Source organism: Ruditapes philippinarum, unplaced genomic scaffold (assembly GCF_026571515.1).
Source record: "Ruditapes philippinarum isolate M1 unplaced genomic scaffold, ASM2657151v2 ctg2721_1_1_1_1, whole genome shotgun sequence".
Lineage (NCBI taxonomy): Eukaryota > Metazoa > Mollusca > Bivalvia > Venerida > Veneridae > Ruditapes > Ruditapes philippinarum.
This window is the reverse complement of record NW_026853245.1, coordinates 1-72,089: the sequence shown is the minus strand read 5'-3', so window position 1 is coordinate 72,089 and position 72,089 is coordinate 1. Positions and strand designations below refer to the sequence as shown.

Below are 72,089 nucleotides of genomic sequence, written 5' to 3'. Positions count from 1 at the left end.
AAATATCATTCGTGAAAGAAAATGTGTAGTTCAGGTAAATATAAGTATTATATAACCAAAAGCAAAGAGTCTTTACAGGCAACACGTAGGTCTCGCAATACTAAACGGTAAAGACTTATCCTTTCATTTCATTTTAGCATGTAAGGGTTTGATATATTTACTTATGTTGAATACAGGCGATCTTATTTGACAATTATAATGCTTCACAAATGTAAACATTGCCTTTTGCCTCAGGATTTTCATGTTCGTGTACACACTGCCTTAACTTTTTTCTTGTTTCTTGAAATAACAAAATATGAATTAAGGATAATGTAAATGTAAGTACTTCATAAAATGTTATAATGGCTAATGGTGTTGAAAGGTCGATTCACCTCATGTTTAAAATCAGTCCCACTGATATTGTACTTTGACACGATTGTAATTTCTAATGGACTGGAGTAGTTATGTAATAAGATCTGCAAACATACTAAAAAAATCCGTTTATAATTGATCCATGTGGTCATTTTTTAACGAGGTCAGAACTTAATGCTTCACCGGCTATCCCTTCAAAGCCAAGATTAATGAAACTTACACTCGGTATATCTATCTATCTATCTCTGGATACTGCCAACCCCTCTTACGAGTGTTACAGGCAGGTATACATTGTATACATTTAAGAAACAGCTTTAAGATACAAGGGAATCCGGGAACCAGTCCCATATGTTTATATGTGGTAAAATGGTAAATGAAAACCAATTAAATTATAGCAATGGAGATATTGGAACTTTGTACTGTCAACAACGTTAAAGTTTTTCAGGTGAACTTTTATTATGATTGGATGTTTTTTAAAGAACAGTTTTCTTTGGGAATTCATTCATTTGAAAGAATACTCTCAATAAGTAGATGTATCAAATATGAATTCAAAACCGTTTAGATGAATTACTTCATTTTGGGTTTAAATCAAACACCCTAAAACATGCTAATTTAAAAAGCTTTATACATAATTTTGGCTAACAATGAGGTTTTGTTATTTTCAAAATAAATTATTGAATAACAATGCAAAACAAATAGACGTGATTCAATAATAGTGTTACAACAGCCGGTCACGTATTCATAGCTGAACATCTCATACGTAAAACATATAATGTAGAATTTTTTATATTTCCTACATAATAAATGTTGCAAGACATTTAAACTTATATAACATTGTTTTTTTTAATCTTAAAATAATAAACAAATATGTATTTTTATATAGGAACTATTCACAAATTATGCTCATACTGCAATGTTAATTGTTAACGTGTGTATAAAAACATGTAATTTACCGTTCACTGAAATCTGTTATTTCAGTAAAATATTCTTTCTCCCATTGTATTCTTTATAACTTCAATATAGACAAGCAAATGATGATACTACCTTACTACTTCTTTGCTTTAAGTAGATGCCACAAAGATGTGGGATGCAAAGTGAGGCAATACTGTTTTCTTGGAATCACTTATGTCATCCCACAACAAGTAAAACTGGTTTAGGCCTCTTAGATCAAGTGTTATAACTAGGATAATATCATATATATTTGCGCATATTTTCATGTTTATCATAACTATCAAATCACGATTTCACATACTTACCGCTGTAAGTAATGTTAAATTAATCACCGTTTTCCGGATGACATAATTTGCAATCACGTTTATTAAAGTCTTAAGGTATGAGAGTAGAACGAGAATATTTACCCTATAATTATCACTCACGACATCTAATTAGGAGTTCATTGAATTAATTAATAATGACACTGGCAGACATTCGTGCATCTTTACCGAGTATTTAAAAGGAAGGTATATCTGTGTGACGAAATTCGGCACACATAAATGCAAGGGATTGTAAGATTCTTATGTTTGTTTACGAAGGATCTTTTGGCAGAATCGAATGCATCATTTAGGGTCTTTCATATGAAAGATTTTTAAGACCAGCAGATAAGATTTCTCTTACTTAAACAGGGAATGAAATATATCCATTATGTAAACAAGACAGGTTTTATTTTTTAAAAGAGTTTTATTTATTTAAACTGGTCTAAACTCTTTACAAACTTCAATCAAATTTCCTAGAAAAAATATATTATAGCATTTTATTTTGTAAAAAGTTGGCTGATTGATATCAAAATCACTTAATTGTAATTGAAATATTACAATAACATGTTGCTCGTATTTCTTATTTTGAAATCATCACTATATGTCTTATTATTGACACATTATTGACTTAAATGTTAAGCTTAATGCTGAATCTCATTTTTTATCATGAAAATATCTAACTTTTTACATAAAAAATATAATTATATTTGTGATTTTTCTTAAGAACATGTTCTATAATATTTTCAAAAAATAATAATAATTTTCAGAAATAATCAAACACGACTAATTTACCATATAAACATATATGATAATGATAATAATATGGTCAATATACATGAAATAAACTATAATAATTTTTATCAATTAGTTAATTATTAGATATCAGATAAGATATATACAATGTAGACGAAGTGAACTCTTTCAGATCAGTATATTTATTATCATGAACTTGGATTAAAGATTGTATGTTGTTAAAGGCTGCAATAACACTTAAGTGAAAGTTTATATATGCATATAATTATTCTTCTAAAACAAATTCCAAACATCCAAGAATATGTTAAATATGTGCACGCATTATAAGTAATCATTTAAATATATGCATTCATTTCTTATTGAAAAATTTGGCTCTATCGAAAATAAATTTCTTATAATCTCTCTTTATTAACATGAAATGTAAATTCCGTAATATCTTTAGAAATAATGGGGTTATTTTTAACTTATAATATTGAGAAATCTTCATTTGAGCATCATATTTATGATATTAAACCATAAAAAATTGAGTAACAGGACCTGTTATTGATCTTCTTTCAAGGGCATTCTCTTTATTAGTACACAAAATTTTTATCACTATCTTATTTTCAATAGTTCAATCGATTTAAACATGTTAGGTTAAACATTGTATTTGTTGGCAGGTATTTCTTCCTCAAAGGGACTCCACTAAGGTTTTTTGACATGACTGGTTTTGAAATAAAACTTGAAAAACGTTGCAATGCTTTTCACTCAGTTTGGGCTAAAAATACCATTTTCAATGTATATATGAGAATATATGAGTCTTTATGGTCCTGTGTTACTGGGTCATGTGGGGGTTGCGTTCATTGAACGCCGCCCTTCCTTGTTGATCTTGTTTTTCATATTTTAAGAACATCAGCTGATTTTAAATAAGACATTCAAATTTCATATTATAAGCTTAAATTAGACGTCAGTTGAGTTCCTTAAAGTCTCTATATCTATCACAAAATGAAGTTATACTCATCTTCAACCGGCATGGCATTTTTGCCCTTGCTTCTCCAGTCTGTCATTTCCAATGCGTGTAGTCTTTACTCTTTGTCTGTGAGTGAAACAAATTCTTTCATATCCTCTTTCCATATTATTGCTTCATTTTTTATATTTTGCATCTATCTATCATTCCTTTCATGTTAAAAAAATCACTAACGTTTGAAATTAAAAAATTATACTGTCAATATCATTTGAGAAACATTGACAAAATCATTCATAATTATCTGCATATGTGACTTCAGAGATAAATGTTGAAGTAATGTCTTTAGAATGGAAACATAGTCTAAGTCATCCTTTTCACTTCAGTGTTGTTGATTTTCCTGGTACTTCGGGATCATTGATTCCAGCACATTAAAGTGTTGAAAATTGAATACCGCTCAAGACGGTGCTAGCGTGCATTAGGGATGTTGCACGTTTTCAATATCCCTCATGTACAGTCTCATTCAAATCGGGTCTGCAATTTTCGTGTAAAAATTGTTGAGATAAATGCTTCCGAGGTATCACATTTATCAAGATTATTCTATTTGGCCACTTATTGAATGGATGTAAAGATATACTATTTAACCCTACTAAAAACATGACTTCAACATTACTCTCGTGATAAATGATATTTCGCCCTCGTTTGTCAAAATTCCGGTAAAAGTTTCTGAACATAAATAATTTTTGTTCGGTTTTCAAATCAGCTTTACCTTTGTAACACATTTTTACATATAAACAATATAAACAACTATCGTGATGATTGTTGCCTGGCATAGATTAGCTTTAATATTCAGAACCACTTTATAATGGTTAAGATTTAGATATTGGATACGATAGAGTTTTCCCTGAAACCATATAGACTCGTTTTTTATCAGGTTCAGACATATATTTGATACGATATATGGTTTAATTTAATAGGGCAATTATACTTGTATCATAGTTTGGGGACCTCTCTGTTGAAAAAGTGTCAGAGTTAAATCGTAAACATATACATGCACAGTGCGGTAACTGGAGTGCAGGTATCAGTTACCCGCACTCCAGATAATGCCCGTGGATTGGTTCATTTTTGCCGGGGTTTACATATTGTGACGGCAGAGAAAGGGAAAGGGGCAGAACTATCATATTCAAATGCTCGTTCATTGGTTAATTTTTTCTGGGGTTTCATATTATGACAACAGGGAACGTGCTGTTATGTTTGACTATGATACAAAAAAGAAAGAACACCAAAACACTCGGCAATCTGATTTATACTCGGGGGCTACGCCCCCTCGTACAAATCAGATAGCCTCGTGTTTCGGTGCTCTTTCTATTACATATTTGCAGACACACTTTTAAATGTTCTTGATTACATTGTTTTAATGCATAGGATAATGTTTTATATACAACTTAAATATTTCTTAAAATTGTATTAAAATAGCGATCTTCACAGCGTTCCAGGTGTAGTCATAACTACGGTTGATCGAAATAGAACACAACAGAACAAAATCTTTATTTCTATACTTGAGCTCTTCGCTTCTCGTCTATGAAAATACAATAAATACATATACAAAGTCAACTTTATTGTAGTATGTATACAGAAAGAGATAAATGAAATTGTGAATAACAATTTGTGTAACAAAACCAGATATGAGTCATCAGAACGTTCTTTAAAGTAACTATAACTCTGACATCTATATTTCTGCATATGACGTATTTAAGTCTCTAACAATATGTCTCTGATGAAGATATTACAATTATACAAAATATAGCAGAGCAGATCGTTGGATCTGATTTTTAATATACAACTGAGATAACAAGCTTGTTTGTTTGTTTGTTTCATTTTACGCATTTTCCCAACAGTATTTCAGTCATATAGGCTGGTAGTTTCCCATCGTTCCTGGAGAGTTACACCAGTACTAGACTACCTTCCTCCGCGCTAAACTACCAAAGCATCTCCCGGGGATCGAACTCACACCAGAGAGGTAACTGGATTAGAAGTCATCGACTCTAACCCTTCGACCACGGAGGCAGTTCATAGATAACAAGCTAATTTGTATTAAGATAACAAGCTAATTTTTTTTAAATATCTATGTTTGTAACTGACATTTGATCAAAATAAATATAAATAATTCATTGAACAAAGAGGATATGTGTGTATTTCAGAGTATCATTTTCCTTTTTTAAGAAATGAAACACTGTACCAAATTATAAATATATGATAGATAATAAGTTAATTGTATAAATGTTAATTCGCAATGATATACAATGATATTGACCGTAAGTTCCGAACAGAAAAAATATACACTTCCTTAGCAGCTACCGTTACTACACAGCGAACGGCAGTGAAACATTACATCGGGTTGTAACATCAATCTATCGCCCACGCCCTATAGCACCGACTTATAAAATATGGTGAATTGGTAATAGATAAATATGACATTTTTTACATATGGCTGACTATAGATGTACTTCTATACTAGAACTACATATAACACAATGAGTCAGACCAATCTGATCAGAATCTATAGTGTTGTCGGCCATTTTTTTATCAACAAATCTCTCAGTCTCACATAAACAATAAGTCCAAAATCAAAGAAAAACAAATTAACACAGTGAAGGAGTCGTGATCTAAAAAGTATTTAATAATATAATATGAAAAATGTGATATTTATATATTATATACATTATAGCTTAGCTTGTTTAAAAAAATGGGTTATATATTAAAAGAAAGATCAGTATGATCATGAAATGTTACTCCTATTTCCTCAAACTTAATCGCAAAATATTGAGAGAAAATAGTACTTTTAAATGTTATTAATGTCAATAAGATGTGATATCAAAGTCAGGACATTACACATCTACCATGATTTGTTACAAGGCTGTAAAATGTTTCGTTCGCATAATTATCTACGTGTATATGTCAAATTTGGAGCCGCCGTATATGATAATTTAGAGCGAACGCTTTATTTTCTTGCGATTGTTACATTGTTATTTATATTGCTGCCTGCTAACCGCTGTGTTACGTCCTTTTTTTAAATCAGCAACTTCAACCCTCAATGTATGATGTGAACGTTTGACTAGACATTGGCGTTTAACTTTTGTAACTCATGCGCGTCTTGGTGGGAGCTCTGTGTGATATCACATGAAAACGACTCCATGAATTTGGTATCTAACGTACCGGATTTCTCAGAACTTTTTCTACGTATATAATTAAGCTCGTGTCCAGATTTCGAAGAAAATTCCGTCTTTCTAGTTGATGTTTTGAGTGAATTGGATGAGGTCCGTGAAACAACAGACAATCTTCTTGGATCTCCAACGTATCTTTGAACAGGCTTTATAAATGTCCTATACAGGCACTTACGAAATCGCCTGTTCAGAATGGTGTAAATGTAAAAGTTTGCATGAAACGACACGACTAATAATAACTCGTATGACATGTGTATAGCTCGGTTGCTTTCCAGTTTGATACCTTTGCCGTTATCTAAGGTTTTCTGCATTGCATTATACAGCAGGAATATACCGTATGGTATTTCGGGGACCAGGAAGACTATAACAATTGCTGTAACAATGATGGAAATGCGACGGTTTTCCACCACACGTCTCGACAACTGAGAAGCTGTACTATCCATCCTACGCAGGTTTCTTTCGCCAAGATGTAAATGCCGGATAAACAGGCCTGTAAACACGAAAAGGGTCACACATGGTATTAAATGGCGTAGAAAGAAGGCGAACCATAGATAAATACAGCCAGCTCCACATCCACTCTCTGCAAGTTCCCATTGACAAAGCCCACCTACTGCTTTGTTGCTACCTAGATGATAAGAATGTAGCACCGGAGATACCGCAAAAATTACTCCGCACCAGATAAGTGTTTTTCCTTCGCTAAACAAGAAATGTGACTTGAATGGATAAGCCACAGACACGTATCTTTGAATGCCAAGAAAAAGAGTGAGAAAAATTGAAATAGTGTGGAATGATTTAGACAAGAAGTATTTCGAGATCATAAACCCATTGCAAAGGTTCTTTGACAATGAGTATCCGTCCTGAGCCATCTGACTTCCGTAATAATCATTTCCATAAGTGGTATCGTTCCCTAGATAAATAGGAGTATAGTCGTTGTAAGAGTAATTTCCTTGGTCGCCGTAGTTTTCGGGAAGTGGATCATATCTCATATATACCATTATGTAACTTGGCAACGTTACAAGCCCAGTCAATGAATCCGATACTGCAATCGCTGCTAGAATCATGTTTGTCGCATTGCGCATTTTTCTGCTTAACAGTACCATGATCACTATTATATTGACTAGAAATACAAAAATAACGAGTATTTCCCAAATATACAAGTAGACCGGTCTCTCAAAGGAGTAACCAGGATACATATAAATATCCTTATAGTCATAATCATAATCTTCGTATGACTGATTCAACAGAGGTTCGCTTGTTATATCATAATCAACATCACTTTCAGTGTTTGTTACAGACTCGGTGGATAATTCCCTGGTAAATGTTATCGTAGTTGTCAACAATTCGGCCGATGGCGAGGTGGTATCAATGAAATGTGAAGAACTGCTCATTGATGTCCCTGTGGAAATGGTTGAATTGAATGACATAATTGCAGCTGATGCCTGCGATTACTTTATATGGATATCCTCACTGAGAAAGCAGATACCGTCCTTTTTATTGTAAGTTCTCTCGAAGCTGAAATAAACAAAATTATGTTGATATTAATATTATGTTATATGAATGACAACATAGTGACTAAAACTGAAAAGTCTTAACAGCGCTCTAAAAACATGAAGACTAGAATTTTCCCATAAATCTATTAGCTTATTGTAAGACACGATCATATTGGGTATCAAGGTAATAAAATGTTAGATCTCTATCAAATTTAAAGACAGTGCAATTATGCTGTTTCCATAATTTTTTGCTTAATAGGCTAAACCAAAATCGTTATAAATACGTTATTTTGCAAGATAAGAATAAAATCTGTGGCATAATACAAATGCATGTTAAATTTGTTTCTTTGAGCGCACTTTCACTAAATTTGCCATTAAAGAATTTAAACTATTATGTGTACAAGGGGGGGGGGGGGGGGGGGCGTCCGTGGCCAAATTGTTATGGTCGTTGACTTCCAACCACTTGCCCCTCATTAGTTTCTAATTGATACACCTATGTTATGTTACGTGACGTTACGTTACGTTTCGCTACGCTAAGCTATGCTATTTTTTGAGCTATGCTACGCCATGATACTATGATATCTATGCTATGCGTTGTTATGTTATGTATAGTTATGTCTTATTTCATTGATTTCACAACATCTTGCTTCAGATTTTCTTAAGCAAATTAACTAGAATTTAAGTATAAGACAAAATATCTATATGCCTTATATGTCCGACTAAGCCACAAATTCGTGATCAGAAATGATCAAAACTCATATTGGAAATTATTTATATAAATGCAAGACTCGCTTCTCTTCAAATATATTTTTGCAAAGTTTAAGAAGTATCAAAGAAGTCATAAAGATAAAATTTATGACATAGTGCTTGTATCATACTGTTGTATAGATGACTGTACTCTTCATTGAATGGAGGTTTATTTGATTATTACAATGTCTGTAGTGTTTTTGAATGATACTTTATCCGGTGTTAGTGGGTGTGAGAAATGTTGCACTTTTGCAATTTTATGACTCTGTGAACAGACTTTAAAAATTAAATGTGGACTGCCCATTTAAAGTATCTTTTTCCATTACTCTTGAGTGATCCCGCCTTTTTAAGACAGTTTTCTATATGTGAACAATAATGTTAAATAGTCCGAATTCTGATAGAATGTGAAATATTGACAGATGTAAAACAAGATACCAACTATAAATTTATCACATTTTAACATACATATTGTTACTCGTTAATTGCCGGAAATACTGTCAGATCAAACAGATCAAAACAGGAAGATTATTATATAGATAAATAATGAGTGACATTGTTTTTCATAAACTTCATTTCCTGATCACTTAAAGCACTAATCAGTAGTTAACTAGATGGATACAGAGTGATCGTACAAATGGATATAACATTTGGGCCGTGTCATGACAATACCAACATAGTGGGTTTGCGACCAGCATGGATCCAGACCAGCCTGCGCATCCCCGCAGTCTGATCAGGATCCATGCTGTTCGCTATCAGTTTCAGTACTTGTTGTATTTTCTGATCGCAAGATCAGTGAATACAAAGCTAACATCCACAGTCTAACACAAAATTTCCTAACAGACCTAACAACGCAAAGTAGTTTTCACTCAGAACTGCTTAAACACCAGCAATTTAAAAGAAAGAATAGTTTTTAATGTAGGCATTTAACGAATTACAGTGCATTAAAAGTTTAGAGTAGTCAATAGAAATATGAGTTTACAATCACAAATTTCGCAGATGAATATTTTTTTACCCAATGAAAAATGTTCGGCTATTTCCGTAAAGCTTAATCAATGAAAATGCTATTTTAGCTATGTCGATTATCTAATACTCCAGAGCCTAGTACACAAATAAATCTGACTGTCGAGTAGTGGAATATTTACATGTCGTACTGTTTTGTCGAAAAGATTTTCGCTAAATTATTTTCATCAGTGTTAAACAACAGGTTTATCGTGAACAAAATATCTCGAAATAAGTAAAAATTACAAACACGAAATGAAAATTCTAAAATTAGAATTACAATGTATTTGTTTTTATTCAAACTACATATGTATTACTTCACCGTGGTGCTCGTTTAGGGTGTGAGAGGCCTAAGGTTCAAATCCTAGTCAAGGCAACTTTTTTTTGAAGTGTTTTTTTAAAGGAAGTAGCCACGATATGCAAGGAAAAAGTGTGGCTGTCTTAAAAAATTGATTTTTTGATGCAACTCGTCATGCAAAATTCCATATGTATCAATCTCAAACTGTTATAGACGCAATCGCTGCGTAAGATTCATTATAGTATATAAAAATAAACTTATACAGGAAAATACATACAGATAGTCAGTATGATTTAGATTGCAAAGATCAGAAAATACCACAGAGGTTGCAGCCCTTTGATATATATAATAAGGTTTTTAAGCGAACAGCATGGATCCTGATCAAACTACGCGGATAGTAGGCTGGTCTGGATCCATGCTGGTCGCAAATGCATTATGTTGGTTTTGTCATGACGCGGCTCAAATGTATTACAACGTTTGCTATATATATGAAAGACCGGTGGTGACATTTAAACTTACAAACTAATGAATTGACGTAAATTTACATGCTTGTAACCATTTCTTTAATATGCTTAATAATACATGTATATAGCTCCACTCTGTACAGAATGTCGCTGCTTATTTACCATGTAATATAACCATTACATACTTCTGTACCCTTATATTGGTGTTGTATGCACTGTAATTAGAATTAAAATAAAGTCTGTACTTTATTCGCGATGGGTTTTTGCCTGGTTTTATTCATTTATTTATTTATTTATTTATTTATTCATTTATTTTATTTTGTTTTTTTAATTTTGACCATTTTGTGTCATAATTGCTTAGGTTCTCGAAAAATATAGGAAAATTATTATGACTTCCTACTCAAAATTATTTTCATTTGACTACCATTTTAAATTGAATACCGTATGCTGCCTAGCCAGTCGGTTTACCTTTCACCTTCAATTACCTGCCATGGTGACATTGTATGACTGCATATTTAGTTTATCAACCATAGAATACCTTTCTAATTATCAAACCTACTATATACCGTATTATACAGTAATACCATTCTAGCTTCCCAGTCTGTCATTAAATTTATAAAAGTTCATGTCATAGTTACCACTCACCGATGATCAAGTTCGGTAATTATTACTAGTATTAGATGTTACGCATATGTTGCGTCGAATAAGCGTAACGTCAAAATGACCTGTTTTAACGTTACGTTTAAAATACCAGAATATATTTCGTCTGATTCTAGTATATAGGTATTATCATTGCTATAGATAACTAGTAACAGCAAAGAATTAATGTATAAATCTGCAAATAGAAAAGAGACATTTGAATATTAAAAGTTTGTGTGTTTGTTTGTTGTTGTTTTTTGTATGTTTTGGGTATTGCGTCACATCGACACAGTATAGGTCATACCGCGACGTTCCAGCTTTACTGGTGGAGGAATACCTCAGGTGCCCTTCTGTGCATTATTTCAGGCACGAACGGGCACCTGAATAGAACCACAGCATTTCGTAGGCTAGCTGGATAACTTCCTCACATGAAAGAATCCAAAGTCCCTGTCGGGATTCGAACCCACAGCGGTGAGGGGCAAGTGGTTTGAAGTCAACGACCTTAACAACTCGGCCACGGACGCCCCGAAAAAAATATAAAAAGTAAAAAAAAATCACCATAAAATTATTAAGAGTAAATTAAATGCGACTGTATAAAAGTAATGCCTACGACGTTGCTTCTTTTGGAAACAACATATGGCACCTTTTGCATTAAATCGAACAATTTCTGCTGTTTTGCTTAATAGTATACTGCTGCACTTTGAATCATTCATATTTGATAATTGGTTTATGAGCTTTTGAATGCTAGTTGACATAATTTTTGATATTGTAACTTAAACGACGAATATGTAGGAAAACATAAATATTGGATTATCAGAAAAATGTTTTCCAAGTGCGGCGATTTCTGTCTTATCTAGGAAAATGCAATTTAATTACGAAAAAAAAAAAGATCACTATACTACGATTATTTTTGTAACTGATGAACTGCACTGCACAGAAAAATAAACTGTACATGTAAATTTGTACGTAAAATAGTACGTCATTTGTGATAAATTATGTCAACGGCTACATAATTATTTCCTGAAATTTTTAACTTTATTTATTCTGTAGTCGTCAAAGTCGAGCGACAATAAGTTTAGCGTGTGCCAGCCAAAGTCGTTCTATCATTAGTTGTACTGTACGCTTAAATGGCACGTAACGTCTAAAAGAACCCAATGTGGAATTATAGCAACACGTATTTGAGCCGTGTCACGACAAACCCAACAAAACGGGTTTGCGACCAGAATGGATCCAGACCAGCCTGCGCATCTGATGTGTTACCACAACGAAACTAAAATAGCACAAGCAAATTGTGCTCGCCTCAAACAATCTTGCAGACATTTTAGTAAGATCTTTTTGATAACGTTTTACACTTACACAATAATAGGTTTCCACAATTTAATCTCCAAACTAAGAACAAATTCTTGCAAAAATAACTTTTATATATATGAAGTATATTATTCCTCGTCGCAAGTACAAGTGTGTGACTGCAAGACTTGGCAATATCCTTTAATTGAACCTCCGATTGTATTTACGTCATTAATTGATTGTCGATAATTTGAAGCAGTTACTTCTTGTTGATAACTGACACTCAAAATTTGACAAAAATTAAATTTACTTCACGTGTATCCAGTTAGATATTTATATATGCAAATCACAAATATTTCTTTGCTAAAGAAAAAAAACGTGGAAAGAAAAGAAGAATTGAAGAAACTACACTGCTAGATGTATGTCTTCATAATTTTGTAAAAGTGCAGATTTTGCAGTACGTATTGTAAGTTTTAAGATTATTTGCATAAAGATAGGAGGCAATGTCGATCATCCGGTATTATAATAATTATAGTAAACAACCGTGTCTTTTGTCAGACTATATACGTATTATTTGTAAATAACAACAATTAGTTTGAATGATATCACTTGTTATAATCTAGTAAACAATGGATTTTATTATTTGTGTGATTTTATACATGTATATTTTATAATTCTAATATTTAAGTTTATTTTTGTATGAATTGACGTACTCCGTGGCTAAACCCTTAACCTGCCAGACCAAACATTCAGTTTTTGCCACTCGCAAAGTCAGGCCAGCCAGCACATCATGTTTTATATTTGCATATCAAAACCCCTTAAATTGCCTCCAGATGAGCCATAATATTACAAGAAAGGCTGGAGAAAAAATGTTCTAACATTTTAAAAAAAGTAAAGAGATTTAAGATTTAAGTAGTAATTTACATTTTATTTGCGATTAAAGTATTTATCAACCTATTGCTACTGCGTTACTAAAATTTTGATTGCTATTTTTTGCTTATTATGAACGCGTGGATTGCAAATGCTGTTTGCAATGTATAAGTTATTATTTTTTATTTTTTATACTTTTAGAATTTTCATGACAATTAGCATGATCTAGAGGCGTGCTGCCTTTAATTATGCTTATTAGACTGTTCTAAATTAGGAACAGGGCAAAGGCGTGACGGACATTCAGCATCTTAGAGTTTTTAACTTTTGTCACAAAGTTCCTTTTATAATTATTGGAGAGGTCATCAGACCTCTCCACAGTGTTCAGACTAATTGTTGGTGGCATCCATTTTTGCGTATCTGATTGTAATTACAGCTTAAAACCATAAGGGGGAATTTACAAAAATTGTTTTGCGCATGCTCCGTTTCAAAAATACGACTAAATTAACATCGAAGTAAACAAATAACCACAATAATTATGTTGTTTATTTCTGTCACCTTTATATAAATGTTAAGTGTAAATGATCTAACTGAAGGCATTATCTAACTATACAGATTTAATGCAATTCAATTCAATTCAATTCAAATAGTTTATTTACGTCTCATCACATGTACAACACATATATCACAATAAAAATGAATAAAACTGGTAAAAGTACATATGCCATTCAATATAGAATTATAAGAGACGTGTAAGCAAATCTTACATCTATAGGTAAATATAATAAAAGATGATTATATACTATACACACTTATAATAAATGAATTGGGAATGCTGTGAATCTATCTATATTTCATATTCCTACTAATGTGTCTAAAAGTCTATATATAAAACAATTCACTAGTCTGATGTATAACAATTCTGATGAAAGTTAAGAGAAATAAAATACTAAAATGTATAAAAATAAAAAAAATTCAATCTGTAAGATTCACAACACTCTATCTTAAATACCTACTTAATAAGAGAAATAGTTACCTACAATAAAGTAAAAGACGTCTATGTTTTAAAATATTAAAGCATGCTTTGGCTGTAAACTTTGTCAAAATTGGATTAACAAAAACGTTATGCATTTTCTCCACATCAGATAAGTTGTCAAAATTATTAACAATTGTTCTCGCAGATTCAAATAGGTCTTCCCTGAATTGTAAATAGAGTGGACAGTGTAACATAACATGTATCTCATCTTCTACAGTATCAGTACAGTTAAAACAAGTTCTTTCATGTATTGACAGATTTTCATACCTCCCCGTTTCCAATCTTATCGGTGCAACACCGCATCTAAATAATGCCATAGCTCTTCGATAATGAAAAGGCAAATGTTGTTTTACATAAGTTTCAGTTTCAAAAACATTCTTGAACATTCTATATGTTCTTAGCTTATTTCTACCATTTCCTGATATAGATGACACACGCTCTAATGATTGTTTCCATTTATTAACTTCTACATCAAAAATTTTTTCCTCAATTTTTGTTACAATTGCTTTAGTATTCACTTGATTTGTGTTAAAATAAATCTGGTCTTCAAAATTAATACTCTGTAACATTTCTGTAATTCGAAAAATACTATTCTTACACCTAATACTAGCTACTGATTTTGACCAATTAAAGACTTTTTTATTCAATCTTGAATCATGCATATTTAACATTCTACAGTGTTGTCGTATAACAGCGCCCCATTGCTGAACTATCAGTGGCTTCCAGCCCATCTCACCTAGGACTGCTGAATTTGGGGTGTATTTACCTACCCCTAGAAAATAACGCATTGCCCTATTATGAATAGCATTTATACACGAGTATGACTTATCTCCCCATATCGGGGCTGCATAACTAATGACAGGCCTGACAATGGAATCATAAAGTTTAGTAAAGGTAGAGAACTGAAAGCCACCAAAAGTTTTACATTTGGAAATAATAAGACCAAGTGCTCTTCCTGCAGAGAGAGCTACATTCTTAGCAATTTCAGCAAAATTCAAAAATTCATTTAAAATAACACCAAGATACTTATAACTATGTGCAACAGATATCATTGTCGAACCTATACTAAAAACATGATTTGTTAAGACACAACTATTTGTTCTAAAATGAACTACATTTGACTTATCCCCATTAACACTCATTTTATTATTAATACACCAGACACTGAGAATGTCAAGCAAACTTTGTAAATCCCTAGCAGATTCAGCAATAAGCACAACATCATCTGCGTATAGTAAAATATTGATGATATCATCATTGAATTTAACTCCTATACCTGATTCTTTAATAACTGTAACTAAGTCATTGATGTAAAAATTAAATAAAATTGGCGACAGCCTTGTTTAAGACCACATTTGACTTCAAACCAACGAGAATCAAACCCATTTAGTCTTATGCAACATTTTACATCTTTATAAAGCGACATAACCGCATGAAAAAGTTTGCTTTGTAGTCCACATTTTTCTAATTTCGACCATAACAAAGGTCTTGGGATAAAATCATATGCTTTTCTAAAATCTATAAATGCTGTAAATGTACTTTTTTTAAAAAGTTTTCTTGTTTCTATAATATTGGTTAATGTTTGTACATGGTCAATTGTACTTTTGCCTTTTATAAACCCATTCTGCTCATCATGAATAATTTCATTTGATATACACCATTTCTTGATACGTTCATTTAATACACTACAGTAAATTTTATAAATGGAAGGAGCTAAAGTGATACCTCTGTATGATAGAGGATCTCTAGGGTCAGATGTTGATGATTTTGGAATTGGTGTTATAATTCCTTTGGACCAGGCAGATGGTACATTTCCTGTCTTATAACAGTGATTGAAAATATTTACAAGCGTATAAAGGGCCGAATTATTTTTTAAAAGCTCTGCAGGTATATTGTCAAAACCTGGCGATTTACCCGATTTAGCTCGTAAAATTGCTTGACGAGTTTCCGCAATTGATATATTTTCGTCATCAACATCCATCCCATTGAGATTGGCGTCTTTCGATGGCATTACATAAGAGAAGTCATTTTCATCATTTGTGTTCAAGAGACCAGAAAAGTCATGTGCCCATTTATCTAATACTTGACCGGCATTTTTGTTAATGGAACCATCAGGCCTAACTACTTCAAAAGGTATTTTATTCATTCTTTCATTTCCAATTCCTATCTTTCCAATTTCTTTCCAAAAATCATTTGTGTTCTTATCAATAAGATCATCAATGTTATTTTGGGCCTGAGATACATAGCTTCTCTTAGTCGATTGGACACAGCGATCAAAAAGCCTTCTCTTTTCAACATATTGTTGTTTTAACTTTTTCTTTTCATGTGAAGTAGATTTCAACCATGATTTTTCAGATTTACTCAAATCAGACCACAAAACAGACAATTCATTAGTCCACCACGGCTTACTGGTTCGTAATTTTTTATTTGTGCGCCTGGATGTGGTGAATTTAACACATTTATGTTGTAACTTCTCTGTCATTTCTACATTAAATGCATGTTACCTACACGAACAATTGAGGATGACATTCGACAAATCTAACTAGTTTACCATTAACGTTATGATTTCGTGACTGATTAAGTGAGGCAGCACTTGAAAATTCATGAAAGATCGCATTTTATATACTTTCTTATTTTGCTTATATGACAGTAGTAGATCGACAAATGTCTAAAATTTAAATTAAGAAAAAAGCATAAAGTTTTATATTATACCTCATTTGCATACGCCTTTCTATATTTAATATGACGTCATCCTGTCCATAAACCGCATACAGACCGGGGCGGTCCATAATTCTTATATTGACTGGATGACGTTATATTAAACTTAAAGTTCGGGTTTTTTTCTGCTAACAAAAATTGAATAACAAAAGATCAGGTATCGCTTGAAAATAAATAGAGGATATTTGTTTGTTTTGCATGTAAGATTGAAATATAATTTCACTGAGTGAACACCAGATGCAATATTTTCACGAGTGGCGTAGCCACGAGTGAAAATATAATAGCTGGTGTTCACGAATGAAATATATTTCAATCTTATATGTAAAACAAATAAATTTTCTTTTTATTTTATGCTTTTTAAGTAATTTTAAGTATTTTTTTTACTGATTTTGCCGCGTAACGTCGCGCATTTTCCTTTGTGACGTCATTATATCATAACGTCACATCATAAGTTTTGAAATATAGTTCTGTTAAATTTCTCTTATTTTGTTAAATTTTTAACATGATAAATGATGACATTGACTTTCTTTCCCTAAATAAGCAAAATTTACGTATGACGGCATTTATTTCTGTCTGTGATTCCATTTGGTTATGATTTTCTTTTCATCCGCATTCAGATATAGTCCGGCTACAGTGAAAATTATATTTTATAAATTTCACTAGTGGTTTATCAGAATTTAATCATCTGATATATTACAATAAAACACTGGAAAGCATGAAATAATTATTCCGACTAGGTTTTGAAATATTTCACACACTGAACAAATAAATAGTTATTTGAAAGTAAATTATATCAAAAATGTTAGCAAGGATTTAGATTCGGTATAATATAACAAATAAAACATGGCCTTCCGGGTAAAATGCAAGTTTACAGACTGGATGGTCAGACCTCGGAAGGTATATGTACCTCAGCTGCGCTTCGGGCCATATACCTTCCTCAGTCTGACCAACCAGTCCGTAAACTTGCATATTGCCCTCAACGCCATGTTTTATTTGTTAATTAATACACTTGTTACTATATATAGTAACAAAATTGCCTATGATTTCAACCGATTATGAGTGTCAAGTGACCTATTATGAGTTTGCGGCCCGGGGCCGAGAACAAGTTATCAGCCCGCAGAACATGTGCACGTGCACAAACCGATACAATGACGTCACATTTAACGTCATCAAACAGTTAACTGTAAAAGTGAAAGTAGATTGTCAGCACGAATCGCTTTATTTTTATTATGAGACCTTAAGCGTATTTAGTACAAACACATTTTTGTTACTATTGAAATTTGAAGAAATAATACGACAAATTCATTCCGAAAAAAAAGAAAATAAAATTTGCTTCTTGGTTCTATAGATCTACTGCTTTGAACACACAAACAGAAAACATCTCTGTACTGTACAGTAGGCCTACAGAATAGTACTTAGAAGAGTAGACAAGAATTTCAACGAAAGAACTTCAAAGTCTATTTGTTTTGATTATGTTTTTGTTATTTTTTGTTCTTTTTTTAAATGCTACTATTAGATCTACCAAGTGTATTAAAGACATTAATACACGTCAGCGGCACTGAATGAATAATGGCCCTCGGGCTAAAGCCCTCGGGTCCATTATTCATTTTGCAGGCCGAGTATCACCTTCCGGCCCTCTCCTGCCGTGTATTAACCTCTTAATATACGCCCTATGGTAAAACATAAGGGATTCCGCTGAAACTTTTGACATGACGTAACTATAAATATTTCCATTTTACTATTTGTAATGTGCAAAATTATTCATGCCTTTCACTCAAATTTGACTAAGAATCGCACAAAAAGAATTGAATTTCAATTTAATATTCTTAGCATATTTTAGTATCCCTATGATTCCATTTTAAGTGCTTCACTTAATCAATGTAAGAATTTCAATGTTTTGTTTTTAAGCCTTTTGACCTCCATGCAGCTCAATGTTGCAATATATCTATAGAAAACCCAGGTTATCATTATCAGGAATAATCTTGAAAATTAAACACATGCGCAATACCTTCGTTGCTGTCACATTCCAACGTTACGCGATATATTAACGTCAATGGGGATTTAGCTGTACTGTACGCATTTATTTTTTTAAGAGAGCTATATAACTATATTTGATTAGTGCAAACGCCGGGGATCTATTTGTGAACAGCATGCAAGTAAATCCCCCATCCCCTCCATCTAAAAATGATGTAGTTGACAAAAGCCTTCCCATTAAATTTACACATTTATTATGTGAGGTCACTGTAGTATAACAAGAGGTCAGGGTTTAACTGAAAGTCGAGCTTGCAACTTTTTGACAAATTTGACCGGATTCACCAGGAGGATTATACATGTACGTTCATTTTACAATTGCTAACTGTGCTTGGCGCCAATGTGCTCTAAAGCGCTAACATGACTTAATAATAACATTCCTATGAATTTGTGATCGATTAAAACAATGAAAAACACAATTTCAGGGGTTTTTGTCTCCATTGTGTGGCTTTGCAAGTTTTCAGTTGGTCTACTGTTATAAAGAAGCAAATCGCCGGTCAAAAAAAAAACGACCAAGCCATGCGGATATCTCCAAGACATATTGTTTGGATTAGGACTTTAGTCCTCATATGGTGCAAAACAAAACCTTCGCAGGTTGTACAAAAATGAATCCGCAACGGAATCAGTTTTTTTACGAAAAAAAACACAATTTATGAAGGTCCAAAAAATGGCCATGCCACGCGGAAATCTACCGGACATAAAGTGTTAATAAAAGCGTTGGTCTTCGGTTTTTTGCAAAGAACACGCTCCAAATTAAGTTGAACAAAAACGAATCCACATCGGAATCAGACGAATGGTGTTTAAACGGTTGGCTGTATAATATGGTGTTATTAAAGAACATTTATATAGACAAAGAACAAATCGCGGGTCCAAAAAATGACCATGCCACGCGGAAATCTCCTGGACATATCTTTCAGGTTAGGGCAATGTTCTTTATTTTTTGCAAATAAGGCCCACCAAAGTTGTACAAAAACGAATCACCAACGACGTCATACCAATGGTGTTTAAACAGTTGACTGTAGAATATGGTGTTTTTAACGAACATTTATATAGACAAAGAACAAATCTTCCATGTCACGCGGAAATCTCCTGGACATATCTTTTGAGTTAGGGTTTGTCTTCATTTTGTGCAAATAAGGCCCTCCAAAGTTGTACAAAAACCAATCCGCAATGGAATCAGAGAAATGGTGTTTAAGCAGTTGGCAGTAGAATGTTATGTGTTTTTTTTTTCGAAAACTTTTCCACATTGCACTTTATATAGCTAAAGAACGAATCGCCGGTCCAAAAAAATGGCCATGTCATGCGGAAAACTCCTGGTCATATTAATTGAGTTAGGGGATTGGTCGTCAATTTGTGCAAAGAAGACCCTCCAAAATTGTACAAACGGAATCAGACAAATGGTGTTTAAACAGTTGACTGTAGAAAATGATGTTTTTACGAAAATGTATTCACTTTAGGTAGAGAACGAACAAAACGCCGGTCCAAAAAAATGACCACGCCATGCGGAAATACCCCGGACATTTTGTTTGGGTTAGGGTTTTGGTCCTCATTTTGTGCAAAAAAGAAGTTCAAAGGTTGTACAAAACCGACTCTGAAACAGTATCAGAGAAATAATGTTTAAACGGTTGTCTCCAGAGTATGGTGATTTTTTACCAAATTTCTTAGACTTTATATACTTACATGACTAATCGCCGTTCCAAACATCGACTATTTTATGACAGCCAAATTGTTAAGTCTTATATTGCCGTGGAGAAGATCCCCTATTACTTGATGTCTCCACTTTTTTAAAGTACATGTATATATAAATGTTGTTGGTATGGTAAGTGTAGGATACATAATCGAATATAAGTTATTTATATAATAGAAGATAATAAAGTGTTCTAGAAACCAAACATTTAACTCATCACATAAAAAACGTTCATACTAAATCATTTAAAACTAGGGCAAAATTATTTGCTAAAAAGATTAGAACATTATTATTGTTGTTTTTCATTGCCCATTGTCTCCAAATCCACTTTAATAACATAAGCATATAAACCTATAGGCGTTTGGGAATTTTGCTAATTTGCTTTATACTTAATATACTTGATGTCACAGGAAAGAACTACTTTGATATAAATAATTTGCTATCTGTTCTCAAATGTAAATGTACCAATCTAAAGTGTCTCACACTCATAAAAGGCGTTTCAAATATCAACACATTGCTGTTATACTTTTGCACACGATCAATTCAAAACGCGTCACTTGTTTTGAAATGAAATTCTTGCGTTCACAAAGTTAAAAAGTAATTTTCTGAATAAAATGTGCTCTACTTGTCAAAGTAAAACACTTTTTGTTACACTGTTCTTACACTAGAACACATTTTTATATAAAATATAATCAATTCAAATTATTCGATGACCCTGCTATACACTAAACGCATATATTCGGGTGCAATTTCGATTTCAAACGAAAGAAACTCATCATCGTATTGTACGTGTCTGACTGCACGGCTCATTATGTGAAGTGTCTTACTGTTCAGAGACAAAATATTTTAAAGTACAAGTGTTTCAAATTGAAACGTCTGCGTTGATTTTCAAGTGTTGAAATATAAATTCAGTAACACTTGCAAAATGCACGTGTTGAAATAGTGATCACATCTGGCACGGAAATATTATAATGTGAAACATGCTACTTGCAGTTATTTTAGTTTGACTATACTAAGTATGTGGTGAGCGGTCCTACCCACTACAACATCCGCGTTTGTTTATGGTTTTATAGTTTTTATTTTAACTTCTTTTTTCCTAAGGTATCATCTCCAAACAAAATAAATGTTTTTATCATCAAATGTAGCATTGTTCGTAACTCTAGCTGGAATATTTTCAGAATTATCTCCTCTTTTAACTTAGTATTGTCCCGAAAATGTTACTTTTATTCTAATTTCTTAATTACAGATATGCAATCTACTTCAAATATAAGAATGCTCCTCAAATACATCATGTGTGACAAGTTTAATAACTTAAGCAGAAATATTTTCCTTGAATTTAGATTTTTTTTAATGTGATTTGTACTATAGCCTCTATATTTCTTACGGGATCTACTTCATACTTCGAATTGATATTTCTTGTCATCTCAACATAATTTTGCGACTAGATTTTAGCGTCAATATTTCTGAAGTTATGTTCTATACCAACAGCTATACCATATGTGTCCAGGACCTGCATTTCCAGAATTATCGCCATTTTGACCTTGGAATTTTGTTTCTTCCTTGCTGGCACAAATGGTATGCACATTAGACTTAAAATGATTGTTTCTATCATCACTATGTATGACAATGATCGTAACGCTAGCAAATGTATTTAAAACGTTGTTAGAATTTTGGCGTATCTTTTGCTCGTATCGACTTTTCCACGAGAGCATAACAATTTTTTTCACTGTTTTATTGGCACGGTCACATGTTTGCTTTATTATTATTAGTTTATTACAGTCTCATCAATGTACACAGTTGAAATACATATAAAATACAATATAAATGCACATAACCAATCTATAAGATTTACAAGAGACTAAAGGTTGACTCACTATTTACATGTAAAATTCTAAAGATCTAAAATACTCTTGCTAATTTAAACCAGAGTTGTAAACATATGATAAAATGAATCTATTGAAGTAAATTCAAATACTGAGGTTGCAAGGACCTCAAATATTCTATATAGAAATTATAATGTGGTTAAATTTAATCAAAATCCGGTTAAGAAGATTATTAGCAAATGGATTTTCTAGATAGTACATGTATATCTAAGAACACATAAAAGTTATTTAAAATAATGTCAATTATATAAAATTAGTTTTCTTCTATTCAATATGTTAAAACAGGTTTTGGCAGTTAAAAATACAACGTCTGCATTTGAGAGAATATATCCTACTTTATCAATGTCTGAGAGGGCATCAAAACCATCGTTTAGCATTTGTGATTCTCGAATCAAGTCGTTACGAATTGAATCATATAGAGGGCAATATAATAATACATGCTTTTCATCCTCTACAATAGTTTGACAGTGGGAGCACAATCGTTGTTCCACTGGCAAACCATTGTAGCGTTCTAACTCTATACCGATTGGAGCTGTGCCACTGCGAAATTTAGCTAATGCACCCTGTGTGACCTGTTCAAAATTAACTTACAACAATTTTCAGTTTCAAATTTATTCTTGAATGTTTTATATAATCTTAATTTGTTTCTATCAGAGCCTTTCGACCTGATTCTTGATTAACAGTACAGTTCCAATTATGAATGTTATCTTCCAGTACTTTAGGCAATATAATATTAATTAAACAACTCTTGTTTTTGTATCGGATTTTCAACATTGCAAAATCGTTCCAAATTGTACTTCTTAAACAACGTACAGACTTTAAAATTCCAATTCTTACATCTGTTACCTGACTTATTTCTTGCCCATAAAATATTTGTTTATTTAACCTCCCTATATTCATATTACTTAATTTACTCCAATTTGCTAAAACGGTTTTCCAACAAAAATATATTATAGGTTTTCAACCAATATCTCCACAGACTTCTGCATTTGGAGTATATCTTCCAACATTCAAAAAGTAGCGTGCAGCTCTATTCTGCACAGAAAGTATCAAACAGACGATGCGTATGTGATAACTGGATCAACAGTAGCTTCGTACATTTTTGTATATGCTTCATAAGGAATACCTCCAAAAGCTCTAGTTTTAGCACTTAACATTCCTAATGCTCTATGAGCAGCCTGAGCAACAGTTTTAGCTGTGATAGAATAGTCAAGGTGTTCGGCCAAAACAAGACTGAGATATTTGTACTGTGTAACATAGTTTAAAGTTGTATCTCCTATTTTAAATACATAATCTGAACAAGTTAAAGATGGATTTCTAAAGTGAAGAATGCTAGATTTTAGTGGGTGAACATTCATATGGTTTGTAATACGCCAATTATGAAGAACATTTAACATACTTTGAAGATCATTCTCACTTTCTGCTACAAGTACAATATCATCGGCATATAACAGGATTGGTATGTTTTCACCATCAATATCAACCCCACTGCCTGTGGCTTTCAATTTCAAGGCCAAATCATTAATATACAGGTTGAATAGTAAAGGTGACAAAGAACAACCCTGTTTAAGTCCGGTGTTCACATAAAACCAATCAGTGTTAAAATTGCTATGTGGTGCAATATGCTGAACTTTGTGTGCTTTCTTGATACTGGTACAAAATTTTATATCATATTTGAATTTTCTCAATAGTTTTGTCACCCATACCTGCGTCCAGTATTTGATAAGTCGAGCGTACTGTCTCCTCAAACAGATCTTGTTGAATGTGTACACTGTACGCCTTCTTACGAAAATACACAAACACAGGACGTCTGAACAAATAATATGCATACAATGTTTCCTTTCACTGCATTTTGTTGCTAAAATAAAAACAAATAAGGAAAGATAACTTTAAATTTTTAATATCTATTTAATGACTACATTTAAACAACAAGAATGCTGTGGTTGTTTCCCATATAAAGTACACTATCTTTACGATAATTTTCATAGGATGGCAAGAACTTGGCGCATTAGAGATGGCGGTGTATGAACACAACGGCAAATAGATGGTTTAATTCGTTTCTTTATTATTCTAAATATCAAATTCCACTTACGCCTGTACTAAGGGTGTAACATATTGTTGGTAAATTCTATATCACAATTTTTACAACAGACATATCTCTTTATACACAAGCGTTTGGAATTTAATATAGGTACAAGCAACAGTAAAGATTACTGATAAAAATATACTACTGCATAATAAACAAGCTGGAAATATAATAAATGTCATAAAAATGAAAAAGTACGTAGAATTTGTCAACATGATATTTAATTTTTCACTTAAAATAAGAAACTCTATATTGTACATGCATGTAATGATGTATACATTTTTGTGCTTTGTGAGATCTACATAAAGACGTCATCTGAAAACATTTTCATGATTGTATGTGTTAAAAATGCCTTACTGTTAATTGCTAGATCTACATGAAGATATATTGTTAATAACTTCTCTGAAACATTTTATATTGTATTAGCAACAATTTATAAATGTCTTACACTTAACCTATAATTTGTTGTAGTTTAATGCCAAATAAAATATTGAATTGAATATTAGTACTTAATATTAAAATAATTGTAAGATGTTACTTACACATTCTGCGATTTTTTTCTTTTACAACCATGCTTCATTACTTTTACATATTTAACTCTTTTTTATTTTTTTATTTATTTGAATTTAAGGAACGGACATTTACATCGATTTACATATGATGTAACTGATAAAGATTCCGTAATACAGTCTCAATCCCCACCTCCCATCCCCCCCCCAAATAAGAAGAGGATATTCACATTGTTTTATAAATACAGTATCTACTTTCATCGAGTGGTATGAAAATGAATATTTCCACACAAGTCAAATATGATTATTTTCATATCACAAGATGAAAATAGATCTTGTATTTTTAGAAAAGAACTGTCAATGAAATTTCTGATTATCATATATACTTTTTCTCTTTTTTGAACTTACACTTCTAAAGAATTCTCCTATTACTTTGTGTTTTGGCTGGATTACGAAGAAAGTAATCCGGCATGTGCCAGTGAAAATACGTAAAATATGCTGTGAAAAATGATTTCTTTAGACTGAAAATTCCGAAAATGAAAATACTAATCTTATTTTATCAATATTTCTCAATATTTCACTTATAAGTATATTATTAGTTATAAAGATTGTTGACAGGTAATATGGCTATTTGTAAATATAATCCGAGCCACTAGGCGAGGGTTATATTGCAAACAATCATTTATATAGGGTCATATAACCGGTCAACGATCTTTATAACGAATTTATAATACAGCAAGCATAAATGTAAGATTTCTTCATGAATGGGCAGAAGACGTGCATATAAAATTATATAAACTTCACGATTATCCACTGAAAAGCGACCAATGTTTAAAAGTTCTATAAAATTTCTCGAACTTTGTTACATCTTAAACATGTTCATAATTCCATTTAGTTATGAAATATTATTTTCATCCGCATTCAAATATAATAAAGTCCAACTACAGAGAAAATTATCAAATATAATTTCAATGTGAGAATTATCAAAAATTAATTTACTTTCCGCTGCAAAGCATGTAATAAAAATCAAATGTTTTTAATTAAAATTATTCTCTTTGATATTTCAATTTGTCTAGATCTATGATTGGAATTTATTATATACTTATAAATGAAATATTGAGAAACATAAATGAAATAAAATGCGTATTTTCAATTTCCGTATTTTCACTGTAAAAATTTATTTTTCACTTGAGTGAAACATATTTTCCGTATTTTCACTGGTGTCTTGCCGGACTACTTTCTCTTAAATTCTGCCAGGACACAAAATTTAAGGGAAAGTCTTTCAAAATTAATGTCAAAAAAGAGAAAAATGTATATAATAAACAGAAAATTCAAGTTTTTTCTATAAATACATGATTTATTTTCATCTTAATTGTGGCATGAAAATTACCATATTTCACTTGTGACTACCGCCACTCATGAAATATTTATTTTCATACCACTCGATGAAAATAAATCATGTATTTATAGAAAAAACTTGAATATCCTCTATATATTTCACCGAGAGAGCACCAAAAGGTATATTTCACGGGTGGCGCAGCCACGAGTGAAATATGAACTTTTGGTGTTCACGAGGTGAAATAATGTATATTTCGATATTACATTAAACTAAAGAAATTTTCTGTCTATTATATGCAAAGAAACGTTTAAAAAGACATTTTAAACTAGTAGTGAATAAAAAGGGTGCCAAATAATAATACAACGTGACGTCATTTACGACGTCAGGTCTTTAAGTTGGTTTCCAGTACTATGAACGCTTGTATTTCACTGGGCTCAAATATTTAAAACAGTGAAATTATCAAATTGGTAATTCCACTGTTTAAAGCAGTGAAATTATCAGTTTTTATCACACACCCGTGCCGATTTTGCGACTCCGTAAATATGGTATTGCACGTACGTGCATATATTTTGACGTGACGTCATTAGCCTTATACAAACATAGTGTAAAGACGCGCTAAATGATAGCGTTATACTATAGGCGCGTCAATGAAAAATGACTCTTAATTGACTTTAAACGGTCTTAATATTGGGTATGTGATAAATAGAATATTAAATTCATGTAGGTTCATTACTGAATCTGAATTTATTGCACTCATTGAATAAAATAATAATATGCTTGCCAGAGGCTCGCATAATATAATTATATTCAACTCGTGCAATAAATTCAGTATTGAACTTACATTCATTCAATTTCTTCTATTTATTTCAGTGATATATCAAGCACCGAATAACATGTAATAGATTTATTTTATTGTTTTGTCTTACTTTATTTAATTGCAGTGCATTTGTACGAGGACTAATGTTGTTGATACATAAGTCATTGATTTCTCTAATTGCACGGACATGTCGTATTTGACAGAAACATGATTGTCCATCATATATATGGCCTTTTTACAATACAATATAAACATATAACTGTCCAGATAGGTGAAAATTTATCTGTTAGTCAGAAACATCTCATACTTATACTGGTGTTTAACTGTTTATATACGGTCGTTTGAATCAATCATTTCTAGTCTCTTATTGTTTTACTTTGTATACGGATGACATGAATATATCTATATCTTACTTGGAATAAGATAAAAACAATTTCATATATGATTTATAACTCTAACGTGGATTACATAACATATTTTTGCTGATACTTGAAGCACAATCAATTTTAGACAAATCGTTTTTGTACAATAATTACTGTGCGCAAAAAGTAAGAATGAAAATAATAGGAAAAACATTTTTAAGTTTCTGTATTTACGGTCTTGTTGTGATATCACCAGTGACGTCATTTAGTCACGGTGCGCCAGATTTCTCGTGCAAGGATCCTTCCACGTTTCATACACGAAGAATAAATGGAACACATGAAGGGATTATCATGCCAGAAGATATGCTGACAAACTCATACTCTGCCGACACGGATGTTACAAGATACAGACCGGGGCAAAGGGTAATAGGTAGGCAGATTTTATGCATTTCTTACACATTGACCATTCTGAGTTCAATATTCTACTTTTAATTATATTTGTTCATGTATACATACGTTTTCTCGATTAGAATTTCGGAAATAACTTCAAAATTACTCGAGCACACAGATAGATATTTTTCTTTAGTATTTTCCCGGTAAACAAGGTCCAAGTATAAACTGATTTTGATGTCATGGGAAATGGAATAATTATTACAAAAATTGTAATTATTTCAAATCTGTTTCATAATCTTCTAAGACTTGATCCACCTGGCGAATAAATTTATAAGTGCTTTTATATGTCATATCAAGCATGTTTTAATTCGGTGCAAAATTATACTTAACAAATACTTTAGAGACAGAGACAAAGACTTTAACAAAGATAGATTTTCATGCGCTTAATGTCTATACTTTGAATTTACAGTAAAACTTCAAACAAACGATCCTTCAAAACCATTCCGTGGATTTTTTGTACAGGCAGTACAGGCAGGGATACATTTGAGAGATTTGCGGCGACGACCATTTGGCAGTTTTGAGAATTCAACCGCCGACGAGCGGCCGTCTGTTTGTCAATCATTTGGAACAACAGAAACAACGGGGATCACACATTCGAACAATAAGGAAAAGCAGGTTGTTTCAGTAACATGGGTCGCACCAGTAGAATATAATCCCGGAGAAATTCAATTCCTGTAAGCGGTTTTTAGTTGGTCATTTTACGTATAGGCTATATCTTGGTTAGTAAATAAAACTTGAATGAATCCGACATGGGTAAGTATTTCAAATCTGTCGTCAGATGTCTACAAAAACACATTCTAAGAGATTGTCTTACATGTGCAAAACGAACATAACAGTACCGGCTGTAAAGCTGAATTCTTCTTCTATTTTACATTCTCCGTATGAAAGCAGCAATACGCAGTTCCCGCAATGACACAATCGGGAGAATGTTTGACTTTCTTTTAATCAATGTAGTAAAAAGAAAATAACACATACATAATTGTCACATACCCATGACGCTTTTTCGACTCTGTAAAAATGGTATAGCACAGCCGTGTATATATTTTGACGTGACATCATTTGCGTTATGCAATTAGCGTTAGGCCTGCACTACAAGAGCAATATAGGCTCGCATAATATAATTTTATTCAACTCGTTCAATAAATTCAATATTGAACTTAATAAACTCACTTAATATACTCTATTTATTTATATCACAGCGCTAGTGAAAACTATACAATTCACATTACGTCCGTTGTGTAAGAATTTCAATTATTTTAACTTTTCAGAGCAACTGTTGTGTTAGACTACGCGACATACTGGACAGATATACGGTCCCAAAGACTGATACCAGAGGGCTATGAGGCACAATCAGGTAGGTTATAATTTCTCTTTTAAGACAAAATATCACGTCACGTGATCATAATGAGGAAACCAACTCTACTGATTCATATAAATGCGATGGTATTTGTTTCTTTTGTCTAAAATTTAAGCTAGTAAATCTAAATTTTATGGTATAAAAATATTCTGTTCCAACTAAAACACGTATAAGTACAAAAATGGTATCGAATGTTTGGAGTAACCTATCTACTAGTAAATAGTGACTTGAAGTTTGTAGTTCAATGGTTTTTATTAAGGAGTCTGACAGTTTAAAGAAATTGATGTTCAGAATTCATAGTCCAATTTTTTATTCCGCGCTAGATTGGTTCCAAGACAGCACAAAGTCCCTATACTGAAAGAACTGTTGCAAAAAAGTGTTTGAAATAAAACACATTAAACAGACATTTATGTTACACAATAATAACAGCGTAACGATCCAGCGATTTTACTCATAACTAAATTTTCTGAATGTTTTTTGTCTTCTTTTTATCAGAAAACGGTTTCAGTGGAAGATATACGCCTACTGCCGCGTGGTTCAGATGGTTACAATATATCCGCCAATTACAGCTTCTGAAACAGAACCTTGGTATACCAATTAAAACGTCGCAAGATACAAAAGGGGCGGGCCATGATCATATGGGGGCGGACCATGATCATCATCATCATCACCACCACCATCACCACGATCACACTCATGCACATCCTGTAACTGAAAAGAAAGATAATGTGACCGAAAAAGTAACGAAAATTGAAACTTCAACTAAAAAACAAAAAGTTTAATATTCTGCATCCAATATGAACTGGTGAGAGTCCGACATTTTGTCATACAGGACTGGTGAGCATTTGATAGATATAAAAGACAAAATTGGAAATATGCTTTACTCAAAGTGAAATCTTAAAAAACAGTTAATGAGTTTTAGAATATACGTATTCATTATCCATATATAATACTATAATATGTACTCAACAAGTTGGATGAAAAACGTACATAAATTTGTACCACGTTTCTTAAAAGCAACTTCTACACATTTGGACATATACATGTAGAATGCGTTATTGGTGCATTAAACGGCTTTTTGTATACTGTTTGTACTTCACAAAACACTTATAATTCTCACAGAAATTAACATGAATATTAAGGGGTGGTGCATACCTAATCTTGAAAATATTAACTGAGTAAGGCAGTAAATTTAAATATCTAAGTATTTTTACTTTTATTTTGGAAATGATGATATGTTGTAAAAGGCATTCATTAACAAAATGGACTTTGTAACTGTAACTTATATAAAATTAACGCGCTGTCTTATATTTAAAGTGTATATTATAATGGTTTTAAAGGTAATAAAGAATTTGCATTGGGAAATTTTGGAAAGGAGTAGGGTTCACTATTAAAAACACTGTGGGGTACATTAAGAACCAGCAATGAAAGATAAGTCTATAAGAAATGAATACTTTTATGGCCTTTTGGGTGCTAAAACAGAATGGAACTCTCACATCTAAACTGTTCTTAATTTTATCGCATTTTATGAAATAACAAAATAAAGTGTGACTAACAGCCCTGATACCTGACAAGACATTGGGGTCGGGGGTACGGGACGTTTGGCCTTGCACAACGTTATGTTTTATAACGCTAATGTGGTTGCTCTAAGCCACAGCACTAGGGCACCAATTTTAGTCTCTTAAAGGACCCGTTCAATCATCTTATACCATGAGTATATAATAAAATTATGGAGGTAGATAAATTACAATGAAATAACATATTTTTTCTGAATTCATTTTGTTGAAATCCATCAAAATTCAAGACCATGATTCAAGGTTCACCATTAAATTTTACATGCCACAAATGAGTTTATAATTTAACTATAACAAATGTGACCTTGGGTCAGGACACATTTTTTAGCCATAATCTATGCAACTTTTGCAGAGGTTCTCTAGGCACATTCAAATATGTTCACATGCCAAATATCCAAGCTGTAGGATATTTAGTTTCTGAGTAGAAGATTTAAATGGGCCTTCCAGTAAAGGTCTATCCCTAAAGGGCGGAGTCATTTTTGACACCAGGGGATATATTTTATAAACCTTTCGCAGAGGTCAACTAGGCAATACTACATGCCGAAAATCTAAGCTCTAGGCATTATAATTCCATGAAAGGTCTTACCATAATCTTTTACATTAATACACTAAGTTACCACATAGGAATCACCATTTTGAAATATAGATGTAAAAGGAACACAGTTGTATGAATGAGTTTCATATTTTTTATTAATATTATAAAAGCAGTTATCAAAAAAAAAAATGACAAACTTTTCATGCGTTATCTTTTAGGTGATTTTTACACTATATGTTGATGAAAAATATGATAAACGTGTCTGTATTTACATTGAAGATGGTTAATTATTTATATCACATATAAATAGTTGTTTATTATGCTACTTTTTATAAAACATGAGTCTTGTAATGATGATATTGATGGATCATGAGTAACTAAAATTGAATATGAATAAAACTCTGCACCCTCTCAGTTGCGTGTTGTTGTTTTTTATGAAGCTGAATAAAAAATGAAATGTATTTTTTAAACAATGTCTAATTTAATTTCAAATGAAACATTTTATTTTAGTTATTGTATCTACATGTATATTTAGTATCCATCAACAATAACAACATTTCTAGCACCAAAACTGAAACATGGGTAATATACACATGCACATGTTAATCTATAAAGTAAAATTGGCAATTTGTAAATACAGGTAGAAAAAGAAATCAAAAATATATTTTTAAAAGTCAAACTTAGCAAAAAACATGTATAATTTAAAGACATACTAATAGTTTCAGAAATGTATAAATATCGAATATCAATCAAAAACTTCATGTTCTTCATGTTTTATGTAAATTATAACTTCATTTATTATTTTAATCACCATGTATTTACAATATTAGTAATGGTTATTTTAACCTACTATATGTAATTCTGATAAATTGTAATGGAATTCTGACATAATTCAAATACTTTCAACACATTAAAAACATGTCAAAACTCGATCATGTATTATCATTGCTTAACAGGAAAATACAAATCATGCAAGATTTTATGAACACAAACAGACATTTCAATGCTACTTTTTATAGGCATAGACCTTGACTTAATATGCAAAACCATATCCAAGAATTTTTCTAATTGAACGTATGTGTATAATTAAGATATATGACAGAATGATAGATACAATCACAAGCTAACCCTAGATACATAAGTATATCTTTTGTGTTTGTGGAGAGAGAAGTTTTAAGTGATAGGTTAATCAGGAGTATTCTCATTTCAGTTGGCTATAATTTATAAACAAGAACTGTCTGAGGACTATTCGAAAAGTTGTCACAAGGGTGTTTCATTGAGTATAATAATGCGTACCTATATGAATACATAAAATTGTCCAAAAAGGTACAAACCCTTCAGTAGTTATGGCGATGCCAGCTTACAAGCAAAAATTTTCCTAGAATTTCTAAGTCGAAAAAGGGGCATTATTATGCAAAAAAGCAAATCAAAGTTATGGGACTTGTGCCAATCATCTAAGATAATCACAGAGAACAAGTGTGTGAAGTTTCAATCCATTCCCTTCAGTAGTTATGGAGATACCAGCTTACATGCAAAAACTTAACCACAGGGATGCCGACGCCGACAAATGGGTGACTGCATTAGCTCGATTATTCTGCGAATAGTCAAGCTAAAAATCAATGAGATATGGGTACTGAACATTAATCTACAACAGTGATCCAACCAGATATATGTGAAGTTTCAAATGAATATATTCAGTGGTTAATAAGATTAAATATTAACCCAACTGTGTTACCCAAAGATTCTACAACAGTTGTGAATACAATAGACCTACAAATGTAAAAGTTAAGAAAAAAAGTGGGCATTTTAGTTTTAGTGATTTTATGGCACACAATCACAATTTAGGTTATTTGGTGCCAAAACAGGCAAGATGCTTTCAGGTAACTTCAGGTGTTAAAAACTTAAAGCTAGGGTCAAAACCTCCTCATCTGCTGGAGCATTTAAACCCATTTAATCACCTAAAAAACAATCAAGAGCACCGCTAGGCGGAGCATTATATGCCCGAAATGTTTTTTTAGTAAGGATGAAGCATTTGTAAGACATGGGAATTAAATAAAGTATTACCTCTGTTTTAAGGTAACAGTGACCTTGACCATTGACCTTGTGACCTCCAAATCAATAAGGGTCTTCTACCCAATATTGACAATTATCCTATGAAGTTTGAACACTGTGGGCCAAATGAAACTTAAGTTATGGTTCGGAACCACAATGTTCAATGTAAAAATCCTTCTGGCCCTGACCTTTGACCTAATGACTCTAAAATCAATAGGGGTCATGTATTGGACTTGGCTGTTCATCCTATAAAATTTTACAGCTGTAGGTTGATTAATACTTAAGTTTTTGAGCGGGAACTGTTTTCAGTTTGAATGTAATAGTGACCATGACCTTTGACTTTATGACCCCAAAATCAATAGGGGTCTTCTACCCAATATGGAAAATCATCCTATGAAGGCCAAATGGAACTTACATTATGCTCTGGAAACCGAATTGCTTACGGACTGACGGACGGACGGACACCAGGGGGTATAACATAATATGCCCGAAATTCTTTTGGGCATATAAAAAGCGGACATAAAAATTGCACATATAACATACATAAGCTGACTAGAGTTTATTACATAACTACACACACAGACTTCTGTTACTGCATACATATAGAAGTATGTACAGCATCATGAAAATAATAAATGTATAATATTACAATGTATTAAAACATACAAAAAGATATAGTATCAAAAAACGTGTAAATAATAGCCTGCTTATCATGGTCTACACTGTTCGCTATGCAGTCATTACTGGTTTTTAAATTTCCCTAAAATTGATGAATGGAGTTAATACTTGTTTTGAAATTTCCCTAAAATTAATGAATGCAGACAATACTTGTTTTGAAATTTCACAAAATCTAATAAATTGAGTTAATACTTATTTTGAAATTTCCCTAAAACTGATGGAGTTAATACTTGTTTTGAAATTTTCATTAAATTAAGGAATGAAGTTAATACTTGTTTTGAAATGTCCCTAAAATTGATAAATGGTTTAGGTCCAGATTGAAAAATTTCCAATTTCATTTCAGATATTTAGCAGGTAAGGGTTAAATGATAATTAAATTACCATGTAAAAATCTAACTATTGAGTGTTCTGATTCAACTAGACATAACAACTTGCCCAAAATCATTTATTATATATTTTTCTTTACTTGACTAACTTGAAATATTTCTGCATAAAATGTTGAAATAGCTCTGATTTCATCAAATTGTAAAGGATTTTTTATTGCTACACTGGCATTTCTTTTAGTTGTGAAGCCAACATTTTTGAAATTGTGAAGGGTTCTACTCGAATTTGTGATGGATCTTGTCTTCCTAATGTTAGTGATTTTGTAGTTTTGACCCCCCGCCTTTCTCCCACCCTTATCATGCATTTATGTCAATTAACATTCATCTTTCATGCAAAGAATAAACACATTTCGACAGGAAGGTCAATACTTAACACAGCAGAAGTGCATACCATAAAATACATTTGTAGTTCTTTTAAGGACGTTTTCGGAAGTTTTCATATAGACATATAGGCAAAATGAAAACTGTTATCATATCTAACAACATGCCAATTTTAAAGAAATTCTATTGAACAGTTTTAATTTTGCATATATGTCTACATAAAAACTTCCCGAAAACGTCCTTAATGTTAGGAAACTTAATCAAATCTGAGTTAGGAAACTAAAACAAACCTGAAACACATGGTATTTTGTAGGGATGATAAAAATGTCAATATGATAATTATACAACATGTTATGAAAACAATTTTTGGCAGGATAATGACATGATTTTGATTAATCTTAAATAAATAATTGAAAAAATAACACAAAATATATAAGACATAAAAAGAAATTTCAAATCAGAACAACATGTAACATACTACATATTCATAGGCCCATTAAGTCCCTAAAGTTTCTTTTTTTATCTCTCTCTAAAAGCATTTTTAGTTCTGATGTCCTGTATCAGTTTCAGATACAGTGCTTGTTGGTCATACAGGTCATATCTCTTATACTTTTACGCCATAAGTAAAATTATAGAGATTTAGTTTTTTTCATGAATGGAATACAAAAAACTACTTATTTTACAAACTCGATAACAAATTATTCCATAGCAATGCAGCTTTCCTCAATTGACAATCTTATAGAATGATCAAAATCCATTATGAATATATCATCTACACAGGAAAAAATGTGTTCATTTTTGAAACTTAATGTGCCTTTAAAGCTTATGTATAAACAATATTCAGTAGTGTATAAGATATTAGCATGATGGGTTATATAATAAAAAAACATTTAGCATGCTAGGTTATATAAACGAAAAAATTGCACAGTAAATTATATAGGCAAAAACCCAAATTAGCATGATAGCATAACTATTGAACACAAAAATGTTAGCATGGTAAATTATGGACAAAAACATTTAGCATGGTAAATTTATGTAAAAAAAACATTTACATTAAATTTTTAATTATTTCCTATCGGAAAGAATTGAAACATTAGGTATATATATGCAATAAATTTGGCACATATCTTCACTGCTATTAATGAAGCAGAACTATTTTATATATTATAAAATACAGTTCTATATAATGATGTCAAACCAACATCAAATACAGAATAAAATGTAAAAATCTTTAGTTACCTTAACATATAATTTTTTCAGATATAAATAAAAGAGGGTTAGACAACAATCAAAATTCAAACTAACACAATTTTGTTCTATAAACATGAAGTAAAAACCAAAATTAAGCAGGGTTTCAATTATTTCTGGGTGACAATCTAAGACATGGTAAAAAAAACTTTCAACCAGTCACAAAAACTTTAAACCAGTTACAAAAACTTTAATACCGTCACAAAAACTTTAAACCAGTAACAAGAGTAAGTGATGGAAGAACAAAATTAATCTTGGTAGTTAAACATACAACTTTTAATTTAAAAAATCCTATGAGCATGAAATAAACTTTCTCTATTTTCTTGTCTCTAATTAATTAAAAAGAAAGCAATTGTTAAGTGCTCATAAACCTGATCCCCTAAAATTCAGCTACCAATATCACTGTAACATTTTTTTAAAATTCTGTTTTGTTATGCTTGCAAAAAAAAGTTTCATTTAGTGTTAAAATCCAGGAATTCTAAGAAATAGTTTAAACATTTTCTTCCTAAATACTCTAACTTTAATACACCTCTTTTAGGACTATGCCCTCTTACTATATAATATTACAATTCTTACAATATCCACATTACACAACCAAAATTACAAAATTACATGTATATAGCAGCAGTATTTTACTAAAAAGTTTATCAAGACAGCTTTAAGTGTAAATGTAATTCATTTTTATCAAAAAGACATTCATCGTAATCTATTTTGATCAAAGCAATATTCAATGTAATCCATTTTGATCAAAGTGACATTCAATGTAATCAATTTTGATCAAAGTGACATTCAATGTAATCCTTTTTATCAAAGAGGCATTCAATGTAATCTTATTTATCAAAATGACATTCAATGTAATCTTATTTTATCAAAGTGGCATTCAATGTAATGCATTTTGATCAAAGTGACATTCAATGCAATCCATTTTAATGAAAAAGACATTCAATGTAATCTTTTTTATCAAAGTGACATTCAATGTAATAAATTTCGATCAGAGTGGCATTCAATGTAGTCCATTTTGATTTAAGTTACATTCGCAATCAACTTTTCCTAATTGGTGCAAATTTTCCTAATGGGTCTTCAATGAAGTATTTGTTCCAGATTTCAGAATGCTGTGACACTCGTCCCCACGGTTTAAACTGACCATTCCAATGTAAAAGTTTGGCTTGACTCAGAAAACTTGATGTATAACTAGTTCCTTTAGTCCACCCTTAAAATAAAGAGAAACAAAATAAAATTATTCTTAGATTTCCTTACTACCAACATAGGTTCATTCACATTATTGTATAAATTGAGGCCAATAAACAAATGGTCAAAAGAAGATTATATTTATATACAGTACGTTAAAAAACATAGTACAATTATAAATGGTAAAAAGAGCCTAATAAAGGTACAGTTAACATTGGCCTGTTGACAAAACAATAATTCTAACACTATTGGAAATTTTTCTATATAAACAAAGAAGGCCCGAAGCGTGCATTATTCTACAACAAAGCACTCGCCGTTCTTATTATCTCCCTGTGAATTTTCACATTGAGGGCGCCATTTTGTTTAAATAAAAAACAATTTTTTGCCTAATTTTGTTGTGAAAACTATCTAGAATGAAAGAAAATGGTCTAACTAAGAAAATGAATCCGAACACCAATATCTTTAATTTAGTCGTTAACTCTGTACAGACGTTTAAAGTGTTGTTTACGTGATGTCACAATGTAGCGCCAAACAGCACGTGCATAACAATTAAATCGAGTACGCTATTTTAATGTCGCAAAAGAGTTAAATTTTACATTTATTTCACTTTTTATAATTTGTTTTTCGCTTGAAAAATTATAGAATGAAATAAAATGAACAAACAAAGTTTTATCAACGTTTTCAAAATTCGTTATTCTCAAAATGTTTCTACACATGGTAGATTTAACGACAGTTTTTTTTCAACCCACTGGAACAGCCTTTAAAGAACGTTTCTGTTGGAAACTCGGAGGCGAAAACAAATTCATCAACCAAACATAAAGTCCAACTTTATAATAATAATTATATTTTTTCATAACGTGTTAGAATGGAAACAGATATTAATTCTTCGTGCATTATTGTATAATAATGCATGTTTTTCGTTCAAGTGCTTTGTAATTAACCACTCAGGCCTATCGGCCTTCGTGATTATATTACTACGCATTTGAACTCAAACCGTGCATTATTCTACAACAATGCACTCAGAATTGATATCTATTTCCTAAATACAGAGCAGTTGTGTTTTAATTTTTCGTTTGGTTTATAGTCACACCAACACTTTAATGGTCATATGACAATTAAATTCAAAAATTTTACTGATGGAGGAACACCTCAGCCGCTGCTTCACGTATTATCTCAGGCACAAGTGGGCTCCTGAGTAGAGCAACTGATATGTTATAAGCTAGCTGGATAGCTTTATTGTATAAAAGAATCCAAAGTCCCTGGCAAGATTCTAACCCACAGCTGTGAGTGGCATGTCACTCAAAGTCAACAATTTTAACCATTGGGCAATGAGAATCCAACTTAAAGGGCAGCAAACATATAATAAATATAAGCCATATAACAAAAGGTAAACAGAGATCTGAACATAATATTGACTGTGTTTATAACCTACCTAGATAGCGTACATGCCAGATTGGGTCCATACTTGTGTATTTATTGTGAAAGACAAGCATCATAGGTGGTTGGGATCCCCCACCCCCTCTTTCACTGCCATATACCTCCTCCCTAGAAGTGTAATATACATGTATTTATATATATGATGATAGGTTATCTTACTTTATTAATTACTGACTCTGCTATACTAACCTTCATGTTGCATGTATACCAGTTAAAAATGAATTTAAAACAAGAACATGTTTGTTAAACACAAATGCCTCCGGCTCAGATTCTTGTCAGTAGCAATACTTCATAAATGTTTACCCATTCACTCAGTTATGGACAGAAAAATCACTAAAAAATTATAAACACAAGTTTTATAGCTTGACAAAGTCATGGCATTTTGTAATTGTGAAAAATATAAGTTGCCAAGTCATTGCTCTGACTTGTGAAGTTGAAAAATATTCAACTTCATGCAAGTTATCTTCCTACCAAATACGAAATACATCTGTCATTAAATAAAGGCTGTATGGGCAAAAGTGTAAAAATCTATTTTGAGCACTTGTGACCTTGACCAAACTGACCCCTAACTCTATCCAAAAGAAGAATACCATGTAAGTTATCTTCCTACCAAATATGAAATACATCTGTCAATAAAAAAAGGCTGTATGGGCAAAAGTGTAAAAATCTATTTTAGCACTTGTGACCTTGACCCAACTGACCCCTTACTCCATCCAAAGGAAGAATACCATGCAAGTTATCTTCCTACCAAATATGAAATACAACTGTCAATAAATAAAAGCTGTATGGGCAAAAGTGTAAGAATCTATTTTTAGCACAAGTGACCTTGACCCACTGATCCCTACCCCAATCAAAAGGATGAATACCATGCAAGTTATCTTCCTACCAAATATAAAATATATCTGTCACTTAATACAGGCTGTATGAGCAAATGTGTTAAAATCTATTTTTAGCACTGGTGACCTTGACCCAACTGACCACTTACTCCATCAAAGTTTATGTTTCTATCAATTATAAATAACATCTGTCTATAGAATAAGGTCAATACACCTGTAAAAATGTAAAAATCAATTTTTAACATTGGTGACCTTGACATTGGTAACATTGACCTTGACCCAAATGACCCCATACTACACCCAAAGAAGGAGGTGTTTGTATTAAACTAAGACATTAACTGAAAAATAAAGGCTGTATGAGCAAAAAGGTTTATATTTATTTTTTAAACCAGTGACCTTGACCTTGACCCTAAAGACCGCTTACTCTAAAAAAAAATTAGAGGACCATCAAGGTATCCACCTACTAAATATGAAAGATATCAGTAAAGAAATTAAGCAATTAGGAGAAATTTAAGATAAATCCAACTTGCCAAAATAGGTTAACCAGACAAGGCCCTATTTTCAAAGTGAAAAAAGGGAAATAACTGGGAAATATGGATGACACAGTTATATAACTTGGCAATATCATGTGCTTTGTATTGATAAGTAACTGTGGAAATTATAAAGCCATTAGTATAGATAGAACTTAAGATATTTCCAACTTGCCGTCTTAGGTTAACCATTATTCATTTTCTAAGTGCTGAAAAGGGCAATAACTTGGTAAATATGAAAGCCAGAGTTATGAAACTTGCCCAGATCGTGTACTTTGTATTGATAAGTAAGTGTGTAAACTTAGAAGCCATTGGTACAGGCAGAACTTAAGAAAAATCCAACTTGCTGTTCTAGGTTAACCTCGTACGGACAGACGGACGGACGGACGGTTCAATCACTATATGCCCGGGGGCATAAAAAATAATAATGTTATAGGTTTATACAGAATTTATTATAGTTTGAAGGTGTAGAAAGCTATAATCTTATAAATACACATTCAAATCTGTTCCTGGAACCAACCAGTACTGAGCAATAAGTATAAAGTTTCTTGCTTATGGATACAACAACTTGCCCATGCCAGGTTATGAACCATGCGGCTAGCAATAATTAGATTATTAGTCCAGCATGTTAACCACTCGGCAATGACGCCACATGATGTTATTGACAATACACATAAAAATAATGCAATAGTATGATGAAATAGTAACATCTTTGTCTGCCCACTTAGTACAATAGGTTAGTTTTCCAGGTGTACCAAGATATGATAAAAAGTGTATAAAAATGACACAAAAATATCAACTGAACTATTCTCATTAGGTACAAACCCACAAGTTACATCTTATTCGGAATTAAAGTAATTTTTATGTGATATATTTGATTTTCTCAATATTTAAACTTGATTTTCATATACATTGTAATGATTGATTAATTAATTACTGCAGATAAAGTTTTCTGCCAATGTCATTGCATCAAACACTATATGAACTATTCAAAAACCTCTGCAAAATGCCAACAGTACCTTCTATGTCTTATTAATATAGTTACTAGCTGGTAAAATGCTTTACATTGTTTATAGGATAATTGGATCAAAAACTTTACATTGTTTATGAAATACAACACATGTACCACAAAGTAAAGCATTGTCATTCTCATCACTAGAATAATATGAAACTGGAAGTCGGACAACAGACTAAACTATTCTCATTTGGTACATAAAATAGTACATAAATGGTATAATAGTACAGAAATGATATATAAAATGGTACATAAATGGTAGATAAAATTGTACATAAATTATACATATAATGGTACATATATTAGTACATAAATTGGTACATATCTTCACCTTAAAGCTTCTGAATTTAATATCAGTTATCCAGTTATTGCACTAAGGTGACGATATAATGATACATAAAATGGTACATAAAATGGTACACATAATAGTACACATATTGGTACATGAAATGGTACATAAACGATACATAAAATGGTACATAAATCTTGAAAAAGATATTTCCATTCCCATTATGTCAAAAAACCTCAGTGGAGTCCCTTAAAGTAAAATTACATAATAAAGTGATGGTCTTTGACAGTGACATGACATTATTGAGCTTTAAGACATGAGTGAAGTTTCAGGTGAATTCCTTCATTGGTTAAACAACATATGAAGGTGTAGAATAGGGTAGTAGAATAGTTTCATTATCCTTTAAGTAAATCTAAGAGCAAAGAAATCCCCTTCATCCTTAAATTTGTGTAATGTTTTGCCAAAGTTTTGAATTTGGAACTGTCAAGTGAAAGTTTAGGAATTTCAATATCAAATCAGAAATCTGTGCTACCCACAGTATATGGCCAGGTCCGACAAGGGTTAGCAATCTGGCAATGCTGTGACTAATCACTTTCAATTCCATCAGTTTATAGGTTAAAGATGTATAAAAATAAATCTGTCTTTCTGTCACGTTTCAGAACTGTTCACTATTTAGGGGAGAAGATGTGTAAGCAGCCGGATAGCTCAGTCGGTAGAGCTGCGGTACGGTATTCCGAGGGTCCCAGGTTCGAGTCCCAGTCAGGCTGCTCATTTTTCTCACCTTGTCACATTTACATAAATAAAAAAACAACTTACTTTGTATTCAAAGTGAGCCAGTATTCAAGTTTTTGTGTGATATTGTGTTTTCTCCATATATCTATATCAGTGACATATACCCCTGTATTGAAGGAGCAAGCTGTTGGATTTATGTCTAACATCTGTACATGTTTGTTCTTAAAGTCTATATAGTCTGCATAAACATTCTGTAAACATGAGAGAAAGTCAACAGAGTCTGAATAGACATTCTGCAAGACATAGATGATGAAACCTAGTGTTTATAAGAACAAACTAAATATTTTGCTTTTGACGTCCAGTGACAATGTACTTTCCATGTAGAAAAATATTACATATATTTTTTGCTGCTTTAGTTCTTACATTTGTCAAATAATGTAACAGTAAATATCTACTGGAAACTAAAGAATTTGTCAAAAATCTTTTTGCTATTTCTTACGAAAAAGCTTTCATGTAAAATTTAATACATGTATCTAAACCTGAGCTCCAATCATACAGGTGTGATGAATGATGTCACATTTGAAGCACAATGTATATATAAATTAATTTTTTCCTTAATTTTATATCATGTCTGAAACAGAATATAATTTATTGTCATTTTAAAAAAAGATTTTAATTCTTTTCAGAAGGAAAATGTAACAAACAGTGTTTATCTTTTTAAAATCATGTCAGTGATTAGTTTTCTCACCTTCATCAAGGTAACTCTCTTGGCAGATCCAGTACAATCCTCGGCAAAGACTGCCCAGTGGTCTGGCTTCAGCTTCACATTGAACAGTTCATACAAATCTCCTGTAGAATAATTTTGTAATAATCTTTTGTTTATTCATATTCTTTTAACAATGTTTAATGATAATTAGAATTGATATAATTAGTGAAAACATCCGCTGAAAAAATTGCAGAGTATCAGCATTTGTGTAACACAAACAAGTTAAAGAACTACATCAATTATCAATGTGCTAGATAAATTCCTTCATAACAAAAACCAACTTCAGTCCCGGATGTGATTGATATCCACACAGCGATGAATTATAGCAACTTGTTAAAAGCTTGGGACCATAACCTCTCGGACATGAAGGCACTGCTTCACAAACATAACTTACAGACACTTGGGGTGTGGGTTTAAAATCCAAATAAAATGCATATTTGTTAATCCCAGCTTGTGTCTTATCGTATATATTAAACAAGAGCACCGCTAGGCGGAGCATTATATGCCCGAAAGTATTTTTTTTTTAGTAAGGATGACCTTAACCGTTGACCTTTTGACCCCAAAATCAATAGGGGTCTTCTACCCAATATGGACAATCATCCTATGAAGTTTGAACATTGTGGGCCAAATGGAACTTAACATATGCTCCGGCAACTGTTTTCAGTATCAAGGTAATAGTGACCTTCACCTTTGACCTTTTGACCCCAAAATCAACAGGGGTCTTCTACCCAATATGGACAATCATCCTATGAAGTTTGAACATTGTGGGTCAAATGGAACTTAAGTTATGCGTGGAAACATATTTTTCAGTATCAATGTGATAGTGACCTTCACCTTTGACCTTGTGACCCCAAAATCAATAGGGGTCTTCTACCCAATATGGACAATCATCCTATGAAGTTTGAACATTGTGGGTCGAATGGAATTTAAGTTATGCTCTGGAAACTGTTTTCAGTTATAAGGTAATAGTGACCTTGACCTTTGACCTTTGACCCCAAAATCAATAGGGGTCTTCTACCCAATATGGACAATCATCCTATGTAGTTTGAACATTGTGGGCCAATTGGAACTTAAGTTATGCTCCGGAAACTGTTTTCAGTATCAAGGTCATAGTGACCTTGACCTTTGACCTTGTGACCCCAAAATCAATAGGGGTCTTCTTCCCAATATGGACAATCATCCTATGAAGTTTGAACATTGTGGGTCGAATGGAACTTAAGTTATGCTCTGGAAACTGTTTTCAGTTATAAGGGTATAGTGACCTTGACCTTTGACCTTTTGACCCCAAAATCAATAGGGGTCTTCTACCCAATATGGACAATCATCCTATGAAGTTTGAACAATGTGGGCCAATTGGAACTTAAGTTATGCTCCGGAAACTGTTTTCAGTATCAAGGTCATAGTGACCTTGACCTTTGACCTTGTGACCCCAAAATCAATAGGGGTCTTCTTCCCAATATGGACAATCATCCTATGAAGTTTGAACATTGTGGGTCGAATGGAACTTAAGTTATGCTCCGGAAACCGTTTTCAGTTTTAAGGTAATAGTGACCTTGACCTTTGACCTTTTGACCCCAAAATCAATAGGGGTCTTCTACCCAATATGGACAATCATCCTATGAAGTTTTAACATTGTGGGCCAAATGGAACTTAAGTTATGCTCCGGAAACCAAATTGCTAACGGACGGACGGACGGACGTACGTACGGACGGACGGACAGACAGACAGACAGACAGACGGACGCCAGGGGGTATAACATAATATGCCCTTTCGGGCATATAAAAACTTAAAATAAGCCGTTTTGAAAAAAAATCATATTTGAACGTCTTTACTAATACAAGTGTATTTCATTAGACGTTGAAATATGAAATTTTTTCAAAACAGCTTATATTAAGTTCATTAAAGATTTAAAAGGCATTTTGAGCTCCACATCCCAACTTAGAAGACTTACAATAATCATTGAGAAAAGTAAAATGTATAAACTTTAATAAAGAAAATACTGATACAATGTACATTAAAAAATGATTTATCAATTTATAAACTGACAGACTCACCCTGTACTATACAATCATCATCAATAAAAATAATTCTTCCACTGAGATCTGGAAATAACTGAGGTATGTAGTATCTGGCGTAATTCAACTGAAAAAATATATAATCATATTAGTACTGAATATATCATAGAAAATTTAAATTGAACGCAGCACTGATACAATGTATTCTTAATTTTTTATTTATTGTCAACATATTATTCACACTTGTCTTGAATACCCATATAATTTGTGTATGATAGAAGAATAGAATGTATCACATATAGAATTCATAATTCACAAGTGATATAAGTAAAAGTCAAATGACTTCTTTTTACCACATACTGTTATTAAACATTTGTACAAAGGGAAAAAATCACTGTTTATAATTTGTAAAAACTAAACTACTTTTCTCTCCATTTTTCTTTCAGCCACTTAAGTGATTTTTCTAGCCACATAAAAGAGGAACAGATTGTTCAGCATTAAAGAAAGATTTATTGTAACCTATTGTATGTTGCCATAGCAACATAAGTGTGCATTATATAGTGAAGACAGACAATATTACACATTTGACATGTTTGATCATATAACTAAAATACTGTAAAATCATTATTATTCGTGGGGCACAAATTTTCTTGGTTTTTGTGGGTATATTACATTGCATTTGGTTATTTATTTTATTTTACAAGAAATTGAAAATCCACGAATTTAAGAACCCACGAAAATGCCCGTTTTGATAAAACCACGAAATTTCATGCCAACGAATATAAGTGAATACGCAGTATGTAGAATATGAAAATTTTAAAAGACTTACAGGTCTAGCTAATTCTTGCCGATTACCTCTGACCTTGACCTTGCCATCAACAAGGTTGTATGGGAAAGGTTTAATCTCGTACATTATATCATGTAGTCTTGTATTCTCTATCCATGTTCTAAAATTAATAAACAAAGACAATATACATGTATAATGAAGATCTATTAGCACTGGCAATAACTGGTCTATGCATTTAACTTACCTAGACAAGCCTGCAATCTATACACATCTGGGCTGCATTTCGTGCAAAGTTCCAAGCTTAAAATCAATATTAAGACCAAAAGAAGACACAGTTGTATGTGTTAAAGAAAATGTCTTATGATTCCTCTGTTAATACATGTACTTGTTTAATTTCTTAAAAGTCATGGAGATAAGCATGAACAGATTGTAGGTTAAAGCATATGCCATTGTATCTCTGAAGGAAAGATCAAAGCACTGAATGTACTGATGGGAGGCTATGTCAGACTTATAGTTTCTTTTCTTTTTGCTTAAAATGTGCTGTAATTTCCATTATTACCAAAATAAGAAGATCCATCTATTGCGCCATTTATCCTTACTGTTGTGTTTATCTAACTAGAACTCCGTGAGTGACGGATGTGCGCCTTGTGAACAATATAGTTTAGGAGAACTGGGCAGGACAAAAATGAAATTTGAAAATCAACAAAGGGCAATAACTCAAAAAAAAAGAAATGCAGAGCAGCAGTTTCTGTGCACTGCACTTCTTAGCAATAAGATAATAAGTTTCAAGTCTAAAGCTTTTATAATTTATGAGAAATGGCCTGGACAAAAATAAAGTATGAAAATTAACAAAGGGCAATAACTCAAAAAATAAAAAATGCAGAGTACCAGTTCTTGGGCACTGCACTTCTTTTTAATGAGATCTATCATCCTATGAAGTTTCATGTCCATAGCTTTTATACTTTAGGAGAAATGGCCTGGACAAAAATAAAGAATGAAAATTAACAAAGGGCAATAACTAAAAAAATAAGAAGTGCAGAGTACCAGTTCTTGTGCACTGCACTTCTTCTTAATGAGATCTATCATCCTATGAAGTTTCATGTCCATAGCTTTTATACTTTAGGAGAAATTGCCCGGACAAAAATAAAGTATGAAAATTAACAAAGGGCAATAACTCAAAAAATAAGAAATGCAGAGTACCAGTTCTTGTGCACGACACTACTTCTTAATGTGATCTATCATCCTATAAAGTTTCAAGTCCATAGCTTTTAAACTTTAGGAGAATTGGCCTCGACAAAAATATAGTATGAAAATTAACAAAGGGAAATAACCCAAAAAATAAGAAATGCAGAGTACCAGTTCTTGTGCACTGCCCTTCTTCTTAATGAGATCTATCATCCTATGAAGTTTCAAGTCCATAGATTTTATACTTTAGGAGAAATGGCCCGGACAAAAATAAAGTATGAAAATTACCAAAGGGCAATAACTCAAAAAATAAGAAGTGCAGAGTACCGGTTCTTGTGCACTGCACTTCGGGTCATTATAAGAAGCATGCATACCAAGTTTGAAGTCAATCCAACTTATAATGACTGACTTATGCTCCGGACAAGCTTAAGGGGACGCCGACAACGACAACGACGCCGACACAAGTAACCCCTATATGTCGCCTTTTTCAAGGCGACACAAAAATAGTTATTGAAATACTGTAGTCCTATAAAAATGGTCACAGGTGCTAGGACTTAGGATAAACTTAAAGGACTTTCTATGAAACGCAGTCCTGGCAGCTAAATTTAGCTTCTTTTACATACTGATATCTCTTAAAAATAATATTTTAAATCCATAAATAAAGTAAGGCATGTTCATTTTACTAACCTGAAGGTAAAAGGATCTATAAATGAAAGGCTTAATTTAGTAGGCATAGATTGAGATATCCCTTACCTCAGATGTACGACACTTTCTGCATCCACTAACAAATGAAACATGACCGGGTGTTTTGTGTTCTGATCTATGCTGTTTATCAAAGCTATCATCCCTCCAATGGTGTTCTCATCTGATGTAATACATACATGAACTACGTCCGCTTGAGCTAGTTTGCTTTTATTAAAACGTGCCATTTGGAAAGCTTCTGCTTGCAATATTCCTTCAAAGAAATACATTGCGATTACATTATGACTATGATCACATCACCATTTTTTTAAAAAAAATTCAAATTGGCATGCTTGAAAAAGGCAAAAATACATCAAATATTTTCAAGAATTGATTGAAGGATATTCTTGATGTAAACTGAAAAATATGGAAATAGTTCCGCAAGAAAAAGGACCATCTTTGCAAAAAAGTCAAGAAACTTTGATAATACAGAAGGAAAACAGTTACATGTATAAGTTAACCAATTATCTAAACACAATTCCTTGGACATAATCTTATAAAACTCTCCAGCTTTCTGTCTGACCATTCTTAAATATACTTAATAGTGAAATAAAAGCACATCTTTATAAAATGAAACTTTAAAGTAAAAGAGGGACATAATTATGACAAAATTCATGTCATATTTATGTTTTCTTGCTAAAAATTAGGGGAATGTACATGTGTTACAAGTTATACAATAATCTAAGTCATAAAAAGGGGCATATAATTTTTCAAAATCCATGACAGAGTAATAAGCTATTGCAAGGAAGTTTGTGTTAATGTTCATTAACAAATAACAAGCTGTCCAAGTTTCAAATAGGACAGCTCTCCTTTTATATGAATATTACAGTCATTTAGCTCAAAGATAAAGAATAAAATGTTAACAATACCTTTATCAGGAAAAGAATTCTTCTCTTTCAGTAAGTTGTGTATCGGAAATTTGTCTGGAAACCACAGATAACACATAATTCCAAGCCAAACAACTGCCAATAGGCACAGCACTATATAAAATATAGAAAAAATGGAGAAAAATTAAACGTGAAAAATGTGTAAAGGGCTTCAAAACCACATAAAAGAGAGTTATAGTTCTAAAACTGCAGTGTGCTTTACATTAAGAAGATAAATACAGCTGTAAAATTTTAATTTGTTATCTCCATTACTTTTTAGTTTATAGTAATTTATTTTAAATCCCAATCCATTTAGTCTGTTGATTGCCAGTCTTGACTCAGACCCTGGCAGTAAACTTCAATTCAAAGAAGAAGAAGACCCCAACTCAAATATGGTTCCGAAATATGACCTCCCAATACCAAATTTTTTTTTAATTGGGTTTTACGTCACACCGACACATTATATAGGTCATATGGTGACGTTCCAGCTTTACTGGTGGAGGAAGACCTCAGGTGCCCTTCCATGCATTATTTCAGGCACAAACAGGCACCTGAGTAGAACTAAAACAAATAACAAATAGATCAAATTGAAAATGCCCAAAGAAGAGAAGCCCAATGGATCAAGCTAGATAATGGTCTGACCTCTTGTGTCACTCACAGACAATATGCATCACTCTTTTAAGCAAAAACTGGAATTCAGACATAAATACTATGTATCCCTTTTCTACAAGATTCACCATGGTCTGGTTGCTATCAGATATCCACAAAAAAGAATATGTGACACCCCTCTCTCGTACATCATGCCATCATCCCTGAGTTATAGATTATTTAACAGTAACATCAGACTATTATAAATTCTCTTTTTTTTCCTAGGATTGTATACCACTGGAACCACCTACCTCTTGCAGTTCCTCTACTCCCTACCACAGTGGTGCAAGCATGTCTCACCCTAGTTTTCCAGCCCCCCTGTTTTTAACATTTTTAATACGGGGAAATCAAAGGTTGAGCCCTCAAAAGCCTTGGACCACTTGCCTGGGTATAAACAGTTATGTGTATATTTAAAAGGAAATCAAATTAAAAAATATATAGATTTCTATCCCGATCAGTGAAATTTCCAGTGTCATAAGTAGCTGGGCATCGCCATTTTCAATGTTAATAGAGGGGGTATTGCGATAACAGAACAATCACAACTTTTCGGCTTATTATAATAATAATCATCAAAATATGACTGATTCCTCATTTTTGTTTTATTTCTGATTATTAGGTTAAGTATACAAAAAACAAACTTCAAGTATGTTGTATTATACTGTGATATTTACTGATAGTGTGATATTTGCTTGTAATCTATTATTATCTTATCTATAATGATATGTGCTTATAAATCTTAATTTATTCTACAGTTTCTTATCCATCATAGATGAACATTCTATTAATCAAATTTTTATAATTTCATACAGGTTGTTTGTTTGCATTTTAAAGGATTGTCTGGTATGTTGGAAAATAGCTTATATAGCTAGTGGTATTATATTTTATTGTAACCAACTATAAATAAAGATTATCTTATCTTATCAAGGTGTTCTGAGTGAAAATAGAAACGGTGCATGAAATTAGGAAAGACACCTTTAAAACTAAAAATGTAAAATCAAAGGTGAACTATTTTTTTTAACCAACTTCCCAAATCATAGGCTTTGACTAATTTCATATTATTATACTTTTATCATTACTGAAGTCAAAAGGCGGGCTTTGGCTTTCCTGGCTATAGACTACACGTATATCAAATAAAATCAACTATTTTTTTTTTTTAATTCTATACCTACAATGTATCAAAGAAATTTTCAGTGTCAGTTCTACATGTAGTCTCAGGCACCGCCATTTTCAATGTAACTCAATGATAATAGATGGGGTATTCAGGTAACGAACAATCGCAACTTATCAGATTAAAAATGACCATCATGTAATACGAGTGAAATCTGGAGCGGTGCATAAAATACCGAATGACAACTTTAAATCAGAAAAATGAACCATTTTTTTAAACAACTTCCCACCTAATTTCATATTGTTTTATTATCATTCCTATTTCTCATGTAATCTAGGGGTTTCTCGTATTCTCATGGAATAATTTAAACGGATGGAAGCGATGCTCGCGACTTCCGTCGATAAAAATAATCCTAAAATTTTTCTATTTAGCAGAGTATTTTCATCTCGAATAAAAAAAAAAAAGAAATGTGATAAAAAAAACTGTTGATATTATCATAAAATCCAAGAAATAAACATTAAATTTATCAGTTTTTCCCCAAAAATCATCAATTTTCTAGTTACAGTGATTAATGCTCATTTTGGGGAAAATATTATTTTTGGTCAGAGACTTATTTACGGTTTCCTCATTTAAACAACATTTTTTAACTTTCCTAGACATGTCAACATCCCCGTGATGTGTTTGGCATTAATGGAATATAGACTGATATTGACGATACAGCAGAGTGAATGGTGACCAAAATTTAAAAAAAAATAAAAAAATTGAAAAACCAAAAAAAACGTTGAAACACAATTTACTTGCCTCTTTTAGTGTTACAGATTCCCATTGCTAAACTATAACAGATATACTCATACAACTGAACTTTGATAGCTACGCAATTCACATTATCTTTTACTAAAATTGTTAGAAACAAAAAAACTTAAGAACTATTGTTGACACGTAACTATTTCATGGAGGCTGACATATTGGAATGTCTTGTTTCCTGCAACTTAGCGTTCAAAGTTAATAAGGGTCTAAAAACCGGGAACCAAACCTGGAAAACCCGGAAATAAACTTAGTATCGGGATGTCTATGTCTATTTATAGTAACCAAATGTCAGTTCACATCAAACCTCCGGTGAAAAACATGGCAAAAATATGCAGACAGATTTTTACAGGTAAATGTCTTTTGATTTGTTTTGTAATTGCATCTTAGTACTCAAAATTATAATCACTTATTTTGAATTGTGTTGTCACTCATATCAAACGAGCACTGAATGCAAAAGTCGCCTGTAAAACATTTTGATTGCGTAACATTTAGAATCGGGACTTGTGTTATTCTGAAATGTCACAGACCCAAAGTTAGTCTTAATACTATATGTAAAGACATTGTGTGCTTGCGTTGTACTGACATGTCGAGCAAGCAGATAGATATCTGAAAGTATGCATTACGTCATGTGTACATGTATGCTGAAGGTTAACATTACTTTTTGTATAATGTATTTTTATCTTATTTAGTAATTAGATCTCTTTCTATCTGTCTATGACCATATTACACATATAACCAAATGTTATTAGCTTCATTAAGGCAAGTTTTTGTTTAGTTTTTAGCTGTTCAGTTAGAGCTATTGCTACTATCCATTTCCTTTGCGCTCCAAAAACAAATCATTAGCCCCTGTTTTTTTATTTCTAAATAAAAACAACCCATTAGACAAGTCCTTCAAGTAGACCAGACTGAACTTGACGTTGACTCATAATTGAGTTTGACCTTCAACATCATATAAGTTTAGATTTTGTTTGATTGGCTATAACTTTGTTATTTGTGAATTAATTGTCTTCATACTTCATCTTGGTGTCTTCAATCATTTAGACAAGATCTTCAATTAGACCAAATTGATCATGACCTTCACTCATCAATAACCTTGACCCTTAGAGGTCAAATTACTATTATGTCACAGTTTTTGTTAAATTGAACTTAGCTTTAGCAGGTGAGGTGGTTTGACCTGGAAGTTTGTAACAGTTCAACACCCAAGGTTAGCCAAAATTATCTTTCCTTTTTTCAGTGCCATATCACCTATACTGTATTGGTGCACCTTCACCTTTGAGTGACCTTCACAATCTAGGTCATATTGTTGAATGTCATAACTTTGTTATTCATTATAATGAAACAGAATGTTAAGTTTTATTCTGACATAGTCATACTTACTGGGACAAAACAACACTTATGACAACACTAGCTGTCATGTTGAATAATTCAAGTATGACCTTGACTGTCAAGGTCAAATATGAAACTTTAATTATATTTTGTACAGCAAAATTGTGTTTCCTTGAAGTATTCTTAACTACAATATTCTTCCTCTGGTGTTTTTAACTGAAGAAATATGAAAAAGTCAAGCATGGACTGGTAGCATTGCAGTGGCTCTTGTTTTTTTTTCTGGTTATAGCACAATAAATGGACTCTAAATTTTGTAGTTAATTTCCATAATTAACTGTTTTTTTTTCTCAAAATTTGAAGAAATTCTAATAGTCCTTTATATAAATGAGTGCACCAATAGATCTGCTGGTGGTCAAAGAGATTTAAGCCATGCTATGACAAAACCAACATAGTGGGTTTGCAACCAGCATGGATCAAGAGCAGATGGCCTGGATGCGGAGGGTGGTCTGGATCCATGCTGTTCGCAAACCTATTATGTTGGTTTTGTCATGGCGCGGCTCATTTAAGTTCTACTGTGTAAAATATATTAATGTCAAATCTAGTACTTAAATTGGCTTTTCAGATTTATAGCCTACCCGTTTACTGATTATTTAAATTATGAACATAAACCTAAGATACATGTAGGATATGTGTGACTGATAATGAAGAAAGCATTATAACTGTCCATGTATTATTTGTCATTTTTCAGTATTACAGAACCACAGTTTAAGAGGACAAAAAGGACAGGAATGTTGTGCTTTGATATCTTGTTACTATGGGAACAGAAGGTTTGCTAGTTCAGAGAGGTAACTAAGATTTTGTTTCAGAAAGTTCTACCTTTATTAAGGTTATCTTTATATTACAATACTAATGACAGATTATTCAAAACATATATTGTCATAGGGTAAAAAAAATTATGCAGCTTACAGGACCCTCAAGACTGTGACCATTCTCATGGAATTCAGCAGCTTTACTAAGGTAGCAACTAGCACATTTTCATACCAATCAGTGATCACTTTTATACCATAACATATTCCTTAATTATCTTGAAATTGTTCTTTGAATTTCATGTGAGTACAAAGAATGAGTCACATTGGCTCAGAGTTTGACACCATTGGACCCAAAATTTGGGCGTCAAGTAGCTATGGGTTAGGAAATTGAGCAGCCTGACTAAGATTTGAACCCATGACTAATTGAATACTGCTATTAGGCTCTATTTTCTAAACTTCTTGGCTCCTTATTAACAGAACATGTATGATAATCTTTGACTTATTTAGAACTTTTGTTAACAGATGCAATTAAAAGTAAGACTTATAACACGGGGGTGGAACCCCATATGAATCTCAAAAATGAGCATCGGTAAAAATGATATGTGAATTTTCGCTGCACCAGATGTGAAGCATAACACCAGATGTGACTGGAAAAATAGGCTGATCGCAGGGTAAGTTTTCATCTTTTTAAATATTTATATAAAATTCAATCCTTTTTTTTAAGAAAATCGAAATGTGATTCTACCCTCCTGACTCTCCTCTATATTACCCAATGTTGTTTTGGATTTCTATGCAGTCTTTATCGAGATATTCTTTCCGTCGTGGGTTCTGGTGTGTCCAAAACATGCAATGTGAATGAAGAAAATGTCACTAAACGGTCTCAAAAAATAGAGAGTTTACGAAATCTCACTACAGGTCGATGCTAAACATTCAAACAAATCCTGGTTTAAACATTTATTGAGATTTGGCTACATACAAGGGAATCGCTGCTCAAATTGTATTTGAGCTCCAGATGTGCTTAAGAGATTCATAAGTGATGTAGAAAACCATCTACAAAACAACGGACCACTTCCATATAATCATTGAATAGCCAATCTATAGAAACAATATAGGTTTTGCAGCTTTGGCTGGAAGTTCAATTGTAACATGAGTGTGTTTGATTACCACAGTGACAGAGCTTACTAGCTTATGCTAGCATTAGATACACTAAGAGGCCCGAGTACATGAAAATGTTGACGGAGAGCGGATAGTTCTCTTATGATAAACAATTCACTAATAAATAATATGTAACTTGGACAAACCAAACTGAACGTATTGAACTTTGTAAAGCTATCGTGTCATATAATATGTTTCTAAATAATAATGTTTACATTCATAAAAATATCTATATATCAAGTTATAGTTATATCGACAGACTGTTATGTGTAAATATCATGGCCTGATGCGACATCGAAGGTTTACTTTACAGAATATGGGCTGCGAACATTGTCTGAAACCCGAGATGCCGCCCCAGGTCATGATATTTCTTCATAATAGTAGAGTTCGATATATTATAACTGTTTTATCGCATGATAAACAGAAATGAGAATTTTAATAAACATAAAATTTCAATTTATGATTGGCTTCTCTCCATAAATTAACCTTTTCACTGTCATAGGGACGGCTTATGCCGTCCCTGTTATTTTCGGCGTATTTGCCATATGGACGGCTTTTGCCGTTTCTATAATAATCATAATAATAATGGGACTTAATAGTTGTGAATTGAATATTAAGCGTTTTTCCTTTGAATTGGAAAAAAAGTAATACGTGCACTTTCTGGTAAATTCTTGGACTTTGGAGTCTGCGATACGCGGAATCTTTTGACACATGGGGACAATTTAAAAGGCGAAAAAGGAGATGTAAGCGCTGATGACTTCCTCTTTTCACGATACATGTGACGTTTTATTCTTGAAAGTTTTAAACCTTTCTTTCTTGTGCCTAGAAAACGACCCATTTTCCTGGAAAAAAAATAACAAAAGAAAAGATACGAATTACGAAAGTGTTTATAATTTACAGTTCCCACTGAAATAATAGTTATAAAGCGGAGAATAAGTTTAGTGATATTTTTGCGTACATGAACATTTTCAGGAAACAATCTATGTGCATTATGAGCTACGCATGTCCGCTCAATACGGTTAAGATATGTTAAAGTTTCTTTAAAACCATTCAAAGAATTACAGAGCAGGGATAAAATTCAGATAGGCATTGACCCATAATTGCGACTGTGGGCATGAAGTGAACCATGTAAATATTCTGCAGGGACGTTTCTTGATGTGGAAAATAAATTTGATCTTTTTTTTGAAGTTTATCACTTACTTTCTTACAGCATCATAACAAATTCAAACACGCTTCACATTACTCCCCTATTAAGCAGACAGTGCAGTCGAGTGAATAATTAATTAATTAATTAATTAATTAATGCATGGTGGCATAAAAAGGGAAAGATTGCAGTACACACGACGTCAATAAGTCAAAATAAGCAAGGCCTTCCCACCATATCTACGTATTTTCAAAACCTTTCTATGCAGAATGTCTTATATCTCTTTCTATATGGATACTATGTTATTCAAGCTCGTCTCGTGAAAATGTGTCTACTTCGGTTAATAGTATTTATTACAGAATGATACACAATAGAATAAATTCTAGATTGCTGTATTTTAGTGATGCGTAATTATGTTGCTTATTTTCTATGTTATGCACATATTAATCTCTTCAGCACATCTGGAGCTCAAATGGAATTTTGAGCAGCGATTCCCTTGTATGTAGCCAAATCTCAATAAATGTTTAAACCAGGATTTGTTTGAATGTTTAGCATCGACCTGTAGTGAGTTTTCGTAAAATTTCTGTTTTAGGCCGTTTAGTGACATTTTCTTCATTCACATTGCATATTTTGGACACGCCAGAACCCACGACGGAAAGAATATCTCGATAAAGACTGCATAGAAATCCAAAACAACAAAGGGTAGTATAGAGGAGAGTCAGGAGGGTAGAATCACATTTCGATTTTCTTAAAATAAGGATTGAATTTTATATAAATATTTAAAAAGATGAAAACTTACCCTGCGATCGACCTATTTTTCCAGTCACATCTGTTGTTATGCTTCACATCTGGTGCAGCGGAAATTCACATATCATTTTTACTGATGCTCATTTTTGAGATTCATATGGGGTTCCACCCCCGTGTATAATGACATGTTTGTAGTAAAATAAGCAGATTTAAAATGGCTGATTTGTATGAGAAAGAGTCAATTTATTTTTCAGTAAAAAGAATGACAATGCCATGTTATTTTATTCATCAAATTTATTTTGATAGTAAGGTGTACAATATTGATAGGTGAAATAAAAAAACATTATAGTACATTGTAAAATATTTATAGGTGAAACTGAATTAAAATTTTTGATAGTTTGTTGTATGATATCATATTGACAGGTGAAATGAAATTTGATCTTCTGATTATATTGAGAATTAATTCTTTCTTTTGAACAGCAAAGCAAAGACTGGGATTTTGATGTTGAATATGGGTGGTCCAGAGACGTTAGATGAAGTCCATGACTTTTTGTTGAATTTGTTTAAAGATAGGGATCTTATACAACTGCCTGCACAAAGGTTTGTTTTGTTTAAGTTCTTCAATTGTGTAGATTTAATAAAGCTGTTTATTTTATTTTTTTTGCAACATAAGACCTACATGAAATAAAGGTCATATGAAGTTTTTTCCATTTCTTGTTGAGAATTACATGTATAGGAAAGAATTTAAAGCTGCATGCCTCCGGATGAGCCAAAATATTTCAAGAAAATTAAACTTGGGGAATATGTTCTAAGATTTTAAGAAAAGTAAAAATATTAAAGATTCAAGTGATAATTTATATCTTATGTGCAATTAATGACTAATTTTTGCAGTATTTATTACCATATATCTACTGCGTTAGTAACGCAGTAGGGGTTATTTTTGCATATTTTGACCTCTTTTTAGTAATTTACGTCGATTATAAGTGCCGATTGCAATGTGTCAAGTTCACTAAACAATATTTTGCTTTTCATTACATTTTCAAAATTTGCATGAAAATTAAGACATATCTGGAGGCGTGCTGCTTTAAAAAGAATAAAGAAAAAGAAGAAACTTTGAAAGCTTCATCATCAGAAATAACACTCTCTTGAACCCCTGACCTGGTGGTTTAATCCTGCCTGGAACTTTCAATGTTTTCATGTTAGGAAGCAAAGCAGCTTTGAGCTACAGTAATTGAGGAATTGTTGATTGTTCTACCAAAATGTCTGTTTATGTTTAAGATAGATAGAAATATCTTTATTTTTAGAACAGTAGTATACACCCAGAGCCTAGGAACTCAGTAAATGTATATTTGTGTAATCGGTATATGAAAAATCGCATATAATTATATATATATCATTGCCCTTGAATGAAAAATTGACAAGTCTGAGGAACAATTTTATCTTCTTTTGAATGAACTGAGTTTGAATTAACTGAGGTCAACAGTATTGGCTCAGTTAGGTTTCTTGTTTTTGACATTGCATAATTGTTGATTACTAAATATTATGATTAACAGTAAACTAGGGCCAGTTATAGCAAGCAGACGGACACCTAGTATACAGAAACAGTATCATGAGATTGGTGGAGGTTCTCCCATCAAGAAATGGACGACACTTCAAGGACAGGGAATGGTTGATATACTAGATAAGATTAGTCCACAAACAGGTACAGACATATATCTCGTACAACATATCATATGATACAATTGTTTTCGTTAACCTTTTACCTGCTGACTTTGTGCAACAGACGCGTCCAGATTTGACTTTAGAACAGTCCATAACAAGCTTAAAGGGACTCCACTGAGGTTTAAAAGCCTAAAAACATAACATTAGCATTCCTTACATAAATGAGCTGGGGCACTTTAAACAGAAATATATGCAAAGATAGTTAAGAAATATTCTTTGAAATAAATTGAAAATCATAATTTTATGCTTTTCTTAGCTCGATTTGAGTGAAAAGCATTTAAACGCTTTTTCATTTTGGGTCATTTTTTACAATTTGAATAATTATGGAAAAACAAAGTGTGTGAATGATCTTAAATTTTGCACAAAGATTACAGGTCTAAACTTACATCAAATGGAACATTTATCTGGAAAAAATATTTTCAGTCCAATCATGTCAAAAAATCTCAGTGGAGTCCCTTTAAAGGTTTTCAATATCAAAATATAAAATAAATAAGCTGCCAACAGTCTAGAGGCTGGTCAGACTGCATGGATGTGCAAACTGGTCGGACTCTAAACTGGTCGTAAAGGCAGATTTATACTTTTGGTTCCAGCAGGTTAAGGTATAAATTTGATACTCAAAATTACTATGTTTGTGATTTTGTTCATTAAAAGTTACATTCTAAGAGCTTCAAAGTTATGTATGAGTTAAGTATACTCGAGCATGGGGTTTCTTATGATGGCATATAATACTTGATTAGAGTTATTATGGAACTTACTGGTGTTAAGGTGACAACAGACACTTTCCGTGGTAATCACATAAATGTCATTTAAACCAACTTATTTTAGTAAAAATTGTTATTTATTTAATCTTTGCGCATTAAATGTCGTTGATCATCATAAAAAATAACATATTTGAAAAAAATGCCTTTGTAAATGATTTGATTTTTAATAAAAATCCTAAAATTTTAAATCGTCATATCAAAGTCATTTTTTATCTTTTTGTCATCAAACTTTCGGAAAATAAACATACTTATAATATCTGGGGAACCGTGTCTCAAATTTTTTCTATCTTTTCCCAAAAAAATATTACGTAACGTCAAACATTTTATGCGACTTTTTTCACCATACATATTACGTAATTAAAGATAATTAAGTCGCTGATTGAGCGAACAAAAATCCCTGACACGGTTCCCTCCGTAAATGAATTCCCTTTCATGTGCTTTAAACCGCATGTTAATTGCTTGATTATTAAAAAAGTTATACCGATTCAAAGTTAGTCCGACACGCATCAAACGAAGTGTCATAAATCGGCTGTTCTCTCTCGAACCCCTACGTTTCACGCTAAATAATTGCATAATACACAAATATCGCACCAGAGAGGGTCACAAGTTGCGGTAACATACTCTAACAACATTTTATGACCCAGTGACATCTGACCAATTAAAAAGTTGCTGATTAATATCAGTTTATAACAGAAATTTCTTCAAATCTTAACGTGATTTACCGTCAGTCTGGTATCGGTCGCACATGTCACGTGACTTTCGGTAAAATTTGAGGCACTCGGTGGGGGGAAATGGGACGTATTTGTGCACCGCTAGCGGGGTATTTAATTGTTTCACATTTGAAGTTTATTATTATTATCATCAGCATTATTATTATATTATACCAGTGTCACTCTATCTGTGTATTCGTGTATGAATTTCCGTTAAAATATAAATTAAAATTACAAAAAAACTGAGCTTCTGACAGTCTTTTAAAGTCCACGGTAGATGTACAAATAAGAACGGGATATTATATATTTTTTCCTCCAAATTGATATAAATGCTTCACATATTTTAATAGAAATAAAAGGTATCACTCGATCATTATGATCTGACCTTCTTGACTTCTATTATCATGAAAAGCATCCATGCACGGCATGGAGATCCAGTTTCTACTGGGATATACAATAAATTCCAAACTTTCTCCCAGGTTTATTAGTACTGTGTTCAATTTACTAGCGAACAATTTATTCAAAGCATTCACTGATAATTTATTTTATTATCTTTTTTTATTGATTCATAGAGTATGGTGGCATATTTCTGCCACCAGATAACCTGCTAACTAACTAGTTAATTAAGAGGTTAACTAGTTACGTAACTAGTTAACCTCTTAATTTTAAGATGATAATATAATAAAAGGATGCCAGTTGCAGGCACTAACATGCATTTATTTCCCGTTATGATCTTTTCTTTATTGAAAAAATTAACTAGTTACGTAACTAGTTAACCTCTTAATTAACTAGTTTGTTATCAGGTTATCTGGTGGCAGAAATATGCCACCATGAATAGAGAAATAATCATCCTTAGACAACCTAAAATGGTTTAGAAATTTGTCAGGGACACCTTACCACAAGGCGTTCACATAAACAATGTTGTCTGTTTTTGTTGTTGTTTTACTTGACATTGTTAGAAAACGAGGTTGAATGTAAAGCAAGCCCTTGAATCCGTACAAAAGTCCATAAACTCAATGTAATATCAATCAGATTAACGGGACAGACAAATTATTTTCACACATTATGGATATTTTAGCAACTATATTTTTAATCAACCCCGTGGTCGTGCGATTTGTCGCTATGATTAATTATTTATGTTTCATACATTATGTTACGTACATTGGCCGACAATTTCTTATTTTATAAAAGAAGGCTAAATAAAAGGTAGACGATATTCATAAAAGATGTACGGTATTTGTACGATACACGAATTACGAGTAGTATGGACCAGTATGGACCGGTAATTCACGCATATATGGAACTACCGATTTCCCTCATTGATGCCTCAACAGGGGGCGGAGCGTTATCGATAATTGACAGGTTACGCGATAGCAGATAAAAATGGTACAGGTACCGTTTTAAAACGTTTAAAAACACATTTTTTGGACTAACTGCTTCCAAAATTAAATCACGAATGTGTTCAGAAAAGGTTGATAAATATACTAAGCAAAAAATCTCATTTTAGTTATTTTCAGTGATAATTGACTCCGTTGTCACCTTAACATGGTATTCATGATATTCACATGGAAATAGATATATGTTGTCTCAGGCATTATTGAAGGTGGTTTTTTTTTGTCGAATATCTGAACATATTTTTTTTTTCTGAATTTTACACTTAATGTGTCTTAAGTTTAAAGAATAGCTTATTTTGGTTTTGCATGTACATATAAGTTTAACTTCCACAAGAAAAGTTTTCTTTAAATAATCCATTTTGATGTTTAAAGAAAAGTAAAGTATACAGTCCTTGTGAAGCATTTGTCAAAATTTAATATTTATTTAAAATATACATGTATAACTTTAATTTAATTGTTTACCTGTTTTTTACAGCACCACATAAGTTCTATATTGGATTCAGATATGTGAACCCTCTTACAGAAGATGCCATTGAGCAAATGGAAAGGTAAATTATAAAAACATTTTTGATGATTTGAAAAATAAATTCATTATAAGCTAGTGTTTACTTCTGAGAAAGATGATCAATTTTTAATTTTTTTTATTAGCTCACCTGTCACAAAGTGACAGGGTGAGCTTTTGTGATCGCTTTTCGTCCGGCGTCCGTCCGTAAACTTTTACTTTAAATGACATCTCATCATAAACCACTAAGCCAATTTCATCCAAACTTCACAAGAATGTTCCTTTGGTGATCACCTTTAAAAATCGTTCAAAGAATTTAATTCCATGCAGAACTCTGGTTGCCATGGCAACCAAAAGAAAAAACTTTAAATATCTTCTTTTAAAAAAACCAAAGAGCTAGAGCCTAGATATTTGGCATGAAACATCATCAAGTGAGTGTCTACCAAGTTTGTTCAAATAAAAGCCCTGGGGTCAAAATTGGCCCCGCCCCAGGGGGTCATTGATTTTCCCTATATGCATATAGTAAAAACTTAAAAAATCTTCTTTTAAAGAACCAAAAGAGCTAGAGCTTAGATATTTAGCATGAAACATGTTCTAATGGGTGTCTACAAAGTTTGTTCAAATAAAAGCCCTGGGGTCAAAATTGGCCCTGCCCCAGGGGTCATTGATTTTCCTTATATGTGTATAGCAAAAACTTAAAAAAATCTTCTTTTAAAGAACCAAAAGAGCTAGAGCTTAGATATTTAGCATGAAACATGTTCTAATGGGTGTCTACAAAGTTTGTTCAAATAAAAGCCCTGGGGTCAAAATTGGCCCCGCCCCAGGGGTCATTGATTTTCCTTATATGTGTATAGCAAAAGCTTAAAAAAAATCTTCTTTGAAAAAACCCAAATAGCTAGAGTTTAGATATTAAGCATGAAACATCTTCTAGTGAGTGTCTACAAAGTTTGTTCAAATAAAAGCCCTTGGGTCAAAATTGGCCCCGCCCCAGAGGTGTCATTGTTTTTAACTATATGTGTATAGTAAAAACTTAAAAAATCCTTTTTAAAAACCCAATGAGCCAGAGGTTAGATGTCTAGCATGAAACATTTTCTTGTGGGTGTCTACCAAGTTTGTTCAAATAAAAGCCCTGGGGTCAAAATTGGCCCTGCGGGGGGGGGGGGGGGGAGGGCAGCAGAAGGGCAGAGGTCATTGTTTTTCATTATATGTGTGTAGCAAAAACTTAACATCATGAAACATCTTCTAATGGGTGTCTTCCAAGTTTGTTCAAATAAAAGCCATGGGGTTTAAACTGGCCCCGCTCTGGGGGCCTATATACAGGTGAGCAACCTCTGGGCCATCATGGCCCTCTTGTTTGAAACATTTTTTATTTAAGGTATATCAGGTATGTATATTTATTTACAGTATCCGCAACTGGCTACAAAGTAGATTATATTGATAACGCCATTAATATGCTGTAGCGGTAGATAATAAATCCATCAATATATGTACCTGTTAATATTAAATTATTAATGTTAATATATATATTACTGGGTATATTTTATATACCTGGGTATATTTTGTTTAATGATGTGTACTTTTGAACATATAACTTTTATGTCTAATTTAACAAAAAGTGGGATGAATCATTGTAAATTTAAAAAAAAAAGCACAAAAAATGTTAATTTTTTTAACATTTGATAAAAAAAGAAATCTTAGTATGATTAAAGTTTGGTGACTGGTCATTAATCTTTGGTGAGTCATAATTTGTGTACTGAATATCAATTCATATTGTTTATCTGCAGTGATGGTGTTACGAGAGGTATAGCTTTCACTCAGTACCCACAATACAGTTGTTCTACAACAGGAAGTAGTATGAATGCTATTTATAGACATTATCGAAATCGAAGCTCTGTAAGTCAGATAGCGTGGAGCAGTATTGACAGGTGGCCAACAAATAAAGGACTTATAAAGGTATAATTATCATAGATGTCTTGTTAAAGACACCTGCTATAAACAACTATACCTGATGAAAATGTTTGCGTTTCTTGATAAAACACTGGAGTTTACTTCTATATTCATATTTATTTACATTGTTAAAGTAATGGAGTACATGCACAGCCGTTAAGGAATAAAAAACTGAAAAGCTCTACAATCCACATTTTTAAACTAACATGTGTAAATATGAAATCTGGGTCAAGTTGAAAAACAGGTCTCCAGAGGCCAAAATCTAGGTCACCCTGTCATATCACATGATAACCTTCTTAAGACTCTGTAAGTCAGTTTTGATTGAATACTTATAAAACTTTGTAAGAATGTAATGTGTTTATGATATCTTGAATAAGATCAAGCAAGGGTCATCATAAAAATATTGCATCATAATGTCAAAATTGATTAAAACCTTGTTATCATTAAATAGAACAGAAGATCAAAGAAGTTAATAACTAGGTTAAAAACTAGGTCAAATGTGGTTATAAACTAAGAAAAATGTATATAACAAATGAAAATATTGATAATGTCATCATATATACTGGTAAATGTTCATACTCTTGAACATGTATAGAGATTAACTAATAATTGTTACAATTGTCACTTAGTAGAGCATTTTAAGGATCATACTAGTTTTATAGTAGAGTCAGATTAACTGTTTAAAATATTCATATAAAATATATTTGTTTTGTATTTATATTGATTCAAAAGTTTGGTTTTCATGCAATACATACATGTGAACTTTTTCTGGTGCCAAGTAGGGAGATTTGACCCTAAAAGTAGGTAGATTGAGTCTGTTGGGAGGGAGATTTTTGGAAACCGGACTTTTTGCGTACAGGAAGGTCTTAACACACAATAATTAAAAGCATTAACTACAAGTTCTTTAAAAACATTTTATTTTGCATGATAACTAATTAACAACCCAATTTTATCATTAAAAAATTTTCTTTATAAAACATACATGTTTTTTTTCCACTGCACTTGTGTTTTGATGTTTATGTAATTTACTCAACTTTCACTTCACTTATTGCCAATATATTAATCAAATTTATTGCTTAAAAATTATTGTTTACCGATATAATTTTTTTTTTGTGGGGGGTGGGAGGGAGTTATGGAGTTATAATGTTTTAATAAAGTTTTTGTTTTAATATTTTATAGACACATGCTGATCATATACGTGCAGAATTGGAGAAATTTCCGGAAGAAGTTAGAGATGAAGTTGTTATCCTGTTTTCAGCACATTCCCTACCTCTTAAGGTTAATTAAATTTTAACTTTACTGAATGTATATTTAATTCTGAATTAATTATTATGTATTTCTGACATATATTTTGTTTTGTAGACAATTGTTTTGATTTATCATGTAACTGTAGACTATTAATTTCTGTTTGTAAATTGTTTCCTTATGGATTTTGCAGAATTATTTTAAGTGAGACCTTCATGGAGTGTTTATGATTGTTGCCTGCTTATCTCTTATATTATTTATGTCGGTTTCTCATATTCTCATGCATGAGAACATTAAAAAAACTTGGAAAAAAAACCCATAAGGTAATGATGTTTTATTGAGATAAATTCAGTAACAAAATGAGCCGCGTCATGACAAAACCAACATAATGGGTTTGCAACCAGCATGGATCCAGACCAGCCTGCGCATCCGCGCAGTCTGATCAGGATCCATGCTGTTCGCTTACCAACTCTATTACAAGTAGAGAAACTGATAGTGAACAGCATGGATCCTGATCAGACTGAGAGGACTGACGCGGCTCAAATTGTTTTTTATATTTTAGAGTTATTTTACTAAAGGCCAAACTATGGTGTCATTCAATAAATTATGTCAAAGTTTTAGTGTTCCCAAATGTAACTCTGTATGTACCCATAACCCTACAATACAGGTTAAGGTAAAAAAGACATGACTGTAAAGAATTCCTGTAAGATAAAAGAGACATTTGTTTCTTACAAATAAAATAACTTGAAGAATAGACTCTTAGGGAAGTTCAAAAAATATTTTTAAAATCATACAATGTAATTTAGCTTTAAATAAATTTTAGAGTCAGAATCGAGGAGACCCATACTCTACAGAAGTTGGTGCTACTGTGTTAGCTGTGATGGAAGAGTTGGGTAACTCACATCCATACCGGCTAGTCTGGCAATCAAAGGTACTTATCTTGATTCCTCCTTCACATTAATTCTTATATCTTGTCATATACCAGTAGATCAATGTAACCCCATTTGGTATGGTTCATACCACATGCTCCTCAACGCTGTAGGTTTAAATCTTGCCAGGGATTGTAGATTCTTTCATGTGAGGAATCTTTCCAGCTAGCTTACAGAACGTTGGTGGGTCTACTCAGGTGCCCTTTTTCGTGCCTGAATCGATGCACAAAGAGGTAACCGAGGTCTTCCTTAACCAGTAAAGCTAGAAAGTTGTCGTATAACAATTACAGTGTTGGTCCTTAATCCATGATCATAATTATAGATTTTAAGAAAAAAAATATTTTTGAAATAATCATAAAAGCCATTAATATAATAGTTACAGTCATGGCATTGATATAATATTTACAGGTAGGCCCGTTGCCATGGTTATCACCACAGACAGATGATGCCATCAAAGGTTTGGTTGCTAGGGATAAGAAGAACATCATCTTGGTGCCAATAGCATTTACAAGTGACCATATAGAGACATTGTTTGAACTGGATCTAGAATACGCAAAAGGTCTAGGGGAGGAGGTATTGTATACTGGTTATACTTTCTTGTATTGTAAACATTGTTTATTTAAACTTGATTGTGAAGGAAGCTTTTAGCATCTTTCCAACCACTTTTGAGACTGTTTCCTAGAACTATACAGTACAAGTGTTATATAAAGAAACATGGCTTCACCTTTATACAACATTTCCTGAGTGAGAAATCCAGACAGCTAGGTTAATTATGGAAGGATGATGGTTCTACTTAGGACTCACTGGTAGTTGAAGTAAGATACAGAACTGTGTTGCATCAAATATTCCTCCACATGCAATGCTGGAAAGTTGCAATATTACCTAAATACTCTTATAGTGTTGGTGTGGTATTAAATTTAAACCAAGTTGTAGAATTATATAATAGACAAGGGTTGAACATACCACTATCACAAAGTAAAAGACATAATTACCACTATCACAAAGTAAAAGACACAATTACCACTATCATTAAGTAAAAGACATAATTACCACTATCACTAAGTAAAAGACATAATTCCCACTATCACAAAGTAAAAGATGCAATTACCACTATCATTAAGTAAAGACATAATTACTGCTATCACTAAGTAAAAGACATAATTCCCACTATCACAAAGTAAAAGATGCAATTACCACTATCATTAAGTAAAAGACACAATTACCACTATCACTAAGTAAAAGACACAATTACCACTATCACAAAGTAAAAGACACAATTACCACTATCATTAAGTAAAAGACATGATTCCCACTATCATAAAGTAAAAGGTACAATTACCACTATCATGAAGTAAAAGGTACAATTACCACTATCATTAAGTAAAAGGTACAATTACCACTATCATTAAGTAAAAGGTACAATTACCACTATCATTAAGTAAAAGGTACAATTACCACTATCATTAAGTAAAAGACATGATTCCCACTATCACAAAGTAAAAGGTACAATTCCCACTATCACAAAGTAAAAGGTACAATTACCACTATCATTAAGTAAAAGGTACAATTACCATCATCACAATTATTTTGAAAATATTTAATTAAACAATTGCATGTAACTGTGTTATTTGATATTGCAGCTTGGTGCTAATATCCGCAGATCAGGGGCTCCCAATGGAAATCCTATCTTCATCAATGTAAGTGTTTGTTTATTATTCTATTGATTTTCTGTCTGTAATGATTAACATGTAAATTTCTTCAGAAATATGTTTTGCTGTCATCAGATTAAATATTATAACATACGTTTATAGAAGTACATTGTATTTGAAAGTTAAGATACATATTGTTTGTTCATACCAGATAACTAAAACTGACCATGGTCATAACATATATAAGCAATGTTAAGAATATCCACAAGTGAGACCACCCTGCAATTAAGACCACCTTAGTCTATTTAGTGGTCTTTATAGAAGGTTACTGTAGTTTCTATGACAAGATGATGATTATTTATATTATTACAACAAGTTAAATAATGTAGATTTCATGGGTGGTTCTTCCCCAGTCAAATGTTATTTTTTGTTTCCTCAACAAAAGTTACATATTGTACCAACTGTATGGTGATCTGGTTTATTCATTTATCTGAAAAAATCTTTAATTCTTTGCTCTATGAATCAGTTCATAAAAAAAAATGAATTAAGAAAAGTAATAAATTTTCTCAAGAAATGTTTGTTTTTGAGTAGTATACAAAAATTATTTTTATACAAATGTACCTCTCTATTGTTTTGTAGTTAACTGTTAAATTTGAAAATGATTATAGAATATTACATGTTAATCATGATTTTAATTGATTAAATATGTACTTGTTAAGATACTGACACTTTGACTTTTATCTCTCTTGTATTATTTTACCAGGCTTTAGCTAATATTGTAAAGGATCACTTAGATTCGGGACGATCTTGTTCAGCACAGAATGTTCTTCGATGTCCAATGTGCACCAACGCTGTGTGTGGTGAAACAAAACGATTCTTCGAGCACCAGCAAAGATACATCAGTAAACCGACAGAATCTCCAAACATGAAGTCAGCTGATAAGATGTCCCAAACAGCATAAAAGGGAAAAGGATAATTCTAGATTTGGTTGTGAAGTTGTTAAAAAGTCAAATATTTTCTTTGGTTTTATTTTTTTCCCCTCATAATCTTTGCACATAGGGCCGTCAATTGTTGTTTTTTTTTACATTTTGACGAGTTGAAATCTTTAACCATTTTACAAAAAAATATTTATTAAACTTTAAAGTTATTGACATAGACTGTTTATGTTATTGTTAAAACATTATGTTATTTTTTTAAAAAAAGATAACGAAAAAGAAGAATGATATCTGAAATCCAATTGCTGTCATTACAAACATATTTTAGGCATCATTTCTTATCTAATCTTTAAAACAGAAACAGATTGAAGAGAAGTTTTTCATTTACAAAAAGGCGTAAACAAATTTAAAAAAAAACACACAAATTTGCTGTTTCAAATACACGCCTAAGAAATAAAAGTCGCTTCTAAAGTGCTTGTAAATTTAAGCTGAAAACAAATACAATGAAGAATGTGTAGTGTAATGGGGCTTCTTGACGTTGACATAGTTATCGAGAAAAATACGAGATTTTTGATAATGAAAATTCATTTCTTATATCAGAGGTTGTGGGTACATTTATCACTTTTTGCCATGACTTTTACTGACAGACAACGGCTCTAAATTATACTATTAGAAGTAACACGTCATCATTCATATTGTGGTTTTGGAATTTAATGTTCTAAAAATGGTTAACAAGTTCGATGTAATGAAATAAAAAGAAAAGGAAATGCTATTGTAAACTAAGTTTAAAGGACGATATAGTTTGATTTACCATATTGTTTAATATATATGTACAATGTTTTTGTTGTTCGACTTTTGATAATCATTGATAATAAACATTGTTTTGGAGAAAAGAAGTTTGATTGGTTCACAATCCTTTGGTATGAAAGTATCTTGTACATTTTCTTTTGGAATTTAAAATAAACAGATATAAATTTTGATAGATTTCTGTTTTTGTGTTGTTTTATTTTACTCACCAAGATACGTAAACTAAGTAGATATAGTTTTATGTTAAATCACTTTGATATCCGAGGATATTTCCGATTAACCAGAATAATAAAGAAAGCAATATAGAACCAGGTTAGTCTACACACTACTGTATATCTGGAAGTACATGTACATGTATATATCGTATATCTTGTAGTACACTTTTGTACACCCTTACACGTAATACACGTCCGTACATCTTGAAGTACACTTCTTTACATCTTGTAGTGCACATCAGTAAATCACACAGTAAACTTCCGCACATCGTAAAGTTCAATTCCGTACATCGTATAGTTCAATTCCGTACATCGTACAGTATATTTCTGTACCTCGTATAGTACACATCCCTCCATCGTTTAGTACACTTCTGTAAATTGTATAGTACACTTCCCGACATCGTATTATACATTTCCTTCCCTACATCGTACAGTACATCGTATAGTACACATTCCTACATCGTACAGTACACTTCTGTACCTCGTATAGTTCACTTCTATACATCGTAACACTTCGTACATCGAATAGTTCGCTTCCGTACATCATACAGTTCACTTCGAATCCGCACATAGTCATAGTATAGTTCACTTCCGTTCATCGTATAATACATTTACGTGCATCGTACAGTATACTTCCATGCATCGTACAGTACACTTTCTTATTTTTTTACATCGTACAGTAACTTCCGTAAATCATGTAGTACACTCCCGTGCATCTCGTGGTACACGTTTCCAAAGTCTTTACTGCTTGATGTTATCTTTAGTGTTATGATGTGAAATATATTTGAATTGATAAAAAAATGTTTCAGAATCATGACAAGACATATGGTATTAGCATAACTCTCACAAGGTTAAAGGCAGCATCGTCACAGAATCATTTTACCTTGGAGCTCGTCTTGAAATATTAGAGATATAAAAATCAAACATAGCATTAAACATGTTTTTTGTTTACCTATTTTAGTATTTTTACAATAATACGACTACATGTATCTATGGTTACGATGATTTTCACTGCTGTTAACTCTTATAAGACTAAAACCAAATTATGCACGGTCGAAGTTACTTCCCTTTGTTGTGGTTTATTTAATTAATTCTTCTAGAGATGTTCAAAATTTCAAAGAAAGCAGGCATGTGTATTTTTTATGGCTTTGATAAAATCCAACAGTGATATTTTATTGATGAATAAATAATCAAAGTTTTATTTAGAAAACCGTTCATTTATCAAGTCATTTATGATTAGACTTCAAAACTACATAAAATTATACACCATTAATATTATAGGAAAGTCGGAACAGGGTCTGAACCATGCAATTTTCCACATTTGAAACTTTTTCTAAACAAAAAGAATACAAGAAAACAACTTGTTACAAGATTTTCAAGATTTTATTCAGTCATCAGGCATATAGTATGCATTAGATGTGAACACAAATATGAACACATGTATGATACACTTGAATACTTATATTTACCATAAATATTTTCATACGAGATGCCAATTTATCAATTTATAAGAGTCTATACTGACAACCATATTATCGCAGGTATATCATATTTATTAACTATTAATTTGTTGTAAATCTCTTTAGTACGGAATCACGTTAGTGACATTTTTAAAACTGTTAAATTTTGACGTACACATACAGATACTTGACAATAAGACGCTTACAATATTCCTCAACCATTATGAATATACTCTAAATGTTAATTATCGCATGGTTTGGAACTTTTTAATTGCGTTTCTTTTCTATTATCTATTAACTAAAATTTTAACTAGTTATACTGATAATTGTCGGATATTTTCCTACTGACTGACTGACTGACTGATAACATAGACTGATTGATAATGTCGCCGTCGCATTTGCAGGGTCGACATAGTACAACGCGAAGTGACATCGCGACAATACGAAGTGACATCGCGACAATACGAAATATCATAGCGACAATGCAATACGACACTCGACAATGCGAAGTGACATTGCGATATATCTGACACGAGTTTGGTATAATATGACTTTGAAAGGTCGTTGTTCAGTAAAGTTATATGTTTAAAAATACGATGTAGACCCAAAGTAGAGCCTCTGCTGTGTGACATAGTTTATCTGAAATAAGAGTCCGCAGGTTTTATAGAGTATATTTACAATTGTGGTGAAATTTCTTTTCTTCATCGTAGTATTTTATTATGAAATTTTGATGATTTCTTTGGAATGATATAAAGACGATAAAGGGTAAGCGTTTTAAATGTTTTATTTTCCTTTCCTACTTTTTGAATTATCACATTCCAACCTAATCTTTAACGTTGAAAATAACAACATATTTTGTAACGTTGAAAATAATATATTATGACTCAGCTAATGGCTTAATCTGTTTAGTCAAAGGAAGAATTTATTAATTTGAAACTAAACAAACCAACTATCTTTCAATTTACTCTGCTTTTCAGATTTTACAGATGATAAAATGATCCGAACAAAATTGATGCTGATTATGTCCCTTTGTTCATCTACAATGCCGACACCACTTTTATTTCCACGCATTAAAGATTCCAAGAAAGTTTATGAAAGCGTTATGAAGATATATAACAGTCATATCTTACCAGTAGAGGGTACTAAACCATTTAACATATTCACTTTGGTAAAGCTTACTGCAGTTGGAGAAATTGATGAACTGGATGAAAAACTCTCAACTGTAATGCAGCTAACCTCAGTGGTATGTACTAATTCACTATATGATTAAGCTATTCATTACAAACATATGATCGCTA

The 72,089-nt window shown here is 32.2% G+C and overlaps 5 protein-coding genes across 5 annotated transcripts; 2 read left to right on the top strand and 3 right to left on the bottom strand.

Annotated features, from left to right (window-relative positions):
- Positions 1–4,841: 4,841 nt before the first annotated feature.
- Positions 4,842–12,758, bottom strand: LOC132736275 (uncharacterized). The gene is made up of 2 exons (XM_060723375.1): positions 12,518–12,758; positions 4,842–8,036 (listed from the first exon to the last, which is right to left on the bottom strand). The coding sequence occupies exon 2, from the start codon at positions 7,946–7,948 to the stop codon at positions 6,416–6,418; it is 1,533 nt and encodes a 510-aa protein (XP_060579358.1). The 5' UTR covers positions 7,949–8,036; positions 12,518–12,758; the 3' UTR covers positions 4,842–6,415.
- A 10,961-nt stretch (positions 12,759–23,719) lies between these two features.
- Positions 23,720–25,302, bottom strand: LOC132736271 (uncharacterized). Its single transcript, XM_060723372.1, has 2 exons — positions 25,299–25,302; positions 23,720–24,528 (listed from the first exon to the last, which is right to left on the bottom strand). Exons 1-2 carry the CDS (start codon positions 25,300–25,302, stop codon positions 23,720–23,722), a joined length of 813 nt encoding a protein of 270 aa, XP_060579355.1.
- A 2,195-nt stretch (positions 25,303–27,497) lies between these two features.
- Positions 27,498–30,831, top strand: LOC132736279 (reelin domain-containing protein 1-like). Its single transcript, XM_060723382.1, has 4 exons — positions 27,498–28,213; positions 28,646–28,910; positions 29,505–29,590; positions 30,089–30,831. The coding sequence occupies exons 1-4, from the start codon at positions 27,976–27,978 to the stop codon at positions 30,373–30,375; spliced, it is 876 nt and encodes a 291-aa protein (XP_060579365.1). The 5' UTR covers positions 27,498–27,975; the 3' UTR covers positions 30,376–30,831.
- A 6,074-nt stretch (positions 30,832–36,905) lies between these two features.
- LOC132736274 (glycosyltransferase 8 domain-containing protein 1-like) lies at positions 36,906–51,501 on the bottom strand. The gene is made up of 9 exons (XM_060723374.1): positions 51,329–51,501; positions 48,775–48,885; positions 47,918–48,119; positions 46,022–46,139; positions 45,232–45,319; positions 43,160–43,260; positions 42,496–42,662; positions 39,005–39,117; positions 36,906–37,594 (listed from the first exon to the last, which is right to left on the bottom strand). Exons 1-9 carry the CDS (start codon positions 51,351–51,353, stop codon positions 37,425–37,427), a joined length of 1,095 nt encoding a protein of 364 aa, XP_060579357.1. The 5' UTR covers positions 51,354–51,501; the 3' UTR covers positions 36,906–37,424.
- Positions 51,502–51,529: 28 nt separating this feature from the next.
- On the top strand, positions 51,530–68,834 carry LOC132736272 (ferrochelatase, mitochondrial-like). The gene is made up of 11 exons (XM_060723373.1): positions 51,530–51,683; positions 53,409–53,505; positions 56,996–57,115; positions 58,069–58,217; positions 61,578–61,650; positions 63,389–63,557; positions 64,731–64,829; positions 65,620–65,727; positions 66,134–66,298; positions 67,366–67,422; positions 68,138–68,834. Exons 1-11 carry the CDS (start codon positions 51,593–51,595, stop codon positions 68,333–68,335), a joined length of 1,326 nt encoding a protein of 441 aa, XP_060579356.1. The 5' UTR covers positions 51,530–51,592; the 3' UTR covers positions 68,336–68,834.
- Positions 68,835–72,089: the final 3,255 nt, after the last annotated feature.

Coding starts and splice junctions, on each gene's coding strand:
- LOC132736275 (XM_060723375.1), bottom strand. CDS start 7,948: ATGTCATTCAATTCAACCATTTCCACAGGGACATCAATGAGCAGTTCT.
- LOC132736279 (XM_060723382.1), top strand. CDS start 27,976: ATGAAAATAATAGGAAAAACATTTTTAAGTTTCTGTATTTACGGTCTT. Junction 28,911..29,504: donor CCCGGAGAAATTCAATTCCT/GTAAGCGGTTTT, acceptor TTAACTTTTCAG/AGCAACTGTTGTGTTAGACT. Junction 29,591..30,088: donor GGGCTATGAGGCACAATCAG/GTAGGTTATAAT, acceptor TCTTTTTATCAG/AAAACGGTTTCAGTGGAAGA.
- LOC132736274 (XM_060723374.1), bottom strand. CDS start 51,353: ATGGGAATCTGTAACACTAAAAGAG. Junction 43,261..45,231: donor TGATGATTGTATAGTACAGG/GTGAGTCTGTCA, acceptor ATTATTCTACAG/GAGATTTGTATGAACTGTTC. Junction 39,118..42,495: donor TGGCTCACTTTGAATACAAA/GTAAGTTGTTTT, acceptor TTACACTTCTAG/GGAGGAGGTATATGGCAGTG.
- LOC132736272 (XM_060723373.1), top strand. CDS start 51,593: ATGTCTATGTCTATTTATAGTAACCAAATGTCAGTTCACATCAAACCT. Junction 65,728..66,133: donor GGCTAGTCTGGCAATCAAAG/GTACTTATCTTG, acceptor TAATATTTACAG/GTAGGCCCGTTGCCATGGTT. Junction 66,299..67,365: donor CAAAAGGTCTAGGGGAGGAG/GTATTGTATACT, acceptor TTGATATTGCAG/CTTGGTGCTAATATCCGCAG.